Source organism: Magnolia sinica, chromosome 1, assembly GCF_029962835.1.
Source record: "Magnolia sinica isolate HGM2019 chromosome 1, MsV1, whole genome shotgun sequence".
In the NCBI taxonomy this organism is placed as follows: Eukaryota; Viridiplantae; Streptophyta; class Magnoliopsida; order Magnoliales; family Magnoliaceae; genus Magnolia; species Magnolia sinica.
The window spans coordinates 25,085,163-25,154,948 of record NC_080573.1 but is presented as its reverse complement, the minus strand read 5'-3'; the positions used below and the strand labels follow the sequence as shown (position 1 = coordinate 25,154,948).

Below are 69,786 nucleotides of genomic sequence, written 5' to 3'. Positions count from 1 at the left end.
GATAATTTTCGTCATCCAAGCTCGGGCTAGTGGTATCCTCTCCAATATGCTCATTAACCTCCCCTGAATTAGAAGGTGGTGAGACTTTTCCACCATCCTCTTGTATAGATTCAACTAATTTTTTTAAACTTTTTATGAGCTGATTTATATGAAATACCCAATATCTTGTATAATGAGGCGAGTTTGGAAATAAACTTTGATGGTTTCTTGCATGTTGAGTTTGGTCCTCCTTTTGCGTCATGTTGTCGAGAAGCACATCGTTGATATCTAAATGCATCTGCCTCCTCCTTACTTAACTTCAAGGCTATTTGTAATTATTCTTCTTCCATTCTTCTTATTCTAGTCACATTCTCCACTTTCTCTTCCCTACTAATTCTCTTCACCCTTTATATTTCAGATTCTTCGTTGATTAGAACAGATCTGTTATGGTTTTGCATCTCTCTCTCTCTCTCTCTCTCTCTCTCTCTCTCTCTCTTTCCCCCCTCCCCCCGACCTGATAAGTGTAGTCTAAGTCGATTTCTTTTGTTACAAATTTGACCCTACACAAATTACATTAAATTTTCATTCTTCCATAGTCTGGAGAGTAGACTTGGGATCCATAATCCCAAATATTGGTGGATGGATCATCTGAAGACATTACTGCACACCATTTAAAATATTATTATAAACAAATCCCAAATATTGGTGGATGGCCCAAACCCACACCCGACTCAACCCACCGCCCAACCCGAACCAACACAACCTAAACCCACACCCGATTCAATCCAGTGCCCAATCCAACCCAAACTCGCAACCGACCCAACCCAGCACCCAACCCGACCTAAACTCGCACCTGACTCAACCCAACGCCCAACCCAGCCCCCACCCTAACCCAAACCTGCACCTGACTCAACCCAACACCCAACCCGACCCAACCTAGCCCTCATCCCGACTCGAACCCGCACTCGACTCAACCCAGCGCCCAACCCGACCCGACCCAGCCCCCACCCCGACCCAAACCCGCACTCGACTCAACCCGGAACCCAACCCGACCTAACCCAACCCAGCCCCCACCCCGACCCAAAATCGCACCCGACTCAACCCAGCCCCTACCCCGACTCAAACCCACACTCGACTCAACCTAGCATCCAACCCAGCCCCCACCCCAACCCAAACCTGCACCTGACCCAACCCATCCCAACCCATCGCCCAACCCGGCCTAACCCAACCTAAATAAAAAATAACAAAATCAATAAATCTGAAATCATACACATCTATGATTTACGTATATAATTTTGTTTTTTTTAAAAAAAAATCATTAATCATACCTTTGTGGTGACTGAGTGGGCTGAGAGTGGTCACTGAGTGGGCTGAGACGAATCAGGTTGGGCGCGGGTTGAGAGTAGTTGCTAAGTGGACTGAGATGAGTTGGGTTGGGCGCGAATCAGGAGGTAAAGAGGGGGATGGGTAAGGGAAAGAGAGGGTCGGGCAGGGTTTTGTTTTTTTGTGTTTATATATATATATATATATATATATATATATATAATACTCGAGCAGAGTCAAGCTCGAGCTCGAGTTTCGAGTTGATTCGCACCATGCTCGAACTCGGCTCAATTTGAAATCGAGTTTTTAAAAATGAGCTTGACTCACCCCGAGAGAGCCCTTCATGCCGAGTCAATTCGAGCGAGCTGTTCGAGCTAGCTCGACTCGTGTACAACCCTATGGATGGCAAGTAAACATCGGTGTTGACCCAGGGAGGTTTCAACTGGAGGAATTTCCCTACCTACCTTTTCCTTTAGAACTTCCACTTGAGTCTTGGATTCTGATAAATTTTGGTCTCAAGTCCTGAAATAATCTCAAAAAATGGATTGACGGGGTGGATTTCTCACAAACATCACTGTGGGCCCTACCTAGGTTTCCAATGCAGGAACTTCCTACTAAAGGCTTTCGCAGGAAATCCGTCTCCCAATGTGGCTGAGGCTGGCAACGGGCCAGGTGATCCACGCAGCCGAACAAGCTGGCCCGCCTGTCAATGGGAATTGGACCTATTAGCTTGGCCCACTATCTGAGCTTGAGCCTGGCCCTTATATGCATGGCCCGATCAATTTTCCGTCTAGATGTGGCCCACCTCGAAATCATATGACATGCCTGTCCTACAAATTTTCTACTCTTTGACTATGCAACCCATGTATCTTGAACTTAGACCATTGCTTCAGTCTATTTCATTATGCATGTGCGGCCAACTTGATCAATGGATACGAACATTCAAGTGGGAAATAGGGATTTTATCAACTTTCAGGTTGAGCTCTAGCTCAGCCCAAAGAAAATAAAAAAATCAGGTTAGGATTGGGCTGGCTGTCCTAGGTCCATGCTAAGCTTGGGCCTGGGACCTCAAGCTAGCTTAGACTGGCCCATTGCCACCCTTAAATGTAGCGCATGTGAGTTCATCAGGTGGGACAATGTGAAATGTGGATCATTATCGTCCATTTGCTTTCTACATGCGTGGCACATCTGATGACCACGCATTGCATTCCTACTGCCTCTCTGGAGTCCTTCATTTAGAAGCTGTAGAAATAAATTCATGAAGAGGTTGGAAATAGGGGTCGCAATTGGGCTTGGGTTAGAAAAGGTGGCCCATTTAAATAAATGGGTCGGGATGAGATTGAACCCAACCCAACCTGACCTATCCATATAGTTTAGTTTACTGGGCTAGTTGACCCAAACCAACCTAGCCCAACACTTGAAATAAATGATTAGACGACAAGTAAAGTCATATACACATGACCTACGTAGGTATTTACGTATCCACTAATTGGGTAGGCTTGCATGCCTTCAGCACCATGTTTCGTTCTTAAACTCAAGTGTGGTTGTGATGGATCTGGTCAGTGGGGCTCGACCCCTTACAGTTAAGCAGGTTATGTCAAGTCAGGCTTGGGCTCAATGAATTTCAAGGTAGGTTAGGTCAGGTTGGGTTCGACTGGTATTTTAGTCAGTTTAATATATGGGTCGAGCTCAACCTAGACGGACCAGACTCGTTGCCACTCCCTAAGTGGAAATCTTACATGGTTAAGATAATATTGCCTTACAAAAGGGGAAGGGTAAGGGAAAGGCACAAAAAGATATGGTAGAAGACCATACTCTTGACTGATGTCACGTCTTTGATAGAGTGAAAAGGTGGAAGACAGCCCAATTAGTTAAGATAAAGAGTTAGACGATGATGATCTGTAAAAGAATAGAGGAAAATTAGAGTAACTTTTATGAGCAGTTTGCCTATTGGTATGGTCTAGAAGGAATTAAGTGGGATATGTGGTGTGCCCAAAACAAAAGCAACAATATGAACGGTTCACTGTCTACCCCACTATTCATGGGCCAAATTTTCATTATCATACTAATGGTATGATCTTAACCATTGGAATAATGGTAATTTTTGTCACAAATAAATGTTGGTTTCCAGCACATTAGTGGATTACCTATCGAATGGATTATCTAGTTGGAAGATCTGATCTTTTTCATTTATAACTTATTTGGATTGTTCATTTTCATGGATTAGATGTTTATGATTATACCATGAGTTTGATTGGGTTTAATGGCAACATAAGTGGGTTTGAACACTGTTGATGCTGAAATCTGGTCGATTCTGCCTCATTTTTTGCTAGCCAGAGTACATATGATTTAATGGAGAATAATAGACGACACTAGGGGCGTCAGTTAAGGATGGGGACTCTATGATGCCTAAGTCAGGATAGGTCCGCAGAAGGAGTAGAAGAATCGGGATAGTTGTATGTACCTTTCACTATAGGTAGGGTCCTTATTTATAGTTGCTTGGTGCTAGTTATGTAAATAGTAACTTCTCTACTTGGTAGGTACGTATTATAGAAGGGATCTCCTTCTTGATACATAGCCTTTATCTTCCTGAAATATTCGACGAGGATACCGAGGAGATCTTATCTCAATGTATTGTAAGTATATTTTTATTATAAGTTGGTGGTCAATATCCGAGGCCAAGGTTAGTACTCGACGCCAAGGTCGGTATCCGAGGTCGAGGTTGATACCCGATGCTGAGTTCGGTATTCAAGGCCGTGGTTGGTACCTGAGGCTGAAGTTGGTACTTGAGGCCGATATTAGTATCCAAGGTCGAGCTCTGAGGTACTTGAGGTTGAGATCATCTCTTAAAGTCGGCGAATAAGGCCGAACTCCAAAGTCATTGGTCGACACCAAAGGTCAGGTGATTTTTTGACCCTCAAGTAATTCATAGTCATCGAGTTTGGTTGCTCGGCTCATCTGTCTCATATATTTGCTTTAGCCTTATTTTACCTATAACAGTAGCCCCCATACTTCCGAGCTCTATACTTTATGAGCTCGAGAAGTAACTTTTGAACTAATGTATGAGAAGTACAACTCGTTCCATATATGTTCCTCGATTTAGTTGCCTTTATATATGGGTAGTTGTGTATGATGACTTAGTAGATACGATAGTCGAGCATATCGTGATAGGTCGTGCACGGTAGAATCAATAGGTCAACTGTCAAATAATAAATGTTGTAGTGGGCCGAGCACTAAAGATTTTCTTTCCTTAAATCGAGGGAAGTCCTTTTGATCAATCGTACAACTTGGTTAGTTAGGAGTTAAAAGAAATTCTCCTCCCCTGACCCGGGGAGGTTCTTTCATAGTAGAATTCATAGTAGAGTACTTTATTCCCTTGCACTAAAGGAAGTCCCCGTGGTCGGTCTTGTAGTTCGGATTGTCGAGAAATCATTTAAAAGAAATTCTCTTCCCCTGACTTGGGGAAGTTCTTTTATTATATAATGTATAAGCATAGTAGATAGTAATATAACAGTAATGTTCTGAGTACTTTTTTCCCTTTGAGAAGGAAGGTCGCCCTTATCAAGTAGATCAGGGTTGATGTGTATGTCGAGGTTGGCCGATGAGCCTTATTGCCAAGCTTGGTTGATTGGTTCAGCTCGATCATCATTTTTTTTTTAGCTATGCACAACTTCTTTAAGTACTTGCTCCGATTTGCTGTTCAAGGGAGTGTACCGATGGAAGCAACTTTTCAAATGTCGGTTGGTACGCTGGTCTCTATTTTGGTCGTTAACGTTCTTTCTTTTGGAGTCAGCGGTAGAGGGCTCCCCATCTTCCTTCCGAGTTGTTTCCTTCTCGAGTAGCTCTTCGTGAACTAAAGAACTCCTCGACATTGGAATATTTTTGAACTCGGTTAACTAAGTTGGCGAGGGTATTCGGGGGTTCTTACCAACAGAGAAGAGGAACTTTCCTTGTTTAAGGTTGGCTACCATGGCGGCCAAAGCTATCTGGTCATAATAATCATCGACCTAGACGTCTTTAGTGTTAAAACGAATGACGTAGTCTTTTAGCAGCTTGTCCTCTCTCTGAGTAACTGTAAGGAGGTGACTTGATGGTTTTCTCCTGTTTTTCTCACCGATGAACCGAGTGATGAAAGTCTTGCTGAGTTGAGTGAAAGAACTAATGGATTTTGGCTTCAGGTGTTCGTACCATTTTCACGCCATCTCCGATAAGGTTAGGGAGAATACTCAGCACATTATGGGGCCCGAGGTGCCATGAAGCTCCATTCAAGCTCTAAAGGACTCAAGGTGCTCGGCGGGATCTCCCGTTTCGGAGTAAGGTGTGATTTGCGGCATCTAGAACTTCAACGGAAGTGGAGATGCCATGATGTCGTCGGTAAATGGTAGCTCTGTCTCCTCTAACATGGCCTCGACTGAGATCGGGGCTCGAGCTCGGTAAACCTGTTGGATATCTCCGATTTGACTTCATATCTTCCTGAGCTCTGCCTCCCAAGGAACCTCTTTCTCAGCCATTACCTCGGGCACTTTCCCACGTCTTTTCTTGTCTAAGGTGTGTTACAAGTTGAAGTCGACGAGCTCCGTAGTTCCTGTGGTACGGATGGGTGCGTGGTTATGATGTTCTGGATATTTCTTGACCCCATGCGAGTCATGGGGAGCCTGCAGATGTTGGGATTGCTCGGTAGGTGCGCCTTCCTCCGGTCCGTAGTCAGGGGGCAGGTTCTACCTCTATAGTATCTGGATTAACCGATTCATATTTTCGGTTAAGGCTTCGAACTGGTTCTCCAGAGAGACAAGTCGGCCACCTCAATTTCGGGATCGATAAACAGGTGCTTGAAGAGCAGAGTCAATATCGTGTTGTGAGGTGGACCTTGGAGATCTGTAGACTGCTCGACTGTCGTGTGAGCGACTGGTATGAGAGTTATCGCGGCGATGGCTGCTAAGGTCTTCTTTCTCCTTTTTGCCATGGCGAAACCTTGGTGAGATGGAAATGGCTTTAATGCGTTCCCACAGACCGCACTAAATTGTTGATGCTAAAATCTGGTTGATCCTGCTTTACATCTTGCTAGCCAGAGTACCTATGAGTTAATGGAGAATAAGAGACGAGACTAGGGGTGCCGGTTAAGGCGAAGGACCCTCCAATGCCTAAGTCAGGGTAGGTCCGCAGAAGGAGTAGAAGAATCATAATAGTTGTATGTACCTTTTACTGTAGGCATAGTCCTTATTTGTAGTTGCTTGGTGCTAATTATGTAGATGGTAACTTCTGTGAGACTCATATCCTACCCCGTACCGTTCTATAGGCTTCCGCAGTTCTCCCGGTCGAATTCCGGTGACCTGCGACGAGTAGATAGCATTTGCACGCGACCTTGAGTGTCATCCTGTAATTCCGAGTCGGCTTGACCTAAGACCTATGTCATTGCGACCGCATTGTCGCTGCGGTTCCAACGTCGTGTCTCGTATGATAATTCGATTTGTACATCAAAAGGTGTAGGCCGCGCTTTATTTAGACCTTAATCGCATTTATGGGACCCACCTATGGCATGACACGCCACCCTATGCATGCATGACATCATCATCTTCATAATTTCTTAGCCACCTATGGCTAGTTTAGACCCCTAGCCATTTATAGCTAGTCTAGACCCCTAGCCACCTATAGCTAGTCTAGACCCCTAATCCCTCCCTTACATTCATTATGATATGCATTTATTACATCTCTCTCTCTTATCTCTCTCCCTCCCTCTTTCTTTCTTATTTCCTAGCAAGAGAGAGCTCCCAACGTCCATTAGAGCTCTCCATTTCCAACCCTTTTGCAAGCTCCCCACCCCTAAATCCAACCCTCCAAAATCAATCCCAACTATTGAATCTTGTTCCCTTGGAGCTCTAGATTACATTGGTAGAAGAAGAAGTCTAAGCTCTAAGGTGGGTGCTTCTCTCTCTCTATCTCTCTCTCTCTCTCTCTCTCTTTCATTTTTTGTGTGATGTGTGGCCCACTCGGATGGACCCCACCTTGATGTATGCCTTATCCAAACCGTTCAAATCATATGGACCATATCCCTTTGGTGATAGGAAAACACAAATATTAAATTGATCTAAGTCAAGTGGGCTGCATCCACGTAGGACCCACCAGCCGTGGTCCCCACACGTGGGACCCATTTTGATCAAATGTATCGTCTAGCGTCCCTGGACGCTGGACGTAGCCTGAAGCTTGAACAGGTAGTGGGTTCTACTCACTGCAACAAAAAAAATCATTCCTTTAGCCTTTTTGGGTGGGCCACTCATGCAAGCCCCACCTTGATATATAAGTTTAATCAACGCCGTCCAATCCATTCCCAAGCTCATTTTAGGTATTGAGCCGAAAAATGAGGCCAATCCGATAATCAAGCGGGCCATACCATAGGGAATAGTGGTGTTTACCATTAAAACCTGCCTTGATTCTTCTATTCGCCAAAAACATGTTGCATATTGGTCTCATTTGGTCGATTATGGGCCATAGAATCCAATGGCTGGGTTGGACTTTTCAGATGTGGGCCCTATATATGGAAAACCACGAAATTTCATAAGATCAAAAAAAAAAATGTCAAACATGCAGCAACGCCTGCTGCTGCAGCGTCAGCAGCACAGGACGCTGCTGTCGTGGACGCTGTTAAGGCAGGGACTTGGTCCACTTGTAGGCCCCACCATGATGTGTGTTGTATCATCAACACCGTGCATTTGGGTGGGCCCCTTAGGGCAGTGGGCCACCCCGAAAATCAGCCTTATACGTGGCTCAGGCGGCCCACATCATAGGAAATAGCAGGATTGAACGTCAACCATTGAAACCCTGTTTGGGTATTACTGAAGTTTTGGATTAATATGAAATTTGTTTCTCCTTTTCATCCAGGCTCGTGTGATCTTATTAACGGGTTGGATTGCAAATTGACATTATGGTGGGCCCCACGTGAAACCCACCATGAATTATGTGTTTTACACACACTGTCCACAGCTGTGGACGGTGGAGCCTATATTGATGTATGTGTTTTATTCACACCGGTGGGGCCCCATCTTGGCCTATGTGTTTTATCAGCACCGTCCACCCCTGGATAGTGGGACCCACCCCTGTACATGTCTTTCACTCACATCGTCCCCTGTTTGGACGGGATCACACGATAACACTCCCTCCCACACACATCGTGTGTGTGTGTGTGTGTTATATTTGATATATATTATTATATAATATAATATTTTATATTAAAATAATATATGTGCTATGATGGGCCACTCCTACATGGGACCTACCTTTAGCGCCTGCAAGAGATGCCTGCACCATCCAAATCCATTTGGACGATGCCATGAACGACTGGTAGATGTACATGGATGGTGGGCCACTGTAGTGTTGGTATTAAATCCACACCATCCAGTGGGATACCACCAGCCATACATCTGGGACCCACGGCTGATGTGCGTGACTCATCCCAACCGTCCATCCTTTTGGCAAGCTCGTTTTAAAGTATGAGCTAAAGAATGGAGTTGATCTACATTCTAGGTGGGCCACATTCTTGGAATCGGTGTACAGAAATGTCCACCGTTGGACCTTTCCCATTACCTTAGTTATATTGATGGTCATGTGCTCTCCATACTGTGGCAACCATAGGAAGATATGAGGGCTGCCATGGGTTGCTGGGCATCACCATGATGCATGGCTTTCATCCTCGTTGTTCATATGAGGGTCCCGTTTGGGACCACCATGACCTATAGGCTTTCACGAATACCGTCCATCTATTTCTCAAAATCTGGTGGGCCACAATTTGAGTTTGACTACATTAAGGAAATGAGGTAGATCTAAATTTCAATTGGATTCTACCACAGGGGATAGCATTGATGATTGAACGGCCATTGATGGAAAGTCCTCCAAACGCACTGTAATTGTGTCATTTGACCACATCGTGGGGCCCATTGTAGGCCCTGTCTTGATGTATAAGTAGTATATACACTTAGTCCGTACGTGGGCCCTACTGAGACGCATGTGCCACATTGGGATTCATGTGCTTGAACCATGTTGCCTGTCCATTTTTAAGGCCCAACGGTCTAAAATCTTACACTGTTCAGGGGTCCATCGGCCCTGGACACATTCAGACCTGCTGGGCCTTAGGGACATGATACCATCTGAGAGGCTCACCTTTATGTATTTTGTGGCTCATCTGTCAGGCCCACTTTGATATACTTGTGGCCCACCGCGTGGACACCACCATGATGTATTTATTTCATCCACACCATCCAGATTATGCTGGACGGTGCTGGACAATGTTTGGACAGTGTTGTCCAATGTGTGGATTGTGCTGACTTACATAGACAATCTTTAAACGGTGCCGTGGCCTCCACTGTGATGTATTTGTTATCCATGATGTCCATCATATGCAATGCGGCCCAGCTTGATATATGTATTATATGTTTACATCGTCCATCGTTGGACGGGGCCATGTGGGGCTTACCATTGATGCATGTATTATATCTCCGTCGTCCGCCCCTTGGACGTGTGGCATACCTTGAGGTACGTGTTGTATCCAAACCATCTAGCCATTTGCGTCACCCAGACCGTCCATATCATGGGGCCTACCTTGATGTGTATGTGGCCCATTCGATGACGCCCAACGAAATGTAATTAGGGCCCAAGTATGAGGCCCATTGAGATGTATTTGCAGCCCATATATGAGGCCAAGTGTGATGTACGTATGGCCCATTGGTGTGGCCCATTAATGTGGCCCGCTTGTTGTATATGAAACCCATTGGTGTGGCCCATTAATGCGGCCCGCTTGTTGTATATGAAACCCATTAGTGTGGACCATTGATGCGACCCACTTAATGCATATGAGGCCCATTGGTGCAACCCATTGTGATGCACATTAGGCATATTGTGATGTATTCGAGGCCCATGGTTGAGGCCCAATGTGATGTATGTATGGCCGTTACGTTGTGTATGAATCTCTTGTATGGGTCACTCCTTGAGAGCAAAGTTGGTTAAATGTCCACATTGATGGCCAATGATGGTTGAAAGTCCTCATTGTGACTTCCCTTAGGCCTTTGGTTAGGCTGATTGCCGATTAGCGATCGAGGCTGATTATCATGACCGATTGCTGATTCCGATTATCAATCGATTCCGATTGTTGTAGTCGAGGCCGATTATCGTGGCCGATTATCGATCGAGGCTGATTATCGTGGCCAATTATCGATTTTGATTGTCATGTCTGATTGCTGATTCCGATTATTGAGGCCGAATATCGAGGCCGATTATTGAGGCCCAATGCGATGTATATGCAGCCCGTATTTGAGGACCGTTGTGATGTGCATTCAAGCCGTGTTTAAGGCTTAATAGGATATATATGAGGCCTATGCGATGAGGCCCATTGGGAAGTTATGATGTATGTTAGGCACATGAGAAAGGCCCATTGTGATGTATTCATGGCCCATGATGCATGGCCCATTCGATGTATTCGAGACCCATGTGTAGGGCCCACATGTCATGTATTTGAGGCCCATGAGCAGGGCCCACCTATTGTGTATATGTGGCCTTGAGTAAGGCCCACTGTGTTGTATATCAGGCCTTTGTGTGAGGCTGTGGGCCCATTATATGTTTGGCTCTATGTGGGTCATTCCTTAGGGGCAATGTTGGTTAAATGTCCACATTGTCGAGGTCGATTGTCGATGCCGGTTGTTGATATCGATTATGAGTATGTGACAGCATAACATCATGATACATGCCCATACGCATCATCTGCATGTTTGTTATGAGATGTGGTTGATTATTGCATATGTCATTGAGCATGTTATTATGAGACTCCCTGATAAGCGGCGGTTATCTCACATGAGCACGCGGTATGCGTAGGATTGATGCATGACTGGATTGTATAACTCATGCATCTCGCATTATGATTACTGTACGCCCTAGCGACATCAGGGACGTAGCCTCCACAGGCCCTCCACAGGCATATTGTGGATAGCCAAATAGGACACCAAAAATGTTTGGTTCTAGCATACGGGCGCCATAAATATTCCTGGGTGAAAATTCCTAAACCTTCGTTGCCAGGAGATGCCCCGACGTCGAGACCGAGTGGATACATGAGTGCCCGAGTGCCGAATACCAGAAGACCACGTCTCCCACTGTGTCGTGGTCGATTGGGAGGGGGTGTGGCCTTACCTGCCCGAGAGTAGGAGGCAATACTAGGCTGAGTTTGACCAGCTCGTGAATGGGTCCGCTATCGACATGCCGGATAGGTATTGACAGACTATTGGTCAAGCAGATAGTGAGGTTTTTTACGCTCAGTTGGACTGTGCGGCTAGGAGAGCGGCAGTGCCATTTGGAGTGTACTAAACCCCGGTGATGATCCCAGAGATGAACTGTACTGATATGTGGATTTAGTGAGCAGGAGTTGCATACTCATTCATGCATTCATTCATTCACTATCCACTCAGGTTGGTGGTGCGCAACTATTTGTTACGTGTGCCTTCTCAATGGCCAGGATTTCGGTTGGCGACTAACCTGAGATCAGGAGTTTACCACATTGAGTTTGACTATCCAAATTTAGGTATAAGACTGGTTTGGATAGAAGTCCCTTGTGATGGACCCCATAGCCTACGATATTACGTATTATCATCCCGATTTCACACTCCAGTATGGTCATTCCATTCACATCGCATCTTGCATGACATTCGCGGCATACGACATTTTGGGTTATTGTGTCTTTGCATTTATATGGTCTAGGTACGGCTGACGCTATTTGTGTTACTTATCAGGAATGTATATTGTATTGCATCCTCTGCATCTGATATTTGGCTATCTATGATTCCTCATTTGCATAGTTGATTTGTATTGCGTATTCTAATATTGGATAATTCCTAATCTTGTCAGTATTTCTACTTATTCCAATATTGTACGATTTATGGATTACCAGTATTTCTAGTATTATATGATTATAGTATTGTATTGAATACTTATCACTTACCTTGTGCACACACTTTCACCACCTACTAAGCTTTCTATAAGCTTATGCATGATATATGCGTGCATGTGATGTTAGGTTTCAGCAGCATGGAGCTTGGAGCGTGCAGCGGTCTTCTGGAGCTTTGATTTATCCTATATATGTATTTCCCTTTCAGTATTGTACCCAAACGATTATATTAGTGGATATGTGATGATGATGTTGCCTTTGTGATTTGGGTAATCTTATGGTTATGCTCATTACGAGATAAATGTATGTTGAAAAATCCTCCTTGTAGAATCCCAGGATCAGAATCTGGCGTATATACGCTAGGAGCCGAGAATGGGGTACTAGGGAGGCTGTCAGTACCGGATTCGGCGATTGAAAATTTTGTGAGCCCGGTTTCCGAGTTTGGGGTGTGACAACTTCTCTACTTGGTAGGTGCGTATTATAGAAGGGATCTCCTTCTTGGTACGTCGCCTTTATCTTCTCGAAATCTTTGGTGAGGATACCGGGGAGATCTTATCTTAATGTATTGTAAGTATATTTTTATTCCAAGTTAGTGGTCAATATCCGAGGTCGAGGTTGATACCTGAGTCTGAGTTCGATATTCAAGGCTGGGGTTGGTACCAAAGGCCGAGGTTAGTACCCGAGGCTAATATCAGTATCCGAGGCCGAGCTCCGAGATACTTGAGGTCAAGATCATCTCTTGAGGTCGGCGAACAAGGCCAAACTCTAAAGTCATTGGTCGGCACCAAAGGTCGGGTGATTTTTCGGCTCTTAAGCAATCCATAATTATCGAGTCTGGCTGCTCGGTTCATTTGTGTCATACATTTGCTTTAGCCTCATTTTACCCATAATAGTAGTCATCATACTTCCGAGTTCTATACTTTATGAGCTCGAGAAGTAACTTTTGAACTAATGCATGAGAAGCACAGCTGGTTCCATGTATGTTCCTCGATTTAGTTGCCTTTTTATGTGGGTGATTGTGTATGATGACTTAGTAGATACGATAGTTGAGCATGTAGTGATAGGTCGTGCACAATAGAATCGATAAGTCGATCGTCAAATAGTATACGTTGTAGTAGGCTGAGCGCCAAAGACTTTCTTTCCTTAAATTAAAGGAAGTCCTTTTGATCGATCGTACAGCTTGGTTAGTCAGGAGTTGAAAGAAATTCTCCACCCCTGACCTGGGGAGGTTCTTTCATAATAGAATTCATAGTAGATGAATTTTTTTCCCTTGCACTAAATAAAGTCCTTATAGTCAGTCGTGTAGTTTGGATTATCGAGAAATCATTTAAAAGAAATGCCCTTCCCTTTACCTGAGGAAGTTCTTTTATTATAAAATGTATGAGAGAGAATAACCCATTCTTTAAAAAAATAATAAAAAAATAGAGTTTTTGATATATTTTCTTTTGTTATACCAGTCTCTTTCTAAATAGATCTATATCTGCACACAGTCTTTGTAAAAAGAAGAACTCTTTTTTTAGAAGTTGAGTTTTTGTAATTTCCATTCTACTTGTTTCTTAACAAAGGACCTATATCTAAGTAGATTTTAAAATATTATATATATATATCTATATATATATATATATATATATATATATATATATATATATATATATAAAAGAAGAAAGAAAGAAAGAAGAAAAACTCGTTTTTAGTATCCTTATGTGTGGGCTTCAAAACCCTCAAGGTGAGACCTGCTAAAGATGTGTGTGGAAAATATGGTACCAGGCCCAATATAGGTATTTATAAAAATGTACACTTTTCCTGCACAACAATGTGAAGAAATGGGTCGAGCCCATTTTTAGGTCTGATTTGCAATCATGTAGGGCTCAAATTTGGCTAGGGACATGTCAGACCAAATGTGGGCCCACGCAATCATGAGTCAGACTAAAAAATTGCCCCGGTCTATTTCTGTACTTAGTTGAAAATGCAAATTTGTTTTAACCAAAGCTTGTGCGGGCCCTCCTCTAGGGAATCCACCACCTGTATATAAAATTGTATCTGGCCATCCATACCTTAGACATGATCCACTGATCGATGTGGACCCAATGAGCCACTCTATGGATCTTGACTGTGAAGACCTAGGCCACCATGATGTTTATTTTCCATAAAAATTTCATATATATATATATATAAAGGGAAGAAAAAAGAATGGTGCAGCTGCACGTTCATGACAAACGACAGCTGGTGGGGCCCACCGCGGTACTCCACCTTGACGTACGTATTTTATATCCATTCTGCCCATCTGGAGGGCCATATCATTTTGGGCCAGTGTCTAAAATATCAGGCAGATATAAGGTGAAGGTAGGCCACATTGTTGGAAACAGTGGTGAATAAATACTTACCATAAAAACGAGAGAGAGAGGACAAGACAAAATAAAAAAAATCAAAATCAAAAGAAGGCAGCCGGTACATGCTACCACCAGCAGCTGGTGGGCCCCCCTGTGGCCCCCTCCTTGATACATATATTCAATATCCACGCCATACATCTGATCCCCTGAATCATTTCAAGACAAAAGCCCAAAAATGAAACAGATCTAAAACTCGATTGGGCGATACCGCATGAAACCATGGGGATTGATGCCTGCCGTTGAAACTCTTGGGCCCACTATGATGTCTGTGATAAATTCACCTCTGTCAATTTTTCCAGCTCATTTTGGGGACTGAACCCACTGGTACAACTGATCCAGATCTTAGGTGGGTCACGTTATGGAAAATAGTGGGATGACGATGCTCACACTTACAACCTTTTTTGGGCCTTGGGCTCTGCACACCGTGGAACCCACCTTAATGTGTATGTTGTATCCATGCTGTCCCCACAAATGGCAACGTGTGGGCTCACTCACCATGGGCCCACTATGATGTTTGCGTTTTATACATGGGGCCCATCCGTTTTGGCAGCCCAAATGGCCTGCCTGTTGTGCACTTGCATTGTTGAAATCTCCTTTAGGTCCAACTAAATATGAGTTGTATATTTGTGATGTCCATCAGTTTTGGCAGCCCATATGGCCCATTTTGATAGATGCATTTTAGGGCACATACTACACATTCCTTGGGCAGCGTGATGGGCTGAATAGCAAGGCCCGTTTATGACAAAAAATGGAGCCGTTTCAAGGCCTGAAGGGACTAAAATTATGGGCTAGGGCATGGGCCACATGTGGAACCCGAACTGAAGCAAATTCCAAGAAAAATAAGGCCCCGTGTCTCTTAATGTATAGCCCATCTGATTATTGTGTGTTGCCAACCCTTGGGGCCTTCTCAATGTATACATTATGTTGCTTATTGTGTGTGGATGTAATTATATGGCGATATGTATGGTATGATTTTATGATTCTGTTCAGCCCATAGACATATTTGTATTATATTATTCCTTTGATGGTTCAAGGAGCCTGTCACTTGTACCTTTGATGGTCATGGCCAACACTTAGTAGAGCCCAATCCTATGATGCATATGATCCTCAAATCATGATCATGGACCACACCAACCGTGTGGACTGCTTGGATGAATGATTAAGTAGTGGATGATAAAATTTTGTAACATGCTAAGTAGTTGGATAATTGAGGCATGCTCATGGACCAAATTCATGGGCCTTGGGCACTTGATGGGGTAGACCTTAAATATGAGCTTGGGCATTAGGCAAGCCCACTAGGTGCAAAAGGAAAGTGATGGAAAATACAAACCCAATAGGTAAGTGATTGAACCGAATCATTGGCATCATAGGAAAATACAAACCCATGAATCTTGGAATGAGACATTATAAGATTAAATAGTGTTACACAAAAACAATTCGATTTTTGATTGAATTTTTGTTTCTCAAATAAATGACAATGGCTAGTAAGGTAAGATTAGACCCATGGACTTAGCTTTTATTCATTTGCATATGAATAACAATATTCTAGCATGACTTGTATGACTTGACTACATGGGCACTCATGCATGGAAATTGTATTACATCACATTGACGGGATGGTTTATGTGGCAACCTCATGATGGCCAGTTATATAAAATGGTTTGTGCTGAGGCCTTGGGATGGCTAGTTTGGATGATACTATTGAGAAGAATGAGAATAGTACATGGTTGTCACCTCGGGCATAGTTCTCATATATTTGGAGACGCTGATCCTCCAAGGAATCCGTTTAGGTTGTTAACTGGGTCATCTTCCGCCGTAGGTTGTGTGGGAGTGAGTGCAGTAGGTTCGGTGTAAGAATCCCTTATATTATTGGGACTGGGAATGGAAAAGGTGTAAGGAGCCTACCTATACCATTGTGTGCTAGGTGGAGGACGGGGGTGGGGATATTTCACTCCGATTGCCAAGGACAGGTAGGGTGAAACAAGTTGGCTCCCCCATTGTCGAGGACTAGTAGGGTGAAACAAGTTGGCTCCCCCATTGTCGAGTTGAGGATTGGATGTGGAAGGAGTTGACACGTCCAAACTTGACTCTTTGGAAATGTGTCCCACTAGAGCAGAAGATGTTGAGTTGCATGATGTGGAATGATTGAGGTCTATGTGAAGAGATGACAAAATTATTCCGGGATGCATTGTGCAAAGAAAGGTAAAATTAACGTTGAACATTGCATCCATTCATACGTTACTTACTCGGTTAGTAGATGTGCAACTATACCATCATGTACTTATTCAAAGTAATGAAGATTTCGATTAGGTATGGGACTAACCTGAGATTAGCAGTTTAATTACTACCATGAAACTCTTTATCCAAATTAGGTATGCGACTAGCTTAGATAGAAATTCCTTGTGCGGAACACCATAGCCCACAAAACTGTATATTACTACCCTGATCACACCATGTGTTGGTTATATTCCTTACTCGTTATAATATTCTCACTGATGATAACATGCTTAGATGTTACTTATTTTATACCCATGTTTATTTCATTGTGTAAAGAAAGGTAAAATTAGCATTGAACCTTGCATCCATTCATACGTTACTTACTCAGGTTGGTAGATGCACAACTATACCATTATGTGCTTATTCACAGTGATCAAGATTTCGATTAGGTATAGGACTGACTTGAGATTAGGAGTTTACCACTATGAAACTGGTTATCCAAACTAGGTATGCGATTGGCTTGGATAGAAGTTTCTTGTGTGGAACTCCAAAGCCCATGACGCCGTACACTACTATCCTGATCACAGCATGTATTGGTTATATTACTTGTTATAATATGCTCATTGATGATAACATGCTTGGATGTTACTTATTTTATACCCTTGTTTATTTCGTTGTGTAAAGAAAGGTAAAATTAGTATTGAACCTTTCATTCGTTCATACGTTACTCACTCGGGTTAGTTGATCCGCAACTATACCATCATGTGCTTATTCACAACGGTCAAGATTTTGATTAGGTATGGGACTAACTCGAGATTAGGAGTTTATCACCATAAAACTCGTTATCTAAAATAGGTATGAGACTAGTTTGGATAGAAGTTCCTTGTGCTGGACCCCATAGCACACGAAACCGTACACTACTACCCCGATTACACTATGTATTAGATATATTCTTTACTTATTATAACATGTTCACTAATGATAACATGCTTAGATGTTACCTATTTTATACGCCTATGTATATCCTACATGGTATACCCATTGAGCGTGTTAAGCTCATGTCATGTTTTCTCTCATTTTTCAAGAAGGTATTTCGCTTAGAGCGCCTAATGCTCATCTTGCTTTTCTATTTCGTGTTTTTTTTTTTTTAATAATTATATTGGAATTGTAATATTTTGGATGGATGATTTATCTTTTGGATTTTGATGCATGTTAGTTATTTCTGATTTGTTCATTATTAGAGTAGATAAATAGCTTAAGATGAATTATTCCACGAAAAAAATGAATATTCCTTTATTACAAACTAGATTTGGAGCTCATAAATTCTATGAGCCCATTCGCCAAGTTTGGAACGTGATAATGAAAAATTGGTAGCGCTCTACTGTTACAAACCAGGTTCGGAGTTTGAAAATTAAGTGAGCTCGCTCACCGAACTCAAGGCATGATAGCATTGCACATAAATTAAAAAAAAAAAAACCTTGTTGGCATTGGATTTGGGAGTTGTAAAGTAACATTTTCGATTTCTGAATTCAAGGTGCGACAACCTAGCATCACGATGACTAAAATGATGTGACAAATCGAGACCCGAAAATGTGAGTGGTCAGGGTGGGGAAAAGAGTCAAGTCTATCAGACTTGTGAGGGGAGAGGATTAGGTGCGGTTGTGGTCCCAACTTCACTAAAGACATTGATGCATCCCTTACTATAGGACTGACCTTGATGTATTTGTTTTATACTAACATCATCTATCTATTTTGCTAGATCATTTTAAGCTACTTGTCTAAAAATGAAGCACATCCAAATCTTATGTGCACCACACTATAGGAAATAATGGTGATTAAACATCCCACCATTAAAAACTTCCTAGGGTCCAATGTAGTGTTTATTTTTCATCCAATTTGTTGATAAGGTCACATGAACTTGGATGAGGGGAAAAAGCAAATATCATCTTCATCCAAAAGTTTATAGCCTGTTATAACTTGTTAATGGTCGGTCACCACTGTTTCCTATGACACGGTCCACAAGAGACTTGGATCTGGTTCTTTTTGGGGCTCATGCCCTAAAATGATATGGAAAAATGAATGGACGACATGGATATAGAATATATGCATCAAAGTGAGCCCCAAAGTAAGGGTCACACCATTTTAAGTGAGGTTAACGGTGCACCTAATCTGCTCCATTTTTTGAAATGTACAAGAAATTAAAAGAAGGGATTTTGACCGTACTGACCTCGAAGTTTGGTCAAATTACCTTGGGAGCTACGACGATCCAGATATCCTAAGAGTGGCCTTCTGACAACTTTTAGATATTATTTCGGATGAAAATGCCCCTATCCTCGGTTCAGAAATCGTACGGTCTTGGAGTGAATAAGAAATTGCCTTTTTTTTTCAATACTTGAGAAAGTGATGGATTGACTACTCTCCCTGCCACTAGCCAATGGCTGGTGCTTGGTGGCCTGTGGGCCCCACCACTATGTATGTGTTTCATCCATGGCGCCCATCCTTCTTGCCATGTCATTTTAAGGCTAGGGCCCAAATATTAGCTCGATCCAGTGCTCGCGTGGCCTACATAATAAAAAATAATGGTGACTATTACTTTCCAGGCTCACTGTCATGTTTGTTAGAAGTGTATACTGCCCATGTCAGGACTTTTTGGGCCCGCGGCGAGCTGGCTGACAAGGTGGATGGATCAGATCACCCCATTGTGGGCCTTAAGCTATGGTACCAATGGTTTGGTAAAAGAAGAAGTGAACACGTGGATACCACGACCCATGCAACATGACAATCACGACCCATATAACATGACAACTACGACCCATGCAAATAACGACCCATATAGGCCCACATTGATATATGTGTATAATCCATGCCGCCCATCCTTTTTGTCGTGTCATTTTAAGGGTAGGGCCCAAATATCAGCCTGATCTGGTGCTCGTGTGGGCCAGAAAATAAAAAATAATGGTGATTGTAGAAACTTTCCAGGCTCACTGTGATGCTTGTTAGAAGTGGATACTGCCCAAGTCAGAACTTTTTGTGCTCAGGGCGAGCTGGCTGACAAGGTGAATAGATTGGATCACCTATGGGGCCTTAAGCTATGGTACCAATGGTTTGATATAAAAGGAAGTGAACATGTGAAACCACAATCCATGCAATATGACAACCACGACCCATATAATATGACAACTACGACCCATGTAAACCACAACCCATATGGGCCCACATAGTATATGTGTATAATCCATGTCGCCCATCCTTTTTGTTGTGTCATTTTAGGGGTAAGGTCAAATATCAGCTTGATCTAGCTCTCGTGCAGGCCACAAAATAGAAAATAATGTTGACTATTGAAACTTTCTAGGCTCACTTTGATATTTGTTAGAAGTGGACACTACCCAAGTCAGGACTTTTTGGGCCCACGGCAAGCTAGCTGACAAGGTGGATGGATCGGATCACCCCATCATGGGCCTTAAGCTATGGTACCAATAGTTTGGTAGAAAAGGAAGTGAATACGTTGCAAACCACGATCCATGCAACATGACAACCATGACTCATATAACATGGAAACTATGACCCATGCAAACCATGACCCAAATGGGCCCACATTGATGTATGTGTATAATCCATGCCGCCCACATTGATGTATGTGTATAATCCATGGGCCCACTATGATGTTTGTTAGAAGTGGATACTGCCCAAGTTATATGGGTCGAGGTTGTTATGTTATACGGGTCGTGGTTGTCAAGTTATATGAGTCGTGGTTGTCATGTTATATGGGTCGTGGTTGTCATGGGTCATAGTTTTCATGTTATATGGGTTGTGGTTGTCATGTTATATGGGTCCTGGTTGTCATCCGGGTCGTTGTTGTCATGTTATATGGATCGTGGTTGTCATCCGGGTCGTGGTTGTCATGGGTCGTAATTATCATGTTATATGGGTCGTGATTGTCATGTTAAGTGGGTCGTGGTTGTCATATTATATGGGTTGTAGTTATATGGGTCGTGGTTATCATGTTATATGGGTCATGGTTTCTATGTTATGTGGGTCGTGGTTGTCATGTTATACGGATCGTAGTTATCATAGGTTGAGCTTGTTATGTGACGTGTGCAGCTCGTGGTTGTAACGTAATAAGGGTTGATGTTGTCATGTTATAAGGATTGCGGGTTCTATCGTGATTTATGTATTGAATCCAATCCGTCCACTAGATTTAGAATTTTATTTAACATCATGGGCCAAAAAATGAGTTACATCCAAAATATTTATGCCCCAAAAGGTTTTTAATGTTAGGCTTTCAATTTCACTGCTTTCTATGGTGTGGTCCACATGAGCCTTTGATATGCCTCATTTTTGGGCTCATCCCTTAAAACAATCTTTCAAAATGAATGGACGGGATAGATAAAATATATATCACAATGGGCCTAAGAAGACCATTCATCTCTAAATATATAGGGTCGCGTAAGTTACTAAAAATAACCTGACTTACTAAAATAACCTTCCTGAGATCTCGGGAGTTTGGACTCCTCCAGCTAACGTGACTAATTACTAAAATAACCTTCCCGAGGTCTCGGGAGTTTACACTACCATAACGTTTATTTTCCATCCAATCTGTTGATAAGGTCACAAATACTTGTATGAAGAGGACGTGATGTTGTTTTTACCATCTAACCTATTTATAAGGTCATGTAAATGTGGATGAAGTGAAAACAAAAATATTAGCTTGATCGTAAACTTCTCCAGCTCCTTATAGTTTTTAATGGTGGACTTTTAATCCCCACTTTATGGTCCACTTAAGCCTTGGACCTTCCTCATTTTTTGGTTCATAACTTAAAATGATCCGAGAAAAGCGTTGAACGGCATGGATAAAACAATTACATCATGGTGGGCCCCACAGATCCCTGCCCAGACGAATTACCGTCCGGGCAGGGGTAGGACGCAATTTGCGTCCTGGATGCGGATCAGAGTCAGAAGCGAATTGGCTGGTGTACCTCACACCAGCTATATAGCTGGTGTATTGACGTCAGCAAGTTCTGTGGGTCTGATCATGAGGTATATGTTATATCCAAACCGTCATCCATTTGGCGAGCTCGTCTTAAGGCTTGATACGAAAAATAAGATAGATCTAACTATCAAGTGGACCACACTGCAAAAAGCAGTGGGAGATTGAATGTCTACCAATGAAACCCTTTTTTGGGTCACAGAAGTTTTGGATCAATATGAAATTTTTTTTCCTCTTCATTCAGGTCTTTGTGACCTTATGAACAGATTGGATGGAAAATAAACGTTATGGTGGGCCATACGTATTATTTAACAGTGAAAATCATTATCTCTGTTGCTATTTATGGTATGGTCCAGATGATCTTTGGATATTAATCATTTTTTGGATAATGGTCTAAAATGATCTCTAAAAATAGATGAACAGTGTAGATATAATAAATACATCACTGTGGGACCATGTAACTTTGATCTACTTTGAACCGTTCATACAACTCAGAGCTCGAGGAGCGTTAGTGCTTGTCCTCGCACGACATGCACCTACAACAGTCCTCACACGACTAGGTTAGTAGCCAAATCGCTACTGAAGTGACGTCACCAAGCTCTGTGGATCCCACCATGATGCATGTGTTGTATCCATACCGTCCAACCATTTGTAGAGATCGTTTTATGACATGAGAAAAATAATGAGATAGATCTAAAGTTAAAGTGGACCCCACCATAGAAAACAATGGGGACAATGACATCCACTGTTCAAAACTTCCTAGGGGCCACAAAAGTCTTTGATCAAGCTTATATTTTTGTTTTCACTTCATCTATCTCTATATTAACTTATGAATAGGTTGGATCTAAAAAATACATCATGGTGGGCCCTATAAATGTTTCAACGGTGAGTGTGACTGATCCCATAGTTTTCTATGGTGGGTCCACTTGAACTTTGGATCTTTCTCATTCTTTTTCTCATGCCATAAAACGATCTCTACAAATGGTTGGACAATATGGATACAACACATGCATCATGGTGGGGTCCATGGAGCTTGGTGATGCAACTTCAGTAGTGATTTGGCTACTGACTTTTCAGTATCTAATCTGCGCCCTCTACAACAGCTATATAGCCGGTGTATGGTACACCGGCCAATCCGGTTCCACGTCGGACATGGATTAGATATGGATAGGTTTTGTAGTGAGACTCGCTGCTGAAGTGACGTCACCAATTTGTGTGGGACCCACCATGATGTATGTCTGGTATCCACACCATCCATCCATTTGAGGATATCATTTTAGGGCACGAGACAAAGAATGAGTCAGATCCAAATCTATAGTGGACCCCACCACAGAAAATAATGGGAAGAGTGATGTCCACTATTGAAACCTTCCTAAGGTCTACTATGATGTTTATCTGAGATCCAACGTGATCATAAGTTACGACAGACATGAAAGAAGGTAAAGCACAAATTTCAGATTGATCGAAAACTTTTGTGGCCCTTTGAAAATTTTAATGGTGGATGACACTCTCTTCACTGTTTTCTGTTGTGGGGTCCACTTGAGCTTTGGATCTGACTCGTTCTTTGGTTCATACCCTAAATTTATATCACCAAATGGATGGACGGTGTGGATACAACACATACATCAAGGTGGGTCCCACATAATTTGGTGACATCACTTCAGTAGCGAAATCAACCTGTCAGTAGCTAATCTACGTCCAGTCCAATACGGTCACGTTACCCCACAGGAGGAGTCTGGCCAGATTCCCAAGACCTCAGGAAGGTTATTTTAGTAAGTCATGTTTCTTGACTTACCCATCCCAATATATGTAGAGATGAATAGTCTTATTAGGCCCACTGTGATGTATATATTTTATCCATGTCGTCCATTCATTTTGAAAGATCATTTTAAGGAATGAGCCAAAAAATCAGGCATATCAAAGGCTCATGTGGACAATACCATAGAAAGTAGTGAAATTGAAAACCTACTATTGAAAACCTTTCGGGGCATAATTTTTTTAGATGTAACTCATTTTTTGGCCCATGGCGTTAAATTAAATTCTAAATCCAATGGACGGATTGGATTCAACACATAAATCATGACAGGACCTACGATCCTTATAACATAACAACATTGACCCTTACTACGTTACAACCACGAACTGCACACATTACACATAACCACCTCGACCCCTGTAACATGATAAATATGACCCATATAACATGACAACCACGACCCATATAACATAATAACTACGACCCATGACGACCACGACCTGGGTGACAACCACGACCCATATAACATGACAACCTCGACCCTTGCTACATGAAAACACGATCCATTCGAAGGGTCGTGGTTCACATGCACAATGGATCGTGGTTTTCATCCACAAAGGGTCATGGTTGACAACAACGATCCATAGTGAATGTAAACCACTACCCTTCGAATGGATCGTGGTTGTCTACGAGTAAGGGTCGTAGTTGTAATGTACTAAGGTTTGTGGTTATCAGGTTGATGTAATCAATAACTTGTTTATTTTTAAATAATAGGACTCGAGGCCCACCAGTGGGACTTTGTTTCCCTTGGTGCTGTCCACTCGGGACTCGGATCTGTCTCATTTTTGGCTCATAGCATGAAATAATATGGAGAAGGTGGTGGACGGTGTGGATTAATCATATACATCAGGTGGGTTCCACATCACATGGCAACCTCAACCCTTATGAACTGCATACGTCACATTACAACCACGACCCATATAACATGATAACCACGACCAATATAACATGACAACCACGACCCATATAACAGGATAACTGTAACCCATATAACAAGACAACTGCAACTCATATAACAGGACAATTGCGATCTATACAACTGCGACCCATATAACAGAACAACTGCGACCCATATAACGTGACAACTGCGATCCATACAACCGCGAACCATAGAATAGGACAATTGCGATCCATACAACCGTGAACCATATAATAGGACAACTGCGACCCATATAACATGATAACTGAGACCCATATAATAAAACAATTGAGACCCATATAACATGACAACTGCGATCCATACAACTACGACCCATTTGGGTCGTGGTTTGCATGAGTCGTAGTTGTCATGTTGTATGGGTCGTGGTTGTCATGTTGTATGGATCGTGGTTGTCATGTGGACCACCAGATGAAAACAATAGTGATTGGATATCCACCATTAAAATCCTCCTAAGGCCCACTGTACTGTTTATTTGACATCCAATCTGTTGATTAGGTCATACAGACACAGATGAAGGGAGAAAAAAAAGATCAACTTGATCCAAAACTTTTATGGCCCCAAAAAAGTTTTTAATGGTCTACGCTCATTCAACACTGTTTCCTATAATGTGGTTGACTTGATATTGGGATATACCTCATTTTTGGTCTCATACCATAAAATGATCAAGAATATATATATGGATGACATGGATGAAACACATACATGATGGTGGGGCCCACAGAGCACCGAGCACCAGCCGTTGGTTGGTGGCAAGGGGAGTAGCCAATCCGTCACTTTCTTGGGGTTGCAATAAGAAGGTAACTTCATATTTACTCTATGACCACAAAACTTCTGAACCAAAGGACATAGGCATTTTCATCTAAAACAATATCCAAAAGTTGTCAGAAGGCCACTCTTGGGATATCTAGAACGTCGTAGCTCCCAAGATAATTTGACTAACCGTCGAGGTCAATATGGTCAAAATCTCTTAAAAGAAGTGAACAGAAAACTAGAAAAGATATATAAGTAGAAAAGTTTGTCAGCAAATAATGACAAGAGAAGGTACGTAGTTGAACATCAAATTTTTATTTTTTAAAAAAAGTGTTCCAGACATTTTTGTCTAAGAAAAATGAAGTAAGTGCGTGGATAGGTATAAAAATAATACTTTGAAAAGTGATGCTATTTTAATGCTCTTACAAAACCTGATGTGTATTTCAGTATAAAGCCCATGAGCTTATATCATTGGGTTTCTTTTTAAACAATGCAAGTATATAACTTCTTGATTTGCCAACCAATTTTATTTTATTTATTTATTTTTGCCTAAGACATCCTTCACAGTGGAGACTACTAGTTGAATGGTCCCAAACTCTTAACACGTTTACCAACACATGGTGGGAATGCAGCCTGCATGGTGTGGGGCATGCTTTTATCAAACCCTAGTCACGTATCTTCTCTCTTAGAATACAAAGCTAGGGCACTAACATTATGCACATCTGAATCCTTACTTTATTTACACTTTCAACTTTCTTATACAAGGCATTTAAAAATAGATCTCATGTTCAAGTACACCATTATTTTTAAAATAATAAAATATAAACTTCAAAAATACATCGAAAAATACTTTCATACACCAATATACCCATAAAATCACACTAAAAAATAATTACCAATAAGTTGGTAAGAGTATTATTCTATTTTAAAATAAAAAATAAAAAAATCATAAGAGTATTCACAAATATTTCGAAAGGAATTCAAACACAAGACTCCCGCTATTACAAAATTTTCTTGAAAGTTTTTTCAACTTTCTAAACGCCACTTTCACCCCCTCTCTTCACAGCTTCTCCATTCGCTAGTGTTGGCGAAGGAGGAAAAACCCTAAGATTGAGTGTATCGTCGCTACTGACATAAACAACTCGAAAAACATCATACTTGATGTCCACGTATAGATGATCGAGGAAAGGTGAAAGGGTTTTTCTATAATTCGACGAGAGAAACCAAGCGTAACATGAATGGAGGGACTTCCACACATGCAAGCATGCCACCCTCGGCCTATCGTGGCATCGGAAGCAGACACCAGCAGACACTCCCTCCATCTTTAGAAAACACGATTTTAGTACAGCCAAACAAGCGTATGAGAGGTCGCTAAGGTCATCAGAGCAAGGAAGCATGGAACACATGGAGATGGTGTCGCCAGAGGAGAACTTGGCTGCGGGATGCCCGTCTTTTGATTCTCCGGCATATGATTCGAAGAAGCCGTAGTCCATTAAGACTGCCAAATTCGATATGTTGGCTAATGCGGATATCTGAGACAAAAGAGATGGACTTAGAATTAAATAAAATGATATTTGAAGACCAGTTTAATAGTGCATATATATGGCTTCGTGGTAGTGTACTTGGATGAAATTGCAGTTTATAGAAAACCCTAAAAAAAAAATAAAAAAAAGAAAAAAGAAAAAAAGAAGCCTTGTTTGGCGCACTTGTAGGGCCAAACAAACTTTAGCCATTCATTACCAACTTCTACCACTTGATACATCATGCCCCAATATCAGTTGGTTGATGGGCCATACCCCAATATCAAGTAATGGCCAACCTTTAGGTAACTAGAGCCGTTCATCAGGCTGGTTTTTTTTTTATTTTTTTTGAGCTTATTGTTTTGGCCAGAGAATAGATCAGGCACGAGATACATAATCTCGTAGGTCCGATTGACATTCCTTAATAAGCTCGCCTATGAGATGATCCTAGCCATCCAATGATCTGGAACTCAATCAGATGGTTAAGATCGTCAAATGGGGAAGATTTTTGGGGCATGCCCCGTCAAAACTTTGTCCCACCATATACCCGGTTTGCATTGCGAAAAGCTGTGGCCTACGCCTATGTAAGTAGGTGGGCCACAAGCATTGGCTGGAACTTATTTACAATAGTAATTAAAAAAAAATAAAAAAATGAGGGCTTGCAATCCACCTCACTTGTGCATCCAAACACACCCTAAAACTTAAAATTAACAGTGATTTGAGACTGCATGCGATTCGATTTCCACCGTTTTCATGTGTACGTAGGAATGCGACGACATGCTGATACTCAAAGGATCATTACCTCACCTAGAGCTGTACACGAATCAAATTAGCTTGGTTAACTTACTCAATTTAATTCAGTTTAAAATTGGGTTCAAGCTAAGTTTGAGCTAATTTTTTGAGCTTGAAAAAATTTCGAGCCCAGTCCGACCCAAACTAATGTCTAGTCAACATGACTCGAAACTCAATTCAAGCTTAACTTGGTTTGAATTGATTAGACTTAGATCGGATATATATATATATATATATATATTAAAATCTTAAAACTTAAACTCGAACTTGAGCTTAAGCCTGACTCAAGTTGGCCTTGTTGACCAAGTTGAGCCAAGCTGGTCGGTCAAGCTTAAGGATTAAGCCTCAGTCAAGCTTACAGATTAAGCCGAGCCACGTTTGAGATAGAGTAGCCTGCTGGCTAAGCCGAGCCGATCTGGGCCAAGCTTGACTCGGTTAGGCTCATGTACAGCTCACCCTATGGGCACGCATGCTGTGCGTGTGTAAATGGATGGGTAAAACTTCTCTTATGTAGACTTTAATGTTCCACCATTCAGTGAGAAGTGTCATAGTGACCATCTAATTTTTGACATGTTGCATTTTGTACTGTTGACCATTTCATCTTCAGCCCTTCATTTGATAACAACCAATTGAATGGTTAGGACCGTTCAATCAGAATGATTTTTCGCCTGTGCATTATCCATGCACAATTGGCTCTGCGAATGGACAGTCTGATTGACGTCCATTTATGTCATGTGTATGGTGGATCTCTCAACACCATTTAAAGATTGTTGGTGAACTATCATCAATCATCATACTGATGTTCTATATGTTCATGCATGTACGTATCCTGTGTATGTATGCATGTCATTATGACATGAAGTGCGACATGAAGTTACCAGAGTGGCAGTGAGTTGTTTCTTTTTCTCATTGGACCTCTTCAGCCATGCCCCGTACCATATCACCTGATGCAAACAAACACCACAATCTCAGAAACTCATGCTACAACATGGAGAAGAAAAAACTCATATCTATGGTGGCAACTAAGCTAGCCCACCCAGCGGGGCCCACATTTTACCCACTTTGGGCTGGTTTTGACGGGCCCATGGGCCTTACATGGGCCTGAGTTTAGAGCCATATTAACTCAGACTGGACATGAATGTGCTCTGCATATAGGTCTAATGAGTGGGCCCAGACCGGCCCGAATTATCATTAAGAAAGAAGAGAGATGATCTGGTACTCTCGGAGCAATTTAAGTGACATTACTTCTATATAGTTTTAGAGGGACACTTAGAAAGTCTTATATCAAGCAATCCTAATCGTCCATTAATCCAACACACATTTCATGGGCTCGCATGCAAATATCACAACCATCCACATGCTCCACCCGATGATTACGGTGGCCTGCTTTTTTCTTCTTTTTTTTTTTCATAAAACCCATGGCTATTTGTTTCTAATCCATGGATGGAATGATTAAGATTGCCTGATGAAATGATTATGTATAACCATATATAAGTGATCAGTTGCAAGAAAGAATGGCTCCATATTGGATGGTCAGGATCATCCCTACAGTGTGATTTTTTCATGGTTGTTAATGAAATGTGTGATGGACCTAATGGACGGTCTAGATTGATCAACTGGTCCTAATTTTAAGGGTTTGTAATAAATGCTTCCAAATTCATTGCCTTTGTAATTTGCCAATTCCAAATTCTGTTCAAATCTATGAACTCGGCAAGTTTAAGGGTTTATCAAATTCACGTTCTCATTTCTTGGAATAGGGTCTTAGGAAATTTAAAAATGTGCATCTAACCCAAAGTCTCTTTGACCGTGATCTCTACCTGATTTATTTATTTATTTATTATTTTTATTATTATTATTATTATTATTATTTGGGTTAGCTTGTTACTACACACCCATGTCAGTACACACACTCCATGTTAGTCACCCCCACTAGGGATCGATACCAAGACCTCAAGTGTTGAAACGAGGTATCTCCACCCAGTCTGCCAGTTGACCTATGGATCTGGGTGGACTGTGATCTCTACCTTTTTACAAGGAGAGAAACAATGATACTTTGGCAGAATAAGATGGTTGATACATAGGCACAAAGAAATTATAAATGAACAAGACAATGAACTGAAATAAAACTATAAAAATCTGAAGTTTAAATTTAAATACATATTTATTAATAATAAATTGATATTTCAACTGATGTATGGGTAAATATTTAATGAATGACTAAACGAAATAACCAACAATCTTAATTTGAAGAATAACGGATATACTGCCATTTTCATAAATTGAATGGTTTATTCATTCAATTAGTTTTGAGATAAGGTAAAGCTGGTTTTTTTTTTTCCCCCACTCACACTCACAATCTATATGAGCACTCGAACCCATAACTTCAATTTTAAAATATTATGCATCTATTGCTGAGCCGTAACACCTAGGATAAAGCTTTGCTTTATTTAAAAGACATGGAGAGGGATTCTCTAAGAGATGTTAGAGAATTTAAGAATGTATGTCGGGCATAGTGTGTCTTCCACAATGCTCGCTTCTGTTTTACAATAAAACATTAACACTTGGGTAGAGTTAAATAGTTGATGCATATATAGGCAATAATAACTTATTCATAAACAAAGTGATGAACACAAATTAAACTATCAAAATCATAGGTTAGAATTCAAATGAATTTTCATTTAAATTATAAATTATTAATTTAATTTTCTAATTAGCTGAGCTGTGGATATTTAATGGATGGCCTAAAGAAACAATCAATGATTTAAATTCAACAAATAAATGCTTCTTGACTGTTTGGAAATATTAAATATAATATGAAATTTGGAAACAACTTATATAATTTAATTTTCACTGGTTTAACAATTTGATTTATCTAAAATATGCCATGCGTACAATTTCAGAGCGTTCAAATATCAACCCTCACATAGCATGGAATGACTCCATTTTATAAGGTGGGTGTTACCCTAACCGTATGGGGCATACCTTGATGTATTTTCTGTATATCCACACTACTTCAGGGCGTGATTCCAAACCTTAAGAAAATCCACGCATCAGATGTATCATACTAATAGCAACAGTGATGAATGTCCGTTTAAAACTTTTTTGTGGCCACAAAAGTTTTGGATTAATCTAATCTTTATATTTTACTTTCATCGAGATCTTCTTGACATTATTAAAAGCTTGGATTTAAAATAAACCTTACAATCGGTCCTCTGTAATTTTTAATGGCGAGGAACTCAATCACCTCTGTTTCCTGTGGTGTGGTCCACCTGAGATTTGGATCTGCATAATGTTTACGGACCCGTCGTAAAATAGGCTGTAGAAACGGATGGACAGCATGGATATACAAAAAATCATCTAGGCGGGCCCCGCAGTAACGATAACACCCACTAAGGTGTTACCCGGGTAACACCTAATCGGATCCCCTTTATATATAAACCTGTAGCCGTCTCCGCCACTTGCAAACCACCACCGCCTCTCTCACGTGCATTATACGTGCCATAACCTACTAACATAAAACTGGGAATTTAAACCTATATTTTCTCTAAATAGATCAATCAAACCAAAAGCAAGAAAAACCCATCAAAGAAAAAAATAATAAAAATAAATAAATAATAAAAAGAAAGAGAAGAAAAATAAGAGATGGGCCTCACCAGATTTCCATGGATGCTTTTGAAGACAGAGCTGTAAGTGCAGCCATGATCCTCACAGCAGAAAGAGAAGTACTTGAGAGCCTCTATCAGTTCATCTGAAAATAATCCAACTGGCCTGAATACAAAGAAACTAATGTCCAGATTCCTGTTGCTGAATGGCACAAAGCAAGGCATAGCTTCTCTCTTTGGCAAGAACGGAATGGGAGAGAGTTCAAATGGGTATTTGGTTTTCCAAGAGAAGATTCCAGATATGTTCTGTCTCGAACATTCAGTTCAATCGACGGTTCGTATTTCTCCTAGAAAACCCAGACCTTTAACGTTCTTTTCTAGTCGTCTTTGGCTTCTGGTTTTTAAAAGGAAGAAAAAACCATCTAATACAGCGGCTGGACACAGTCGTTTTTTTTCCCGCCAACATGTCATACGTGTAGAATATCCGATCCATCAAAGAGGTGGGCCAAACCATGATCATAGGCTGATATGAAAATCAGACTGATCCACTTAACAATAGGAAAGTACAAAAATCAATGAACAGGCAATTATGAATCAGTGTATTGGCGTGGTCCACCTAATAAGTAGATCCTACTGAATTTCAATTAACCTGATATCCATTGTTCAGGACACTTTTTCAACGGATCAGATATTCTAGAAATTTGATAATTTTGCGGTAAGGAGTGGCTGTATCTTAGCTTATGATACAGCCACTCTTTCTGACGTTGGGAGACTTTGAAGAAGAACATGGGCAGGTCGTCTTCTTTGACTTTGACCGGTTGGAAGATTTAAAAGACCATTTTTTCAAAAACTAATTATACATTGCGCATTTTAAATGATGGTGATTCGCCGACGTACACGTGGCGTGCTTGCATGCCAATCAGAACTGTCCAAATCGTGGGTACCACTATGATGAAATGAATCAATCCATCTGTTTCCCTATTGAATGGGAGCAACCGTCCGTTCTCTAGCTAACCGTTCATTTGATGAATACAATTGGACGGTTACGATTGATTGAACAGTATAATTTGTGGGCTATCCTCCACCCACGCTGTGGCCCGGAGTTTGGATCCTTTGGATGGGCATGATGTATGCAGCATAGATGAGTAAACACGTCGCGGAAAACGCGTGGAAGAGAGCATGGACCGGTTTAAATAGTAGGAATGTTATAAAACTGATTAACATAGAATTTAGACTCGGTGCCCTTTTAAAAAACATTTTGAAAAGTTGCGTCATTACAACCAAACTGGCCTTTCCCGGCGCTTAAAACCGCCGGTAAAGATAAAAAACGCCGGTAGAGGGTTCACTGGCGATCTCCCAACCGCAAGTAAAGGTGGCATCAATAAAGGCTTTACCGGTGGCCATCAGTGTTTACTGGCACTTTTGCTGGCCGCCGTTAAATGTTAGATTTACTGACAGTTTTTACGCTTTTACTGGCACTTTTATGACTGCCGGTAAAGGTTTGTTGATGGGATCCTAGATTGCATCACAGGGCCTGCTGGCCCTGTTCTGGAGCTCGCTGTTCATGACAGGGCCAGCAATCAGTTTCAGGTGCTTGCAAGCGCAGATTAGATAGAGCAAAGAAGCTGGTGAGATTTGAACACAATCTTGAATGGAGATTGACTCAATTGATGGGCATTTAGCATGCAATTCGATCCAACATGATGCATGCTAATTAGTTGAAATTGTAGGGCTTTGTGTTAAACCCCTTTGATGGAGTTGATGACCCAAAGAAATCCCACCATTCCCGGTATAGATTTCACTTTTGTACGAGACAAAAGTGGAAATTGATTGCTATCAACGGCGGAATTACATTGATTCAAAAATTTTAAAAATATAGTGCCACACTACTAGGGTGATCCGGGTTATACATGTGTCACCCATATGCCCCACCACAAGTGGATCTAGAAACCATACATGACATGTTTCCATGTGCGATACATCATAACACAAATACAAATGCATAAGGAAAAAATATTACATATCAGTCAAAAGTACAAACGAGAAAGTAGAGTATTCACGGGCAAGAAAGCAACTTTTTTTTTTCCCATTAGTACGCCTCACGCTCCCCCTGCAAAATCACAGGCATTAATCAATATAAGCTTCCTGGAAACATGGGGCAAAAAAAAAAAAAAAAAAAAAACAACAACAACAACAACAACAAAAGCAAAGAAACAAAAAAGGGAATTATAGTGAATGTTTAAATCTATTCAGCTCCAAAGAATGTGAGGCTATTACTATGTGTTCTTGAGTTTTGCAGAAGTTATTGAATGTTATTTCTAATAGGTAAGTATTATCAAGAATTCACTGATACATCCCAGTGGAAGTGCAATGCATGAAGAGAGGCATTCAAGAAGTCTTGCCCATCAAAGAGAAACATATAATAACAAAAAATGACATGTAATGGCTAAATTATACAAGTAATCTATGCATGAGTAGTCACTGAAAGTAAGCAATATATAAATTATATACAAGCATCCTTAGTCTTCTACTCATGTTCCTAAAAAAACACCCTTTCTTGAATTGCAACCACTGTAGAGAGCTTTCAAAAAGCCACTATTTACATCCCCATCCTTTTTGGCAAGATGCAACCTTTCTACTTTTTCTTAGAAATTCAGTAGTAAAAAAGTCATGTTTGTGTATTACCACAAGCAAAGATGGGGCATATCCATCATTGAGGCTGGGTGTGGATATCGGTTTGCATTTTCAACCTTGGTTGTAAATGAAAATCCACAGCTATAGTGAGACAAAGCTAGACACTACAACCAAGCAAGGAGATCCAACGATGGCATATTCATGCAACTCATGCAGTGGGCTGAAAGAGATGATTCACTGCACACGTCTGGATATTGCCCACATCTTCCATGTGCACAGCATACCACATATTCTATTTTTCCCAACAACAACTGGCATAGCATTTCTAAATGAAAACTTACCAAACCCATCAAAGAAATGGCATTATTAAATAAATAAATAAATAAAACAAAAAAAGAAATCACAACTATATGTATGTTGAACAAGGTTTTTCATCCATAGCCATTAAAAACCATCATATCTTAGTGTTTTTTTTTTTTTTTTTCCCAACCAAATGCAGAAACAGAATAATACACTTTAAACAGAATAATACACTTTCATGACAAGTCATGCCACAGGCTCACCATTTATGTGTAAATAAAAGATAAGATACATTAGTTACTCCCACATCAGAAGCAAGCATCCGAGAGGCAGCAACAGCAAAGCGTGCATGTATCCCCACCATTTATCTTCCCAACACACGAAACAATTTATGTGACTTTAAGTTGGACTTCAAAGGAATGCAAATTTGCAAGATGGAGGACTACTTCCTCATTATGAAATTGTAATGAAAGAATAGGGATCCAAACTGCAATTATATTAATTTAAGTTGGACTTCAAAAGGAATGCAAATTTGAGGGCTATTTCTTTGTTATGAATACTAAGGTAATTGCAATTTAGTCAATTTCCACTTGATTGAACTCATTATTGCAATTCACTACAACAGTGCAACTGAACAAAGTGTTAACCTTCCAAATCAAAGAAAATGTGACACCGTTTTTTTTTTTTTTTTCCATCAAACACATGTTGTGCACACCTTAAACATTCACAACAAATGATGAATGACAAGACTATTCTATGTCTGCATCCATTGTATACATGGCATACATCTTTTTTTTTTGGCAAAAATCCTTCATTCATATATGAGGCATGTACATTCGGGCCCCCAAAAAATACAGGGCCTATCGTAGAGAAAAAAAAAGACTGCACAAAATGATGTCACCCCATTTTCATCGACCCCAACCCCACTTTATACAAAAAATTTAACCTCTAACTTGTTGGGGCAGATCCAAGCTAGCGCTCCACCACATAGCTGTGGACGAATCGCTCCCCAGCCGCGCCATAAAGTACGTCGCCGAATTCCCTTCCCTCAGAATGTGCGTGACCACGATTCTCCCTCGTTGCTTCAAATGATGGATTCTATGCAGCCATGCCTTCCACTTCCAACCCGGACTCGACAAGCCATTTAGCATATCTACAACCGGCCGTGAATCTGATTCCAAAATGATATGAAGAAAGCCCCTTTGTAAACCAAACTGGATCCCATCATGGACCGCTCTTAGCTCAGCGAGGGTGTTCGAACTGATTCCATAATTAACTGAAAACACAAAGACAAAATCACCCATATCCCCTCTACATATACCCCCGCCTCCTGCAACTCCGGGGTTACCTCTAACCAAACCGTCGACATTAATCTTTACCCAGCCAGTAGGAGGTTTTTCCCATTTAATCACCCTCGAGTCCCTGTCAATCCTGGTGGAAGAAGCACTCGCCCTCCTCCCTCCCCAAGAGCAAGGATGTAACTCCAAACCCCCTATTCAGGCAACTCACCGATGGATATTTAAAATTTTCATACCTGGAGATACCAACTGGACCTCAAAAATCATAGTATTTCGGGCTTTCCAGATCTCCCAAATGATGATGCACGGTATGAGCATAATACCTTCCGGCCTCCTTCTAGTCACCCCCGCCGCTGCCCCCCATTGAGCCAGTCTGCCTTCAACCGACGTCGCTGCCATTATATTAAAGCTGAAATAAACACCTATCACACCCTAGATATGATGAGCAAATTTACTCTCTATAAACAGGTGAGTCAGTGATTCGTATGCGTGCTCCTATGTGTGTTGAAATGCACAGCAAATACTCATCAACCGGGATCGCCTAATGAATCACTCTCCACATGAGAAGGGATATGTTAAGAGGAAGTTTAACGTGCCACACCCATCGAGCCCAACTTCTCCTCAGGCCAGTACAAGTGACTAACTTCCAGGCTGATTTAACGGAGAACTCGCCCGTGGGCGTGAGAGGCCACAAAGGCAAGTCAGACTCAGCCGATGTGCAGAAGCCTGCCTGAAGAACAAAGTCCAGAACGTATTGAGGGAGAAGAAGCCATGGCGCCACAATGGGAATAGGGCCCATCGGACCAAGTGCGTGACGTACCTGGAGATGCAACACGTCCTTTGACACCTCTTGTTCCGCTAGCTGTTCAAGGGGACCCAACCCGGACCAATTCACCCTCCAAAAGTTGTAGTTGCCTGCTCCTAACTACCACTAGATAGTCGAGTCCACCAGGGGAATCAGATCCCCAATTCGCTTCCACAACGGGGAAGAAAGATGGCCTGATCGGGCCGTCATGCCTATAGCCAACTCCTTCCTATGCTTTGCAATCATATACGATTTCCAAACATTTCCATCCTCTGCAAACTTGATTTGCCACTCCATCTTCACTCTAAAGGACTTCATAACATCATGCAACCTCCTGATTCCAAGTGCGCCTTCAGAAATAGGCCTAGCCATCGCTTTCCAATTCTTCCAATGGCATTTCCGCTTCTCTTTTCAACGTTTGTTTTTCAATTACCATTAGAACCTGTAATGGGATGTGAACTGCTGCCATAGAATGAACCAGGATACTTGCTAGCACATTTTTAATCAGGACAAGTCTTTCCGCTTAGGAAAGAAGTCTGGCCTTCCACCCATTAATGCGAACCATCACTCTCCCAATAAGGGAGTTAAAATCAGACGCCTTTGACCTGCCTTCCGTCAGCAGGACACCAAGATAGGAGAAAGGGCCTACACATCTGCCAAAACCGAGGACTGCTTCGGTCGCTTGAACTACTACCTCTGATGTATTTTTTACCATAGAAGAATGAGCATTTCCTAACATTTATAGACTGGCTCAAGGACGCTTGGAACTTATCCAAAAATCTTTTTGTGGCTCGTAGAGAAGCTTTTGTCCCATTCGTGAAGACCAGCGTGTCATCAGCATACAGTAAATGAGAAATGAATGGGCAACCTCTTCTGACCGCAAAAGGTTTGGTGACCTGCTGGTTTAATAAATTTTTAAGGCCTCTGCTTAGCACCTCAGCTGAGAGAATGAAAAAACTAGGGGAGATTGGATCACCCTGACACAGGCCCCTAGTCGATTTGAAAAATCCTGCCATTTCACCATTTATAAGCACCGAAAACCAACAATTAACCTAACACTTTTCGACGAGCCTTATCCATTGATTGCTGAAACCGACACGATACAAAACCTGCTTGAGAAAGACCCAGTTCACTCTATCGTAAGCTCTATCCATATCCAACTTCAACACTAGATTACCACCTCGGACCTTCCTATTTAACTCCCTGAATAACTCTTGTGATAATGCAATGTTTTCAGCAATTACTCGGCCCCTCACAAAAGCGCCCTGTTCAGGTGAAATCAAAGTTGGAAGTACCTGGCTAAGCCTAGCTACCATAATCTTAGCAAAAATCTTATAAAAGCAGTTACAAATACTAATTGGATGATAATTAGAGAAACGTTTCGGCGTGGCAGATTTCAGAATTAAACAAATAAGAGATGTCGTGACTGACCTGGGCAAACTTCCCCCTTGAAAGAAAAATGCCACCGCCCTATGAATGTCATTACCCACAACAGCCTAAGAGGAGGTGAAGAAACTAAAAGGAAACCCATCAGGGCCAGCTGCGCTATCTGCTGGGATCGAAGACACCGTTGCACGTACTTCCTCCATAGTCGAAAGTTCCATCAACATTCTGTTATTTTCTTGCGTAACCAGATGCGGAATGAGGCTTACCAGGTCCTCCATTTGGCAGGGAGTGGCCATAAATTGCTTCTCAAAAAAATCTATCACCGCAGCTTTCACCTCATTTGGATTGTCAGCCGAATTTCCTGAATCGAGATCCACTTTACTGATGATCGATCTCCTCTGTCTTTCCATCGCCGCAGCATGAAAAAACCGCGTGTTTCTATCCCCCTCCGCGAGCCAGTCCACCCTTGACTTCTATTTCCAAAAAATTTCCTGTTTAAGTTCCAGGGACTCGAGTTTGGCGGCTGCTTCGTTTCGATCCTGAAAGATTTGATCAGCCTGATTCGACGAGCCAACCAAGTCCTGCAGACGCCCCTCGAGATCTGCCAGATGCACTTCTATCGCCTTAATCTGCTCAAAAATGTTCCCAAACACCTCACTGTTCCATTTTTTTAGATCCATTTTCACCTGTTTAAGCTTCACCAGAACATTGAAGATATGGTGATTAGAGTCCACCTTATCCCAAGCCATTTTCACCACCCTTAGAAAGGACTCCTACTTCATCCACATGCATTGAAAACGAAATGATTTAGGACCACCGAGCTGCTGCTTAGGACATGTCAGAAGAAGAGGAGCGTGATCCGACTGAATACGGGGCAGATGGGAGACGTAGAATTGCAGGAACAGCGACGTCCAGTTCACATTAATGAGGACCCTGTCCAGCCGTGCCCAAACCCAGGAGTTTCCTGATTGGTTGTTACTCCAAGAAAATTTGCTGCCTCTAAAACCAGCATCCTGCAAACCCGCCACATTCATCGCATCCGCAAACTCGGAGGAGGAGGCTCGGTCTGCCGGTCGTCTACTCCTTTTAGAGGCTTCAATGGTTGCGTTAAAATCACTACAGACAGCCCAGGGGCCTTACACTGAGGCTGATATGGTGCAAGATCTGACTAGAGAGCTCGCCGTAACATTCTCGCGCACCTAGCATACACAAAGGTAATATATACCTGGGAGGAACAATTTTGTATAGTAATAGCAGTTGAAAGACATTGGTCAGTTTTGAAAAGGACAGACAAAGAAATGGAAGCTCTGAAAAAATCCAAATCTTTCCTCCCACATCACCATTGGAGCAGGAAGAGTGAAACCCAAGCGAAAGCCCCGTCCGGACTCTATTCTCCTCACCCAGCATTGGTTCAAGTAGCGCCACCAACTAGGGGTCATTATTCTTTATCAACCTTGTCGCAGTCCGCAAGGATCACTGGTTTCCTATCCCTCAGACGTTCCACACCAAGATGTTATCCATCCGTCACACACCCTATATTCACGGCCCTTCTCTTTAACCTGCGGAGCCTAGATTCCCAGTTTCCTTTAGAGTACAAAATTTTATGCCTTCTATACTTGCCCACTCTTTTCTGGGATTCTGACCTCTTTTTCTTCACTGAGGTTCCTGTCAACTTCGTATCCTGATAATGATCATCTACTCCCGACTCTTCTCCCTCGTGCTGTTTAGGTCTTGTTCCTGTCCTACCCAGTCAGCCTTAAGCTGATCATCTGTTCAAAATACGGACAAGAAGTATGGAGAAAGATCTACTTCCAGATTAGTTCTTTCTGCGCCTGATCGGGAATCTGCCAAGATCTGCATTGACCTGCACCAGAGTTACTTCCAAATCTATTTCCAAAATAACCACCCCTGTCCACACTTTCCCAGGCCGGACTGAACCGTTGGTTAGGAGATAAGTTCTCCTTACCCCTGCACGCCCACAGCTCCAGAGCCAGCTGAGGGTTGTTCCCATCCACCCCACATGGAGGGATATCAGCTAACACCACACGCCAAGATCTCAGCGGCTGACCCTCCCTATCGAGTTCCAAGGGGTAGTCCAATTCTCTAGGCCTGATGGTAGAGAGGTGAGACCAGGAGTATGGCTGCAGACCCCTCAGCAAATCCTCTTCACTCAGAGAAATGCCAGCATGGACAGGGGCTTGATCTGATTTATCAGCCAACTGCTTTTCCATGTCAGAGGTGTGGGTCGTTTCTGCAAATCTGGGCCCCTGTGAAGTACCCATCGATTTCCTCCTTCTTCCCAAATCCATAGCCGAAGGAAGGGGATCAGCCTGCGAGCCTTGAACTTCTCCATCCAGCTAGCTATCACCCCGAACGTAGACAAGAACCATCCAATTATAACCCCCGTCCATAACCTCCTAAGATCACCTTGTTTGGTAACATCGCCTATGGCATTGTCACAATCATCGAAACTAGTTCTCCTTCCTTCTAAATGGCCTTCTTGAGGAAGAGTACCAGACTTCAACGCTTCCACCTCTCCATAGAAATTGACACCTTCACACCGAATGGCCCCTGTCCGAAGAGGGCAGCCTACATTTGTAACCACCTTTGTTGTAGCCTCTCTACCAACCACCTGCCTAGACACAGCCAGAATGGCATTTGTACAAACACCCTGCCTACCTATTTCCAATCCCTGTCCAGTAGCTGTCCCCGCCTTCCTTTCACTTCCCTCTAACCAATTACCCTCCTCTCCACCAGTTTCTAACCTTGCATCAGCAGGCACCTTATAACAAGCATTTTCACAAACAGCTGGTAGGTGGCCGTGAGAGTTGTGAAATCTTCTAATCACCCACTCCTTTGTGCTTTCCTTTGAAACCTGATTAATAGTTGCATTACCTCCCTACATGAATAGAGGTTCCAGAACCGGGATGATCGGGTACTCCCTCTCCAGCACTTTCAAACACAATACCTGATTGAAGTTAACCCCCGGCCTTGGTTTCACCTTGATTTTGGCAAAAGCTTGAAGTAGCCAAATCTGGTATTGGAATCAATTCTGGTCACCATCCCAAAGAAACTAGCTAGGTCCAGGATGACTGACTCGAGCCAGGCCCGTGCAGGGATACCAAAAAGGTGCATCCAAATCCCATCTCCCCCAAGGACCACCTCTGGTGTCCATGGCTCCACCATTAACAAGCCCATTGACTTGTGAAGGTCATCCCTCCTGAGAAAATCATCCAACACATTTTTGGACAGGAAGGTTAGAAGAAACCCGACCGAATCTAGCCTTACTACTTTCACCTCCGCCGCATTGAGCTTAGAATTAAGCCTGTAGAGCCGTCGTCAACCTCCCAATCCGAACCTCCGGGTTATCCGCCGTTCCCACCAGCGACAGATCTAGTCGTTTTAGATGTTCCTTCACCGCCCTCGGATCCGCTGTCGTAGAGATGTCCGCTCCCTCCGTCCGATGCTTAGGATTATCCGGTCCCGTTTGAGGGATCTCGACCTCCATACGCCGGGAAGATTTCAGCGAATACGTCATATGTTGATTTTGTGATGGAGTCGCAGAAGCCCCATTTACCCCCTTTACCCTGTTTGCCCAAGTGATAAACACTACCCGTCCATCGATTCTTCTGCTATTCAGGCATTGCATCGCATTATATGCGTCCTGTTCATAAGAGAATCGGATGAAAGCAAATCCCCTAGGTCAATTCCGAGAACGATCCCAAGGAAAATGTGAGGACTTGTGCAGGTACAAAATAAAGCACTTGTAAGAAAATCTATGTGTAGCCCAAAGATGTTTACCAACCTTTCCTCTTGGGACATTCCAGAATGGATGCAGATAGATGGGAAATTACACTCCACGAGTACCTTGTTCAGCTCAGCTGCTGTGCTCACACTTTTAACGAAAATGATGACTTGATTAAAATTCGATGCATCTAGGAGGTCATTCAACTTGCGGTTTTTCTCCAACTCACTCAGTTTAATGCAGTGCTTCAGAAATTAATAAAATGGTCAGAAAAGAAGTGAGGAGCAATTACAGAAAAGACAAGAAAACAGAAGGTAATAAGAGAACTCAATGCACATTTCAGAAACCATCGAGTACTTGTACGAGACCATGCAGGGTCAACTTGGCCTCATCATCCACATATATCTCCATTGGCTGAAACGGAACAAAAGTCAAATTAAAGTAGATTAGGAGCCTCTCCTCAAGCTAATTGAATCCAGTTGGACGATGTACGGACAACTCTGGGAACCAATTCTGGTCCATGTCTGACTTGAAATACTAGCATTATGCTTCCTAACAGAAACTCGTTTAATTCACAACCTTTTAATCCGTATCCTACCCAAAATAGATCCCATTAGTAAACAACTAATACTCAACTCCAGATCGCAACCTTATGTACTAAACAACCACGTATACGACAATTGGGTTACATAGAAGACAGCAGCACAAGTAGGCTATAGAAATAGCTCCAACTATGTAGATGATTAACCATCATTAGCCCAAGTAAAATAATTGAAGTTCTAGGTGACCTGTATATTGTATTTCATAATTTTACTAGCACAAACCTAGAATTACTAAACTGAAGCATCCTAAGGAAGAAATACCACACCCCCAAAAGTGAACTGGAACATATAGGACCCAGGCAAATATGTCAAAACACAAACACACACACACACACACACACACACACACACACACACACACACACACAAAGGTTCCAAAGGAAAAGACCAAGTTAATTTGATGAAACTACACACCTGAATTTCCTCATCAAAGGCCATAACCTTTACTTCATCACTAGAAAGAGCAGCATCCTTCTTGGCTTTCTAATACCAACCACCATTCAATTTCTTTCAGCTCTATGAAATGATAAAGATAGATCTTAACAATGAATTTGCACTCACCTTGAGATCATCAAGATGGTCAAGCATGAAAAATCGTGCTTCGTCTTTCAATCTAGAGTAGAAACCTACAAAATTCTTTAGCTTTAGTTCAGCAGAAAAGTTTTGATGTGCATCTACAATCTCAAATTCAGCATAATCTGATTTTCCATTGCTAAAAGTATATGGAGTGGTTCCTTGACTATGCTCCAACGTTTCTTTAATGCCCTGCAACTAAAAATTATTGAATTATCAAATATAGCCAGCATTCTTACAATGCATGTGCCACAAGACTACAGGCAAACTTCAGTAGTAAATAAAAAGTAGGTGGTATATTTTTTTAAAAAATGTGAAGAGTTCTCAGCTTGACAGCAAGCCCACTTATTTTATATACATATATGGGAATACAACATATTTATATTTGTGGTCACATGTACTTCATGTGAACCAAGCAAAGCTCTTGGGATTAACATCATGCCAAACTCTTCAATGCAAGTTCCAGCTCATAGATAAGCAAACATGTATTGGAAAAACAAGTCAAAATAAACTAACATTGCCCTCCAATGAACAAGAATTTTCTGAATTAAACATAATGGAGTAATCATTACAAATGAGAACTGATCTTTGGCAGATTTGTGCTAGTAAAAGTACGAAATACAATATACAGGTCACTTAGAACTTCAATTTGTATAGAGTAGTCCTATTGCGCTCTAGCATGCCAAACAACGTCTAGGTAAAAGAGAACATGGCAGTGAATGGGTTACCTCCCAAGCCTTGAGGTGGACTCTGATTCTACAATTGATGTTAATAAAAGATAAAATAAATAAGAGGAAAAGCTTGGATGGGATAAAGAGAACATGCCAAACAATGTCTAGGTAAAAGAGAACATGGCAGTGAATGGGTTACCTCCCAATCCCAATTGCTTAATGGGTCCCATAAATGAGACCCAGATGTATTAACATTGGGTTGGATTCGTCAGGTACCCATTGACAGCCACACATGCAATTAAGTGCAATATTAGCCACATACCAAGTTGGTGCAAAAACTCTCTTGATTTTACTCATGTCTAGTCTTCTTTAAGCACAACCATGGAGATGTTTGCATAGGTCCCTTTGACGAGCAATCTCAATTTGCAGATATGGTGGTCCCCAGCACTGATTTCTAAGTAGGAAGCTTCTTCAGCCATTGGATGAGGGATAACCATTTGGATGTAGATGCTATTGCCCCAACAGTAGGGTTGTTTTGAATCCAACAGCAGGCCATAGACAAATCCGTCACCAGTAGTTAGGCTTGAGAATGGGAATTCTAGAATTAAGAAGCTGTAGAGTTAAAACAAACATTTTTAGACCGGTTATTCATTGAAAGGTGCGGTAATTAAAAAAATGTATATACGTTAATGTTGCATTTTATTCCCACGTCAAGTATCGGCACAATGTAAGGATATTTGAGATTAGAAATAAATGTAAGAAACGTAACCAGAGAGAAATGAAGAGATACAACGCAGAACAAGCATGAACATTTAAATTAAGGAACCGAAAGCAAAGGTCTTCTCTTTCTGGTTCAGCGTTATTCAGTTCCTCATATCCCCTCTCAACGGCCGTCCTAACTGTAGAATCAAGGGCAATATCCAAAAAGAATAGATCCTTTAAGCGATCATGAGATTTAAGAAGCAAATGTCGAAGTTCCGCACGAGCCTCCAGCAATCCCTGCAGTATCACATTTTCAATAATTAAATACAACCAGTTAAAAGAAATTTGTAGGGAATATAGCATGAGCACTAAAAGAAAAAGCTTACATCACTATTTCACTAACCTCAAGCAAATATTCCACCCTCTTATCTTCAACATGATCTAGAACAAATTGCAGTAATTCCTATCCAAATAATTCATCGGAGCATACATGTAGCTAGATTCCTAAATTAGAGATTGGTGATTACTATGATGGACATTTAGAGAAGTTGAAAATATCTACCGGATATCCAGAAGGTATGGTACAGTTTTCAGCATACCTTAGATAATGGCTCGTTCAACTTCACACCTTTTTATCTATGCTTTTGGCTCTTTTACTTGATGATTTCATTTCACAGTTTTCAGCTTGACAAAAAGGGAAAAAAGGAAAAAGGAAAAAGAAAGAAAGAATGTTGCCGCCATTAGCAAGTAACAATGCCTATTTTTCACATTAATGTGGACTTTACCACAGGCCAAGATGATGACTAATTTCCAACGAATAAAAGAGTCAAATTTTCCAAACAACAAATCTTAGGAACTATTATTGATTCCAATCAAGTTTGAAAATTCTCAGCATTCAAAAATAACAAAAAATAATAAAATAATAATAAAAAATAGAGAGAGAGAGAGAGATCCCTCCATTTAGCTCAATCCATAGCTGTCACAACCTACAAAATAAAATAACAAAAAGAAATTAGTTAATATTTATAATCTTATATAAGAAGTTCAATTGCGCACCTTATATAGCACCCATGCGTACCTTTGCACACGTGTCATGGGCATAGAATCTAAACGGTCCATGAAATGTGTCACCCCTTGAAACATCATAAGCCCAACAATCGGGCCGATGCAAAACTCTAGTGGGCCATAGCAAGGAGAACTTCAAATCATGGGAGGAAATTGTTTCCTTTTTCCATAGCCCACTAGAGTTTTATATTGGGCTAAAGGTTGGACTTTTGAGGTTTAAAGGGGTACCATATGGTGTGGACCATTTAGATTATATGCATAAGACACATGTGCAAAGGTGCACACAGGTGTTCATGTACGAAGGTATGCAAAAAATAATAATAATAATAAATAAATAAATGAATAAATCTTACCAAATAACAACAATCGGGCCAACAAATACTTGTTCTAGTTGCATCCCCAATTGTTCTGTATCGTCCATAGGGTCTCATTAAAGTCTCTTCACGTACAATTGCCACCTGAATATATACTTCCCAAAAACCATTTCCAAGTGGGAACCTGCCTACTTTTATGAGCGGATCTTTACTCAAGACAATTCCTCTAGCAACAGTAACCCCACGGATACTAGTAAGAAGAACTTCTACACGTTCTACAAATAAAATTTACTATTTAACACAATACATTGCATCATTTGTATACCACATCTAATTAAGAACACAATAATCTCAAAACATAATAAAAGAACTATTCAATTGGTGTGAAAATTTTCCCTGGTACTACTGCAAGTCGTAGTCTTTCCCTTTTTCGGTAAGTGTCCCTACAAATGATAAATCAATGTAAACATACTCATAAATCCTAAAAATGAATTATATCTAAATCTAAGCTGTACAACAAAATAAGAAAACAGTAATAATTAAATATCCACAAAATAAGATACAAATATCCTCAAGCTAAAAAATATCATCCAAACATGAAACACATAAATAAATGCTTGGACACTACTAAGGTGTATTTTGAACATGAATTCTCAATAGACGACTCAAAAGAGAAGAAACTCATGAGCATAATACACATCCTAAAAATGAGTATCAACCTAACAGAAATATCATGATAAGCATAGTTTCCTACTAAAGTTAACTAAATAAAGAAGTAGCACCATTAACCAACCTGATCAAGTCCTAAAAGTTTCCCACTAAAAGTCAACAAAAATTCAACAATGATTTATAAATATGTTTCAAATTCAGAATATAGGTTTGCTATGCGTAGTCAAACTCTCCCAAGTTTTGAGTTATGAATAATATCTTGAGTCTTTACCAGCTAGAAACCTATTTTATTACCAATCACTGTTTAATCCCAGACCAACCAATGTGTAAATAGCACATAACGAACAGACCCTTGTCTTCATGCCAACTGGTGTTAACATTATACAATAATAGATGCCAAGAAAAGGAAGGGGGGAAAACTGAAAACGTCTAGCCCATAGGATATAATGGGCTTTTTTTTTTGAAAGGTAAAGACTCAAATTAAAATAAGCCAAATGGCAAAGAATACAACAAGGAGAAAAACGAAAAGAAGAATCACATTTAAATGATTCTGCAAGAGCATTTGGATGATTTAATGAGAAACAGGCTAGTTTCCAATTTTTATTTTTATTTATTTATTATTTATTTATTTATTTTAAAAGGCCGAAGCCTAGGAAATTCATTGATCAGCTGAATTTACAGACATTCAGGAGGGCCCCATAAAAAGGAAGGCAACCTCTCCTATCATGTACCTTAGTACAGAAAAGAAAAAAAGGGTTGAAAGGGAATACAGCAAAAATAACAAAGAAGGACGAGAGAGGAGCTGCACAAGAGGACAACAGATAGGACAAACTAGCAAAAACAGTTAGTGGCACCTGAGGGCTCCAAGACTTGCATTATCTAACACTAAAGCCCCTCTAACTGGCCTCGGGAGAGGAGCACGATGGAAGAAAATTCTGTTTGGACACCCTTCACTGGCGTTACAAGCAAGAGCATCGGTCACTGCATTCCCTTCTCTGAAAGTATGGTTGATCACCAGGTTAAGGTCCCGGGATTTATCTCTAATTTTCCCCAATGTATACCAGATTTTCCAGAGATTAGAGGAGTCAGTCTCTCTCAGATCATCAGCAATGACTTTAGAGTCAGTTTCGAGAATGATATTCGTAAGTCCCAGGTTGGAGCAAATGTTGAGGCCATCCAACATGGCCCTAGCTTCGGTCTTAGTATTCATAAAGATCCCATAGTAATTGTGAAAGGCAAAGACGAGTTGGCCAAGGTGGTCCTGGCAAATACCACCTCCATCACTTTCACCTGGGTTGCCTCTCGAGGACCCGTCGATGTTTAGTTTCAGCCAAAGTGCTGGTGGCTTTGTCCATTGAATAATGGAAGGCATAGATACAGGGGAGTTGAAGAGGGAGGGGAGCCTTAACAGTTGAACGGTAAGGTGCTCAGCCAAGGAATTGCTGTTCGTGGCTGGGATGAGGGACCCAATCTCATGTAGCCAACAAGAAACTCTATAGATGATAGAAGAGGTAGACATTTTTCGACCCTCAAAACGGGTCGCATTCTAATCATTCCACAACTCCCAAATTATGAAACAGGGGAGGAAACCAGTTAGCATCCTGATCTTGGACTTGTCGCTAGCCAAAGTAGACCACTGCTCAATCCGCTGAAGAATGGAGGCGTTGAGGAGGACTAGGATGTCAAAGAGGGCCCTGAAATGGGCCCATACCAGAGAAGAAATGCTGCCTAGGCTGAGCAGATGGTCTAGCGTCTCCTCAGCATGATGATAAGGCAGCATTGATGGCCTGGGTTGCTGACCCCTGTTCTGCTAAGGATGGGCGGATCCCAATGGGTCCTGAAAGGATGCGGCAGCGACAGTCGAAGGGAAGCAGCATTCGCAGCGGGAAACGAAAGGAACCCCACATTTCTGGATCGCAGCGTCAACAGGGACGATAGCGTGAGCAGTTTTCCAACTGAAAATAGCAATCTTAGCAGGGAGAAAATGGTTCCATATCCATCTAGACCATGTGGTCTTTGGGTATTGCTGCCTGATGACGTTCCAGGAGGATTTTAGGGTGAAGGATCCCTTCGAGGTTAAATCCCAAATGAATCTATCTTCTCGGTTGGAAAGGCCAACTTCAGTGGCTGATATGGTCTGCATGGCTGAGGGGGAAATGATATCTTGAATTTAAGAAAGATTTCATCTACTGCAAAATCGCTAACCTTGGCCCCTTGTAAATGAGGAGGGATCGAGGTCATGACGACACCTGCCAAAATTCCCCTGCCTGTCCAATTCTGATTCTAGAAGTCGACATTTCCCTCACCAATCAACCATCTTGAGTGATGAAGGGTAAAAGGCAATGTATGGAGAAGCTCCTTCCAACTAGGGGAAGTGATGGAGCCAACCCTTCCGTGATTGGAAATAAGTTTCGAAAAATATTTAGCTATAATGAAGCGAGCCCATAGAGATTTTCCTTCGAGCAGATTCCATCCCATTTTGATTCTGAAAGCCTGCATGATATCTTCTAAGCTTCTAATTCCAAGGCCTCCTTCATAGAGAGGCAAGCAGATTTTGGCCCATTTGACCCAATGCCTTTTGTTTCCCTTCTCTGAGGTTCCCCAAAAGAAATTTGCAAACACCTTTTCCAAGGATTTGTAGACGAGCTTAGGAATGTTGATAGTAGATAGCAAATGGATGGGAATGCTGGATAGAACATGCTTAATGAGGACCTGTTTTGTAGCTAGATTGAGAAGATTTGCCTTCCAGCCATCAATCTTGCGTGTAATCTTATGCACGATCGGCTGTAAAAGTGGGGTAGAGATTCTACCTTTGGTGAGAGGAATCCCCAAATACATCATGGGAAGAAAGGTTTGACTGAAGCCTATGAGGGTGCTGATTCTCTGAGCTTTGTTCTTGGACGTTTTTGTGGGTAATAGGAATGAAGTTTTGGAAGCATTCACCCATTGACCTGAAGCATTCTCATATTGGTGAATTAGATGGAGGAGGATCCGCACATTAGAGAGCCTGCCATTCAAAAAAAAGAATCACATCATCAGCATAAAAAAGGTGGGAAATAGAGAGGCAGTTGTTGGAGAGCTTGAATGGCTGGCATCGGCCCAATGAGAAGAGATTTGAGACGGCCTGGCTGAATACATAAGTTACAAGAATAAATATGGTTGGAGATAACGGATCTCCCTGGTGGAGACCTCTACCAGCTTGGAAGAAGCCATAACTCCGTTCGTTGATGAGAATAAAGAACCAAACATCTCTTCGACATCTTTGGAGTTGGGCTGTCCATAGGGGGCTGAACCCAAATCTGTCCAAAACCTGCATTCTAAAATGCCATTCCAGGCGATCATAGGTCTTTTTCATGTCAAGTTTTATAATCATGTTACCTCCAAAAACTTTTCGATCAATGTCGTGAATCATTTCCCTAGCTATTGATATGTTGTCCATAATGGATTTGTCCTTAATGAAGGCACCCTGTTCGTTGGAGATCAAGACGAGGAGGATAGGAGCGAGCCTAACTGCCATGACCTTAGAAAAAATCTTCATAATACAATTGCAGAGATTGATAGGCTTGAAATCTGTAACGTATTCGAGGATTCTTTTTTTTGGAATCAGGAAAATGTGAGTGCGTTGAAAGCTCTTAGGAATGTGGCCACCAAGAAGGAAATCTTTTGCAGCCTCAAAGAGATCTGGGCCAATCAGATCCCAACAGGAAGTGTAAAACGCACCTCCAAACCCATCCGGCCCAGGGGCACTGTCCAACGGAATGGAGGTTGCCGCTTCCTTAACTTCTTCAAGAGTTAGGGGCCTCATGAGGCTTTGATTTATTTAGGGGGTCACCAGCTTCGGGATGCAGTTGAGGATGTCGCCATTACAATCGATTCCTTCCGAAGAGAATAAGAGCTGGAAGTAACGAACAGTTTCTTCACTCATATCGTCATTCGTTTCAAGCATCTCCCCAGAAGAAGTCTTCGTACTATGGATAGTCAAACGTCTCCGCTTATCCAAGACAGAATTGTGGAAAAACTGGGTAGTCTTGTCTCCCTCAGACAACCAGGTATTCCAGGATTTTTTTTTCCAATAGATCTCCTCCTACAAATAAGCACGTTTCAGGTTAGCCTGGGCTTGCTGTAAAGAGCAAGAATCCACATTTGTCATGGAGTTGAGAAAGCAAAGCTCGGCTCTAGTAAATTCCTTCTCAGCCTCTTGGACATTTCTGAAAACATTCCCAAACACCTCATGGTTCCATTTTCTCAATGTATTCTTCAAAATCTTCATTTTGATAGAGAGCTTAAACATAGGAGAGGCTGTGATCTCAGATTCCCAGCTTTTAGCAACCACATTCCTGAAATCATCATGAGTTGTCCACATTTGTTGAAATTGAAAAGGGCGTGGGAGTTTAGCAACTGCTCCCTGGAAAGTGAGAAGAAGTGGTGAGTGTCGGAATGGATCCTCGGTAGATGGTGGACCAAAAAGCCTGGGAGCAGAGACAGCCAATCAGAATTGATAAACATGTGATCCATCCTGGCCCATCTGCGACTTCTGCCAGCTCTATTGTTGCTCCAAGTAAATGGTGGGCCTGAAAAACCTGCGTCAATCAATTAGGCCTGAATCATTGATTGCATCCTAGAATTCTCGCATAGCTCCCGTCATTTGAGGTGTCCCACCAATACAATCATCCGGACTAGTCGTGGTGTTAAAATCACCACTGACTAGCCACGGGTTAGATGTCAATCTAGAAATGTCTCTCAGCTTATCCCAGAGCTGCTTCCTACTTTCTCTGTCGCGGTTAGCATAAACAGCAGTGACAGTGATTGGTTGGGGGAAGAAATCTGATAGGGCAGAGAATGTTATGGATTGGAGGCTGATCCGGATGGTTAGAGCTGGAGATGATCTGAAGCCAGGATCCAAATCTTGTTAGCCCCCATATTCTCAGCGAAATGCGAGGAGAAACCTAGTCTGGAAGCCACCAGGGCACACCAAGACTCTCTGATCATCGGTTCTTGTAACAAAAGGAGAGCGATATTGTGTTTCGTAACCAGCCTTTTTAGAAAACGGGTAGTCTGAGCATTACCTACCCCACGCACATTCCATGAAAGAATGATACACATCAAAAACACAACCTCTATTCTCAGCCCGACGCGGTTTACCTTTCAGTGTTTGACTCTTCCTGTAAATGATACTTAGCTTGGACAAGTTTTTCTTTTTCTTTTTACTCTCCCTCCTAATTCTTGCCTCTTGATCAGAATCAATGTTGGAGTCAAAAGAGGGTGGCCTGTCAGTACCTGTTGAGCCTTGAGTATCTACCCATAATTTTAGCCCCTTAGGAGATTTTGGATCTAATTGATTTCCTGGCTCATATACTTCATTGCATACTGGTTCATTTTGGGCTTCTTCTTGGCCAAATGATGTATCTGTCTGGGCCTGCAGTTCCTCATTGACTGTCCTAACTAGGGAGGCATTCTGACCCTACAACTCCTCACTGGCTGTCCTGGCTGGGGGATCACATAGGGTGGAGTTATTTCGAACACTAGTTTGAGGTAGATTGGGGCAAGGAGGGCTGAGAAACAGTCTTTCTGGGTTGTCCTTGAATAAATCTTTTATACCAGATAGCCACCTGTCCCAAGCTTCCAGAGTTTGTTGGGGTGGTTGATTCCATGGGGTAGAGTGTTGCGGCTAACGAGGATGGGACACGGTGGGATGGCTAACAGAGGAGGAGCGCAAAGTGTCATCAAAGGGTCTGATATTGAAAACGTCAGCCTCCCTGAGCTGGGCTAGTGGTTGGATGACATCTTTGTCAGTTGGCTGATTAATCCTGCTGGGTATGTGTAATTGAGGAATGAGATCCAAAATCTGGTGGTTGAAGCTTGGGGATGGATGTGGTTAGTGATGCAACTGTCGTTGATGGCTTGGAGGGGAAGCATGAATCTGTCTTTCATCTGTAGCTTATATAAACTTTGAGGCTGGCGGTTGAACAGGCGGAGCAATATCCCTCAGTTGGTGATCGCCATGCCTGGTGCAAGTCTGTCTCTCATTAGAAACTGGAGTAGTCTCTGAGGCCTTTTGTCGAACAGGTTAAGCATTATCCCTCAGTTGACGATCTGCAGGGTGAGCATCCTCCATTAGCCCTGATTGGTCATCGGTACAGCCTTGGAATTGCTGAGAATCATCCTCAGGTGGCTTATGGTGAGTTGGCCTAAAGGTCTGGGCAACCCATTCTCTTGTTCCTTCAGTGGTTAGATGGGGTGTACGCTGGGTTGGAGAATGCAAAATCTCCCCATTCGAATGGTAGTAGTAGTTGAAAAAGGCTATAATATGATATGCTCTTCCTTCTACAAGGAGTTTGGAGGCCCTGAAAGGTGGATCACCCCGGTGAGGTATAATTTCAGCTCGGGCAAACCAGCGGTTTGTTCCGTCTTGAGTACCCCTGTCCAATTTAATGACTGTCCCCATCTGTTTAGCAATCTCTCCGATGGTATGATCACTCCAGGCATGCAAGGGAATGCCCTCAATTCGAATCCAGATTCCCCTGCCCATATTCTGGAGTGTTTGAAGTTCATTTTCTGGTGGAGGAGGTGGTCCTTTGAGAATGCTAAAACTCCCTCTTTGGATTTGAAACTGATCGCGTAGCCATATTCAGAAATCCTGTGAATCTAAGGGTTTAAAGATTTGAAGGGGGAAGATTTCAGAATGTCTGCCAAGTTGTTGGAAGCATCTATCGGACTGTGAACCTCTCCCATGATGGCATTGGCCATATCCGCCCTACCCTTATCAGATATCCATTTGGGAACAATAATGGAGGAGTTGGTGGCTGGAGGATTGGGAGGATGTAGAACATCTGCATAGGACATGTGGTTGAGGTCATTAGAGGTGGCTTGGACAGGGACCCTACCTATAGTGTTGGAGGAGAGAGGTGGAATGTCAGAAGGAGGGTCTAGAGTAGGCTTAGGTCTAGGGTTTTGGGGGCCAATGGAGGGGTTGTTGGGAGCCGTTCTCTGAGAGGCATCGTTAACGATCATTCGGTGCCTACCAATGAAGCGATCATTGAGCATTTCCTTCGCCTGTTGAGCATCCCCCCTGTTCTGGAATCGAGTAAAAGCATATCCCTTCTTTCTTCCAAATCGAGCGAAGGAAGGGATGTAAATGTCATTGACATCCCCAAACTGACCGAACCGTTTGTGGAGATCGTCCTCCTTGATGTCAAAAGCAAGATTACCCACAAAGAGGCTCCATTCACTACCTTTAGATCACCGAGGAAGAACCGTTCGCCATTCGTGTACCTTGGGAAGCATGGCTGAATCTCCTCTCCCGTTCGCCATGCTCGCTATCGGATCAATGAGAACACTCTGACTCCATTGGTTTTGCAAGTTCTATCCTTCAGTTTTTTCGGCTAGTTTCCAATTTATCTATACACAGATGAAAGAAGTACCAGTAGAGAAAATCCCCACTAGACACCATCTTTCCACAAATCCAATCTGGAACCAACTCTTCTAGTAGCTTTAATTGTTCTTCAACTTCTCCTGCAATGCAGTTGCGATGAAGTTCAGTTCTTTTCTAACTCAAATAAAACACAAACAAGAAGTATAGTCCCAGTAGAAATCCTGATTACCTGTCTCATTGATATCACAATTATGCAAGAGTATTTTATGAACAAGCTCCTGTTTTGTAATTGAGGAATAGTTGACAGATCGAAATATAAGGCAGACAGTATTAAAGAGGCCAGGCAAGCAAGAGAGCATATGCTGGCGCTTCGTAAAACTAGTTCGACTTATCTTGCAATCCATAGTAGTGACACTCACCTTCTCTTCTACCTGTAATGTTTAGAATTCTGAGGTCGTTTGGGGCAGCAAAAAGTAACAGATAACAAGAAATCGTAAAACTGTAGTTCAATCACTATAACTGATAGGCGGATACTTCAATACATAAGGAACAAATAAGCTAAAATTTCATCACCATTAAAATTAAGTACTATCAATATCAAGATTTGCTTAATTTATAGCCAGTTTGTACATTTATGGCCCATGGTTTTGGGATCCTGACCACTAATCTAAGGAACTTCAATGGATGGGTGATGACTAAAAAATCTCCACAGTCAAACAATTCTAACCCTTATATCAGTAGCTCACAAACAAAAGGTTTGGTAGCGAACAAAACAAGGGTCCATAACAAGAGGGATGGCGAGAATTGTCTGATCTGAAAAGTTTTAAAGGCATACCCCAACCATGATGCGGCCCTTCATACCAATTATCTGGATTGCCAAACATGGGCTCCACTAGTACAAAAGGGATGACCAGGGAACTTCATGTTCTGAACTTTGATAACCAGAACACTTCATATTCCTCACTACCAAATACTACATTGGAGGTTTTGATCCTAAAATCAAAATATATGACAAGTATTAGAGTTCAAAATAAACGTTTCACCAAATGATACAGTGGGAATTGAAAATTCAATTCCACTTCCAAACCAGCATAGTAATTCAAAAAAGAAATCTCTAATGCCAAATTCTATCTCTGCTCAGTTGAAATCAGTCTGAAAAACCAATTGAGTGAAAAACACATAAGAACATGATTCTGACAAATTCACATGAGAAGCCCCATGTTACTGAACAAACATCTTGTGTGATGTTAAATGAAGCTAAGTATCGTGTATATAGTTCAGAAACAAAACAAGCAAATTTCCACTGAAGTCCAAATCTCACATAGAATGGTGATGTTTTTAATCCAAAATTCAGGATCCATTAGTTGCCACACCAATCATTTATTAGTACAAGGTAACGAAGATTTCTGTAAGGCCAATATGGAGCCCAAGAGTCATTGATACCTGATTTTTTCCAATGTGTCATGTTTTTTTTTTTTTTTTAAATTTTCAAGACACCACTAGGACATGAATTTTTTTCTTGACACTCAAGAGTCATTGACACCTGATGAGAACCCATAATAATAAAATCCCAAAAGTCTACCATTCCAAACCATTCCAAAGACATGGACTCTTCTGTTTGTACGCGTGTATACAATTCATGGATGCCATTTTAGTCAGTTGAAAACATGAAATGTTGGCTGCAAGTAGATTCATAAGTGAATTAAAACACTGAAGATTTTAAAAGACAAGGTGAACAGAACAACAACTGTCACGCCCCAAACTCGGAAACCGGGCTCACAAAATTTTCGATTGCCGAATCTAGTGCCGATAGCCTCCGCAATACCCCATTCTTGGCTCCCAGCACTCGTATGCCAGGTTCCGATCCTAGGATCCTACAAGGAGGATTTTTTTTTTTCCAACGTACATTTATCTCGTAAGAAGTATAACCATAAGTTTACCCAAATCATAAAAGCAACATCATCATCACATATCCACTAATATAACCAGTTGAATACAGTGATGAAAGGGAAATACATATGTCAAAAATTAAAACTTTATAAGTTCGCTGCACGCTTCAAGCTCAATGCTGCTGCAACCTAACATTACCTGCATACATCTATCATGCATAAGCTTATAGAAAGCTTAGTGGGTGGTGAAAGTGTGTGCACAAGGTAGTGTCAACTAAGCAATATCAAAGTAATCAGAGTAAGCAGAAAATACTGATAAACTCATAAATCATACAATATCAGAGTAATGTATAAATATACTGATAGGCCCATAAATACCATCAGCCTTATTCCGGCTATATGATGTAGAAATATAATAAAAATAATATCATATACTGATGAAGCAATGTAGATCAACTATGCAATGCAGAGACAATAAACCAAATATTAGATGCCGATGATACAATGCAACACGCAAATCCTATGAATCCATGAATACCGTCAGTCGTGTTTAGGCCATATAAATGCATAAACATAGTAACCCAAAATACCATATGCTTAGATGTAATACAATATGCAGTGCGAATGGAATGATCATGCTAGAGTGTGAAGTTGGGATGATAGTATGTAGTATCACAAGCTATGGGGTCCAGCACAAGGGACTTCTATCCAAACCAGTCCCATGCCTAAATTTGGATAGTCAGACTCAATGTGGTAAACTCCTGATCTCAGGTTAGTTGCGCACCCCAACCAAAATCCTTGCCATTGCAAAGTCACATGTAATAAATAGTTACGCACCACCAGCCTGAGTGGATAGTGAATGAATGAATGAATGAGTATGCAACTCCTACTCAATAAGTCTACATATCAGTACAGTTCATCTCTGAGATCATCACCGGGGTTTAGTATACTCTAGATGGCACTGCCGCTCTGCCAGCCGCACAGTCCAAGTGAGTGTAAGAAACCTCACTATCCGCCTGGCCAATAGTCTGCCAATACCTATCCGACACGTCGATAGCGGACCCATTCACGAGCTGGTCAAAATCAGCCTAGCATTGCCCCCTACGCTAGGGTGGGTAAGGCCATACCCCTTCCCAATCGACCATGACACAGTGGGAGATGTGGCTTCCTGGTATTCATCACTCGGGCGCTCATGTATCCACTCGGTCTCGACGTTGGGGCGTCTCCTGGTCTCGGAGGTTTAGGGACTTTCACCCATGGACATCTAAAGTTTCCAGATGCTTAAACCAAACATTTTCGGTGTCCCATCTAGCCATCCACGACATGCCTATGGAGGCTACGGGCCTGATGTCATTAGGGCGTATAGTAATCAAAACATACAATGCAAGATGCATGAGTCATACAATCCAGTCATACATCAATCCTGCGCATACCGTGCACTCATGCGAGACTTCTCCGCCTATCAGGGAGTCTTATAACAACCTGCCCAATAACATATGCGATGGTCAACCACATCTCATAATAAACATGTAGATGATGCGCATGGGTATGTACATGATGCTATGCTATCACATACTCATGAATCGGTATCAATAACTGACATCGACAATCGACCTTGACAATGTGGACATTTAACCAACATTGTCCCCAAGAGATGACTCACATAAAGTCTAACATATGGACCCATGGCCTCACAAAGGGCCTAAAATACATCACAATGGGCCTTCAACACTGGCTGAATATACATCATAATTGGTCTTGTCAATCGGCCTCGGTAGTCGGCATCAGTAGTCAGAATCGGCCTCGACAATCGGAATCGGCAATCGGCCTCGATTCGCTAATCGGTCAATCGGCCACAATAATCAGAATCGGTAAATGGCCACGACAATCGGAATCGATCGATAATCGGTCATGATAATCAGCCTCGATCATTAATCGGTCAATCGGCCACAAAAAATCAGAATCAAAAATTGCCCTCAATCGATATTCGGCAATCGGCCACGATAAATCAAAATCGGTAATTGGCCTCGATCGATAATCGGCAATCGGTCACGATAAATCAAAATCGAAAATCGGCCCCAATCAATATTCGGCAATTGACCATGATAAATCAGAATCAGTAATTGGCCTGATCGATAATCGACAATCGGCCACGACCAATCAGAATCGGTAATCAGCCTCGATCGATATTCGACAATCGGTGAGAATCTTATTAAGACCTAAGGGAAGGTCACAATGTGGACATCTAACCATCATTGTCTATCAATGTGAACATTTAACCAACATTTCTCCCAGGGGGGTAGTCCACATAGAACCAAACACATAGTGGCCCCACGGCCTCGCACAAGGGCCTTGAATACATCACATCGGGCCTTACCCATGGGCCTCGAAGACATCACATTGGGCCTTGCCCATGGGCCTCGAATACATTAAAAGGGCCACGCGTCATGGGCCTATTACATGTCACAATGGGCCTCAGATTCAAACAAGTGGGCCCCATCATATGGGCCTTATATATATATATATATATATATATATATATATATATATATAAGTGGGTCTCAACAACGGTCCAAAAACACATCAAGATGGGCCTAATCACATGGGCCATATATATATATATATATATATATATATATATATATTAAAGTGGGCCTTAACAACGGTCTACAAACACATCAAGATGGGCCTAATCACATGGGCCTTATATTTATCAAAGTGGGTCGTTACAAATGGGCTGAGTCAAATGGGCTGAATCAAATGGCCAAGTCAAATGGGCCGAGTTGAATGGGCTAAGTCCAATACACCATTCATCCATGATCATTATAGAGCATACCAAAAATGAATCATATCCAAAGAATCGTCTGGACCATATTACAACTAACTGTGGTAATAATAATTTTCCATTATCAAATTCCAGTGGGCCCACCATTTAATTTTCATCCAGACTATTCCCATGGTCACAAGGACCTGGGGAGAAATAAAAATCATATTGGTCCAAAGCTTTTGTAACCCGAAAGGGGTTTCAAGGGTAGGCATTCAATCCACTGTTTTTTTTTTTTTTTTTGTAGTGTGGTCCACCTGACAATTGGATCTATTTTATTTACTTATTCATTTTTTTGTCTCAAGTCTTAAAATTATCTTCAAAATTGTTGGATAGTTAGGATGCAACACATGCATCATGGTGGGGCCCACCGTCCAAACAGTGGACGATGCGGATAGAGCACATACATCATAGGTGGTTCCCACCAAATGGATGACAGTGAGGGCATACATACATACATCAGTGGGTCCCACGTGGGGCCCACCATAATATTTATTTTCCACTCGATCTGTTGATAAGGTCATGCAAACCCGGATGAGAGGAAAAACAAATTCATATTGATTCAAAACTTCTGACCCAAAAGGGTTTCAATGACAGACGTCAATCACCACTATTTCCTGCCGTGTGGGCCACCTGAGTTCTGGATGAAGCTGATTTTTAGGGTGGCCCACTGCCCTAAGTGGGCCTACCAAATGCACGGTGTGGATGTCCAACCACATCATGGTGGGGCCTATGGCTGGGACCGTGGGTCCTACTATCCGTCCATCCGTCTGCTCGCCAGCAGCACCTATGCACACTGTTGATAGCAGCAGCGCCTGCTGCAGCAGCGTGCATTTTTTTTTATTTTTTATTTTCTCGAGGTTTTTCACATGTGGGGCCCATGTTTTGAGAATCCACTCCACCCATTGGATTCTATGGCCCATGACGGATCAAACGAGTCTAATATGCAGTATGTTTTTGACGGGTAGAGACATTAAGGTGTATTTCAACGGTATATATACTGTTTTCTATGTTGTGGCCCGCTAGGTAGTCGGATTGACCTCATTTTTCGGCTCAACGCCTAAAACAATCTGAGGAAAAGGATGGACGGCTTGGATTTTATACATACATCCAGGTGAGGCCTACATGAGGGGCCCAAATATATATATAGATATATATATTGAAAGCTGGCTTGTACACTAGCGTCAAATCACACTTCTCTGTTTGCCACACCACGTCCAGCGTCCAGAGACGCTGGACGGTCTACATATAGCACAAGCATCGTGGTGGGTCCCACTTGGACGTGGCCCACTATGCAAGCATATATGTATATATATATATGTTAATATAATATAACATATACCCTTATTCTAGTGTGGGGATCTCCACATTCCCAAATAATGGATGGTGTGGACCACCACTTGTAGTAGGATGGGCCACACCGTTTGATGGACATCTATATAACACACATTTGTGGGGCTCACTCCAATCATAATAGTTAGAGAGAGAGAGAGAGAAAGAGAGAGACGTGAAGGGGGAGGGACCCCGCCACTAATGGGTCCTCCCTTATATAATGCATACATCATGTCGGTTTCACAACAAGTGGCCCTTAAAATCGAAAACAACAGTAGATCACTCACCTTTAGGCCTTCTCCTTGCTCCCTAAGGCTTGTAAGCTCCTTGCCTTCAAGTTTGATGGAGGTTGATGGGAGTTTGATGGTGGGATAAGAGATGAGAGGGTGGGCCACACTTGGCTTGGGAGAGAGTGTTGGACGTTGGAAATTTTGGGTTGCTTGGGAGAATTGAGAAATGAGAGAGAGAGAGAGAGAGTGTGTGAGGTAATGGGAATGATATGGTGGGATGATGTAAGGAAGGAGATGGGAGGGTATGGTTTAGTTTGATTTTTTGTAAAAGAGGTATGGTTGTGGTTGAAATTTTGTAAAGGGGAATGATGAGGGGAGGGAGAGAGTTGACTTTGGGAATAAGAGAGATGGGTTACCTGTACTTGAGTATGGCTTGTACTTGACTTGTACTTGACATGAGTGATTGATTGATTGATGGGACACGTCGTAAAGATTTTCTCAAAATTTGTAACGCGCGGTGTTTCTTTGGAATGAACACAGACCCACATCTCCTTTCCTGGGTATCGATTCGGTACGCGAGTCGAGGCGTTAGAACCGCAGTGACGGCGTGGTCACTAAGGTACAAGTTTCAGGTCAAGCCGACTTCAGTATGCAGGACCCGGCTTAGGCTTGCGCGCGAACGTCGGATACGGGTCGAGAGTTGCCGAAATTCAACTAGGAGGACCACGAAAGCCTATGGAACGATACGAACTAGGACACGGGTCTTACAACTCTCCCCTCTAAATAAAAATTTTGTCCTTGAAATTTACAAAACAGATAAGGGAAGAGGAAACATCATATATAAGTCAAGGCACAATTAGTTTACATAAGGATGCGAATAGCGCTCTCTAATCTCAACCTTACGCTCCTAAGATGCCTCCCCGACACTGTGGTGACCCCTACTAAACTTCAGATCCTGGATCAGAAACGATCGAAACTAGGATACCTTGCAACCTCACCATCTCACCAATGACTAATCTAACATGGTGGCCATAATGCCCGGTTGCACGAATCGTCTGTGACTCCTGACGACTAAGGGTCCTGCAGAGTTGCATAAATCCGGCTCTAGGTCTGCTAAGGGAGGTGTATGTTCCCCCTAAAGAGGTTATTGCTACTAAAAATGGGGACACTCACGCTTTCGATGCCCCGTCTCACCACATTTGAAGCAAACGCCCATAAACGGTCTCTTTGGTGATGCTAAAGATGCTGCTGGTGCTCGAAAGGATGGACCATTCCTGTGCCTTTGCGGTCGTCGACGCTACTGCTAGAAACTACCAGATGGGATCTTCCTCTTTCGGTCTCCTCTGTGGTCACGAACCCTCTGCGAATCGTTCTATTCCGCCTCATAAATCTGGGCCCTCTGAACTACCTGCTTAAAGGTCAGGAGCATGTGTCCGACAACACGGTTCCTGAGGCGAAAATGTAAGCCGTTCTCAAAATGGCAGGCCTTCCGCCCCTCATCGTCAACCAAATACAGTGCGAACCTCGATAGTGCCACAAAACGAGCCACGTACTGTGCCACGGACATGTCCCCTTGCACCAGAGTCTCGAACTCAACGCTTTCTAACGACGAATGTGGTCGGGGAAGTACTGCTGCTCAAATCGATCAATAAAATCCTCCCATGTTCAGACGAAATCAGGCCCTGCAACACGAATGACGGAGTTCCACCGGTGCTCGCCCTCACCCTGGAAAAGAAATATGGCCAATCGGACTCACTGTTGGGTCGTACATGCCATCATATTAAAAATCTTCTCTACCTCGGAATGCCATCTCTCGGCTATTGTCGGGCCTGGTTCACCCTGGAAACTCGGCAGATCGAACTGTCGAAACTCTTGAAGAAGGGTGCTCGCGCGCTCATGCTCTGGGCTGACGAAACAACGGAGTGCCTGCCCTACCCCTGGAGGGCGGTCGTCACAGCCTGCAACATCTGTTGTAAGTGGGAGGCACTCACGGGTATGGTTGGATCCGCACCGCCCTCAGGTGGAGGAACAATATCCTCAGTCTGGGGAGCAGGGATCTCTAGGGGTGGAGCGGGGGTTGTAGGTGGTAAAGCTAGAGCCTCATGTGGTGGAGCGGATTTCGCTCGAGTCACTCTTCTGGGCGGCATGTCTTATAGGGAAGGACAAAGGCGCCTATCAACCTTGAGAACTCTCGAAGGCACACACATTAAGAGTCTATAATAAAAGATAGCTAAGTTATTCGAACTTGGGACCTAATTATTCTAAGTTCTCGACAATCATAGAGTACAAGGTAGCTATCCGCAGATATGTGATGTTACCCTCAGGTATTCCCAACTTATGCTCTGATACCAACTTCTGTCACGCCTCAAACTTGGAAACCGAGCACATAAAATTTCCGATCGCCGAATTTGGTGCTGACAGCCTTCGTAATACCCCATTCTCGGCTCCCAATGCTCGTATGCCAGGTTCCGATCCTAGGATCCTACAAGGAGGATTTTTTTCCAACGTACATTTATCTCGTAAGAAGCATAACCACAAGTTTACCCAAATCACAAAAGCAAGATCATCATCACAAATCCACTAATATAACCAGTTGAATACAGTGATGAAAGGGAAATACATATGTCAAAAATCAAAGGTCCATAGGTCCAAGCACGCTCCAAGCTCAATGTTGCTGCAACCTAATATTTCCTGCACGCATCTATCATACATAAGCTTATAGAAAGCTTAGTGGGTGGTGAAAGTGTGTGCACAAGGTAGTGCCAAGTAAGCAATATTAAAGTAATTAGAGTAAACAGAAAATACTGATAAACTCATAAATCATATAATATCAGAGTAATGCATAAATATACTGATAGGCCCATAAATACCATCAGCCTTATTCAGGCTCGGTGATGCAAAAATATAATAAAAATAATATCATATACTGATAAAGTAATGTAGATCAACTATGCAATGCGGGGACCGCAAACAAAATATTAGATGCCGATGATACAATGCAACACGCAAATGCTGATGAATCCATGAATACCGTCAGTTGTGTCTAGGCCGTATAAATGCATAAACACAGTAACTCAAAATACCATATGCCACAGATGTAATGCAATATGCGGTGCGAATGGAATGATCATGCTAGAGTGTGAAGTCGGGATGATAATACGTAGTATCATAAGCTATGGGGTCCAGCACAAGGGACTTTTATCCAAACCAGTCCCATATCTAAATTTGGATAGTCAGACTCAATGTGGTAAACTCCTGATCTCAGGTTAGTCGTGCACCCCAACCAAAATCCTAGCCATTGCGAAGTCACACGTAATAAATAGTTGCGCACCACCAACCCGAATGGATAGTGAATGAATGAATATGCAACTCTTGCTTAATAAGTCCACATATCAGTATAGTTCATCTCTGGGATCATCATTGGGGTTTAGTACACTCCAAATGGCACTGGTGCTCTCCCAGCCGTACAGTCCAAGTGAGCGTAAGAAACCTTACTATCCGCTTGGCCAATAGTCTGCCAATACCTATCCGACAGGTCGATAGCGGACCCATTCACGAGCTGGTCAAACTCAGCCTAGTATTGCCCCCTACGCTCGGGTGGGTAAGGCCACACCCCCTCCCAACTGACCATGATACAGTGGGAGACGCGACCTTCTGGTATTCGGCACTCGGGCGTTGATGTATCCACTCGGTTTTGACGTTGGGGCGTCTCCTGGCCTCAGAGGTTTGGGAACTTTCACCCACGGACATCCCAAGTGCCCAGATGCTCAAACCAAACATTTTCGATGTCCCATCTAGCCATCCACGACATGACTGTGAAGGCTATGGCCCTAATGTCGCTAGGGAGTACAGTAATCACAACACACAATGCAAGATGAATGAGTCATACAATCTAATCATACATCAATCCTACGCATACCGTGCGCTCATGCGAGACAATCTCCTCCTATCAGGGAGTCTCATAATAACTTGCCCAATGACATATGCAATGGTCAACCACATCTCATAATAAACATGTAGATGATGCGTATGGGCATGTACATGATGCTATGCTATCACATACTCATGAATCGGTATCAATAACTGGCATCGACAATCGACCTCAACAATGTAGACATTTAACCAACATTACCCCCAAGGGATGACTCACATAGAGTCTAACGTATGGTGGACCCATGGCTTCACAAAGGGCCTAAAATACATCATAATGGGCCTTCAACACGGGCTGAATATACATCACAATGGGTCTTGTCAATCGACCTCGACAATCAAAATCGGCGTCGGTAGTCAGAATTGGCCTCGACAATCAGAATCGACAATCGGCCATGGTAATCGCCCTCGATTCGCTAATCGGTCAATTGGCCACGACAATCAGAATCGGTAAACGGCCATGACAATCGAAATCGATCTATAATCGGCCTTGATACTCGGAATCGGCAATCGGTCACGATAATCAGCCTCGATCGCTAATCGATCAATCGGCCACGACAAATCAGAATCGAAAATCGCCCTTGATCGATATTCGGCAATCGGACACGATAAATCAGAATCGATAATCGGCCTCGATCGATAATCGACAATTGGTTATAACAAATTGAAATTAAAAATCGGCCTCGATCGATATTCGGCAATTGACCACGACAAATCAGAATCGGTAATCGGCCTCGATCGATAATCGACAATCGGCCACGACCAATCAGAATCGGTAATCAGCCTCGATCGATATTCGACAATCGGTGAGAATCCTATTAAGGCCTAAGGGAAGGTCACAATGTGGACATCTAACCATCACTGCCTATTAATGTGAACATTTAACCAACATTTCTCCCAAGGGGGTAGTCCACATAGAACCAAACACATAGTGGCCTCACGGCCTCGCACAAGGGCCTCGAATACATCACATCAGGCCTTACCCATGGGCCTCGAAGACATCACATTGGGCCTTGCTCATGGGCCTTGAATAAATTAAAAGGGCCACGCGTCATGGGCCTATTACATGTCACAATGGGCCCCAGATTCAAACAGGTGGGCCCCATCATATGGGCCTTATATATATATATATATAAGTGCGTCTCAACAATGGTCCACAAACACATCAAGATGGGCCTAATCACATGGGCCTTATATATATCAAAGTGGGCCTCAATAACGGTCCACAAACACATCAAGATGGGCCTAATCACATGGGCCTTATATTTATCAAAGTGGGTCGTTACAAATGGGCCGAGTCAAATGGGTTGAATCAAATGGCCAAGTCAAATGGGCCGAGTTGAATGGGCTAAGTCCAATACACCATTCATCCATGATCATTATAGAGCATACCAAAAATGAATCATATCTAAAGAATCGTCTGGACCATACTACAACTAACTGTGGTAATAATAATTTTCCATTATCAAATTCCAGTAGGCCCACCATTTAATTTTCATCCAGACTATTCCCATGGTCACAAGGACCTGGGGAGAAATAAAAATCATATTGGTCCAAAGCTTTTGTAACCCAAAAGGGGTTTCAAGGGTAGGCATTCAATCCACTGTTTTTTTTTTTTTTTGTAGTGTGGTCCACCTGACAATTAGATCTATTTTATTTACTTATTTATTTATTTTTTGTCTCAAGTCTTAAAATTATCTTCAAAATTGTTGGACAGTTAGGATGCAACACATGCATCATGGTGGGTCCCACCGTCCAAACAGTGGACGACGCGGATAGAGCACATACATCATAGGTGGTTCCCACCAAATGGATGACAGTGAGGGCATACATACATACATCAGTGGGTCCCACCTGGGGCCCACCATAATATTTATTTTCCACTTGATCTGTTGATAAGGTCATGCAGACCCAGATGAGAGGAAAAACAAATTCATATTGATTCAAAACTTCTGACCTAAAAGGGTTTCAATGGCAGACGTCAATCACCACTGTTTCCTGCCGTATGGGCCACCTGAGTTCCAGATGAAGCTGATTTTTGGGGTGGCCCACTGCCCTAAGTGGGCTTACCAAATGCACGGTGTGGATGTCCAACCACATCATGGTGGGGCCCACGGCTGGGACCGTGGGTTCTACTGTCCATTCGTCTGTCCGCCTGCTAGCAACGCCTGTGCAAGCTGCTGATAGCAGCAGCGCCTGCTGTAGCAGCATGCATTATTTTTTATTTTCTCGAGGTTTTTCACATGTGGGGCCCATGTCTTGAGAATCCACTCCACCCATTAGATTTTATGGCCCATGATAGATCAAATGAGTCCAATATGCAGTATGTTTTTGGCTGGTAGAGACATTAAGGTGTATTTTAACGGTATAAAATTATTTTCTATGTTGTGGCCCACCAGGTAGTCGAATTGACCTCATTTTTTGGCTCAACGCCTAAAATAATATGAGGAAAAGGATGGACGGCTTGGATTTTATACATACATCTAGGTGGGGCCTACATGAGCTGCCCAAAAATATATATATATATGTATATATATAAAGCTGGCTAGTACACCAGCGTCAGATCACACTTCTCTGTTTGCCACACCACGTCCAGCGTCCAGAGACGTTGGACGGTCTGCATATAGCACAAGCATCGTGGTGGGTCCCACTTGGACGTGGCCCACTATGTAAGCATATGTGTGTGTGTGTGTGTGTATATATATATATATATATTTATATTAATATAATATAACATATACCCTTATTCTAGTGTGGGGATCTCCACATTCCCAAATAATGGATGGTGTGGATCACCACCTGTAATAGGATGGGCCACACCGTTTGATGGACATCTATATAACACACATTTGTGGGGCCCACTCCAATCATAGTAGTTAGAGAGAGAGAGAGACATGAAGGGGGAGGGACCCCGCCACTAATGGGCCCTCCCTTATATAATGCATACATCATGTGAGTCCCACAACAAGTGGCCCTTAAAATCGAAAACAATAGTAGATCACCCACCTCTAGGCCTTCTCCTTGCTCCCTAAGGCTTGTAAGCTCCCTGCCTTCAAGTTTGATGGAGGTTGATGGGAGTTTGATGGTGGGGATGAGAGATGAGAGGGTGGGCCACACTTGGCTTGGGAAAGTAGTGGACGTTGGAAATTTTGGGTTGCTTGGGATAATTGAGAAATGAGAGAGAGTGTGAGGTGATGGGAATGATATGGATGGGATGATGTAAGGAAGGAGATGGGAGGGTATGGTTTAGTTTGATTTTTTGTAAAAGAGGTATGGTTGTGGTTGAAATTTTGTAAAGGAAAATGGTGAGGGGAGAGAGAGAGTTGACTTTGGGAATGGGAGAGATGGGTTGCTTGTACTTGAGTATGGCTTGTACTTGACTTGTACTTGACATGAGTGATTGATTGATTGATGGGACATGTCATAGACATTTCCTCAAAATTCACGACGCGCGACATTTTTTCGGAATGAAGGCAGACCTACATCTCCTTGCCTAGGTATCGGTTCGGTGCATGAGTCCCGACGTTAGAACTGCGGCGACGGCGCGGTTGCTAAGGTACAAGTTTCGGGTCAAGCCGAATTCAGTATGCAGGACCCGGCTTAGGCTCACGCGGGAACGTTGGATACGGGTCGAGAGTTGCCGAAATTCGACCGGGAGGACCGCGGAAGCCTATGGAACGGTACGGACTAGGACACGAGTCTTACAACAACTGTTCTTAGAAGGCAAACTTTCTAAAAATATGCAAAACAATAGTATAAAGATTGTTAGTTTTGTCCTTCAACTGTTAATTACAGAATTATAATAATCAACTACAAGAAATCTTTATTATAAGACTTAATAGGTTAAAAATAATTTCTCAATATGAAACTTGTAGATGTTGGTATTTTAGGGAAAAAAAACTTCAACATTCATCCTTATTATATTGCCCCGATGCATGTCATGCACACAGGAAGACTATCAAAGAAGAATGATATGTTTTCCAGAATGGACTATCTGCTGGTGATTCGTCTCAAATCCTAAAATAGTTTCAACGAAAATGATGGACAAGATGCAGAGATGAACAATATATGAAGGTTTTAGCTAATACCTTTAAACTTGTGAATCAGAACAACACCATTAACAACCCTGATTCGAGAATCTGCAGATGTAATAAGCACTTCTAAAGTAGGGATTCGACCATGCAAATCCCTAAAAATGGATTCGACAACGCAAATCCCTAATTAGAGATTTGTATTCGACAAAGCATATTCCTAATCAAGTATTCTAAATTTCAGAAAGCAACAACAAGAAGAGAAAAGCATTACATCATACCTGAGAATCCGAGATTCACGAGCAGCAGAAGACCGAACTGCAACAGAGGGCCGAGGAATAGGGTTTTGAGAGAGATAGATAAGGAGAGTAAGAGTGAGAGGAGAGCTAGAGAAGAGGGAGAGGGAGAGGCAGAGGGAGAGGGAAAGGGAGAGCGCGAGGGAGGGAGAGGGAGAGGGAGGGAGAGGGAGAGCATCCGAGAGTGAGAGGGAGAGGGAGAGAGGGAGAAGGAGAGCGCGTGAGAGGGAGAGGGAGAGGGAGAGAGAGGGAGGGAGAGCACGCGAGAGTGAGAGGGAGAGGGAGAGCGCACGAGAGGGAGAGGGAGGGAGAGCGAGAGTGAGAGGGAGAGCAAGAGGGAGCGTGAGAGGGAGAGAGTCAGCAGATAGAAAGAGCTAGGTTTTTTTATTTTATTTTATAGGGGTACCATTTTCCTACGGCCGGTAAAACTAGCCACGGGCAAAGGATTGGCCCATCGGTCGGCTTAGGCCCTCTTTCTTGTAGTGCTCATTGAGTTAGGTTTCTTTAACAGTCACTTGATAAATGACTTATATTTATTTGATGATAGCTTTAAATGGATTGACTGAGCTTAGATATAAGTTCGGCTTTAGATGAGTTGGATGGCATGGTGGTCTAGATAGAATAGGTTATCTGGTTGAGTGAGTAGGATGGATAAGATGGGCTAGGTTGGTTGGATAAGATATGTTAGGTTAAGTGAGTAGAATTAGGAACATAGGCTTGGGCTAAGCTTGAAAAGAGGTACATAGATAAGTTGGATGAGAGACCTCTCTCACCTCTTCTCTTAGTGTGTTTTGGTGTATAGAAATGAAAGGGTGAACGAGTATTTATATGTGGAGGTAGTGACATGGTAGTGATTTGGGGTTAAATGGAAAGCTAGGAGTGTGATTGGTTGAGGGAGTATGAGCACCTCGTGGTGTTCTCTCATTGACTAAGGGGCTTAGTATGGGATATAAAAAGAGGAAATTCCAAAGGCAACTTATTCATTCGTGACTAAGCACAATACTCAAGGTGGAGGCTGCTCTTCTCTCTCCTTTCACGAAGTGCACTTCGAGTTACGAAACTATGGGATCCCGGTTTTTTGCAACATCGCTCGTATGCACACTTATCTCAACTCGCACCGTTGATAGACCATACACTGCACCGTAGTGCATTTAGAAAACTTACTCAAGTGATTTGTTCCGGATGATCTTGAGACTTCTATCATGTGGACCGTGTTGTCGTTGTGATCGCAATGGTGAAAACCGCGCATCAATTCAATGCTTCGTTAGTGAGATATGACCCATCGAATGTAAGGCTCAAATTATGTATCCAGTAACACAAGCAGCCTTTATTATGTTACGCCCATTGGACTTGAGCCCATGTAGGCCTAAAGCCCACTTTTAGAACATGAAAATTACTAACAAATATGATAATTGTTGACAAAATAAGAAGCTAGCACATATAAAACAAGCACTATAAGATAAAATTGGATTCTATCCCAAAACTCATCATTAGCTCTCTCCCCATGCCTTAGAAACTAATCATAGCTCATGTCCACCTCATCCTATACATGCATCCAATGCATGTCTTGATTTGTGCCACATCACTTCAAACAACCAATTACAACACTCCACTTCATCATCCACCATGCATCAACTACAACCCGTAATCCTTATCCATCAATTAGCCAATGCATGTCTAAATTTCTTCCATCTTGGCCAATGCATACTTAGCACCATCCACCTCATCAATCCACTACCCATACCATACATCACCTTCCACTTCACTTTTAGCACCAATAAGATCAAATAAACTTGTCACATCATCTTGCCACCTTAACCCCTAATTCCCTATATAAGAGTAGGAGCTCTCTTGCACTTATTATTTTCCTATACTTAGAAAATT

At 42.2% G+C, this 69,786-nt stretch overlaps 2 protein-coding genes and 1 long non-coding RNA gene across 7 annotated transcripts; all 3 read right to left on the bottom strand.

The window, feature by feature from the left end:
• Nucleotides 1–26,239: 26,239 nt before the first annotated feature.
• On the bottom strand, nt 26,240–31,604 carry LOC131237492 (uncharacterized). Its single transcript, XM_058235323.1, has 3 exons — nt 31,286–31,604; nt 28,511–28,576; nt 26,240–26,852 (listed from the first exon to the last, which is right to left on the bottom strand). The coding sequence occupies exons 1-3, from the start codon at nt 31,457–31,459 to the stop codon at nt 26,355–26,357; spliced, it is 738 nt and encodes a 245-aa protein (XP_058091306.1). The 5' UTR covers nt 31,460–31,604; the 3' UTR covers nt 26,240–26,354.
• Nucleotides 31,605–33,060: 1,456 nt separating this feature from the next.
• On the bottom strand, nt 33,061–43,555 carry LOC131243327 (DEAD-box ATP-dependent RNA helicase 15-like). 5 transcript variants are annotated; one of them, XR_009170028.1, is made up of 6 exons: nt 42,566–43,322; nt 42,419–42,487; nt 41,760–41,816; nt 41,463–41,647; nt 34,432–34,536; nt 33,061–33,344 (listed from the first exon to the last, which is right to left on the bottom strand). XR_009170028.1 is itself a non-coding variant. In XM_058242604.1 (6 exons), the coding sequence occupies exons 1-5, from the start codon at nt 42,590–42,592 to the stop codon at nt 33,251–33,253; spliced, it is 432 nt and encodes a 143-aa protein (XP_058098587.1). In that variant the 5' UTR covers nt 42,593–43,323; the 3' UTR covers nt 33,061–33,171; nt 33,246–33,250. The 5 variants fall into 5 exon arrangements, 3 of the variants coding, with proteins under 3 accessions (XP_058098587.1, XP_058098576.1, XP_058098594.1); XR_009170027.1 differs by having other exon boundaries at nt 34,476–34,536; XM_058242604.1 differs by lacking the exon at nt 34,432–34,536 and having other exon boundaries at nt 33,061–33,171; nt 33,246–33,344; nt 42,566–43,323.
• A 1,043-nt stretch (nt 43,556–44,598) lies between these two features.
• Nucleotides 44,599–54,779, bottom strand: LOC131237449 (uncharacterized). The gene is made up of 4 exons (XR_009167257.1): nt 53,600–54,779; nt 53,420–53,510; nt 45,369–45,772; nt 44,599–44,936 (listed from the first exon to the last, which is right to left on the bottom strand). It is a non-coding gene; the product is annotated as an uncharacterized LOC131237449 (long non-coding RNA).
• Nucleotides 54,780–69,786: the final 15,007 nt, after the last annotated feature.

Bases quoted from the DNA above. Each gene is read 5' to 3' on its own strand.
- LOC131237492 (XM_058235323.1), bottom strand. From the start codon at position 31,459: ATGCCTTGCTTTGTGCCATTCAGCAACAGGAATCTGGACATTAGTTTC. The intron at 28,577-31,285 runs GTGAGGCCCATC...TGTTTGCATCAG, and splicing joins AAAGCATCCATGGAAATCTG to GTGATATGGTACGGGGCATG. The intron at 26,853-28,510 runs GTAACTTCATGT...CTTTTGTCTCAG, and splicing joins AACAACTCACTGCCACTCTG to ATATCCGCATTAGCCAACAT.
- LOC131243327 (XM_058242593.1), bottom strand. From the start codon at position 42,592: ATGCTTGACCATCTTGATGATCTCAAG. The intron at 41,817-42,418 runs GTGTGTAGTTTC...GTTCCGTTTCAG, and splicing joins CCTTTGATGAGGAAATTCAG to CCAATGGAGATATATGTGGA. The intron at 41,648-41,759 runs GTACTCGATGGT...TAATTTCTGAAG, and splicing joins CCCTGCATGGTCTCGTACAA to CACTGCATTAAACTGAGTGA.